This window comes from Nicotiana attenuata, unplaced genomic scaffold (genome assembly GCF_001879085.1).
Source record: "Nicotiana attenuata strain UT unplaced genomic scaffold, NIATTr2, whole genome shotgun sequence".
In the NCBI taxonomy this organism is placed as follows: Eukaryota; Viridiplantae; Streptophyta; class Magnoliopsida; order Solanales; family Solanaceae; genus Nicotiana; species Nicotiana attenuata.
In genome coordinates, this window is record NW_017670309.1 from 33,201 (window position 1) to 94,275 (window position 61,075).

At 38.6% G+C, this 61,075-nt stretch overlaps 1 protein-coding gene and 1 long non-coding RNA gene across 2 annotated transcripts; one reads left to right on the plus strand and one right to left on the minus strand.

Moving 5' to 3' along the window:
• Positions 1–43,131: 43,131 nt before the first annotated feature.
• Positions 43,132–47,826, plus strand: LOC109237596 (probable beta-D-xylosidase 7). Its single transcript, XM_019403912.1, has 6 exons — positions 43,132–43,611; positions 44,395–44,697; positions 45,182–45,351; positions 45,457–45,554; positions 46,314–47,078; positions 47,163–47,826. Exons 1-6 carry the CDS (start codon positions 43,198–43,200, stop codon positions 47,747–47,749), a joined length of 2,337 nt encoding a protein of 778 aa, XP_019259457.1. The 5' UTR covers positions 43,132–43,197; the 3' UTR covers positions 47,750–47,826.
• Positions 47,827–57,605: 9,779 nt separating this feature from the next.
• LOC109237599 lies at positions 57,606–58,483 on the minus strand. Its single transcript, XR_002069646.1, has 3 exons — positions 58,319–58,483; positions 58,091–58,205; positions 57,606–57,887 (listed from the first exon to the last, which is right to left on the minus strand). It is a non-coding gene; the product is annotated as an uncharacterized LOC109237599 (long non-coding RNA).
• Positions 58,484–61,075: the final 2,592 nt, after the last annotated feature.

The window sequence follows — 61,075 nt, forward strand, 5'->3', positions numbered from 1 at the left end:
GATATCATGCCTATAAGTATTACAGTAATCCATTTCAAAACCTGCTTTGTTTCACCATATAAATGTACTAATCAGTGCTCCGCGTATAGGCAAGCCTTTAGGGCGTTTTCCAAATTGCAACTCTGAAACTGTTTCTATTGCTTAATGTTTTTTTGATCCTAACAGGCTTTTAAAAATCAGTAGGCAACCGCTAGGGTCACTACTCCTGAATTTATAAAAAAATAAGTTGCTTGTCTTCTGCATATTCACCGAGACATCCCGCCTTAAGATATTGTCTAATAAAAGCCCTTAATTGTGCTTGAGTCGTGTTGTTTATATGCTTGTTTGAGGAGGAAATTTTGAGCCTCTAATTGCTCCCTTTTATGTTCTGAAAGTCCTAAGTGTTTTGCTTGTCGCCTTAGAATTTTCACCTTTTAAAACCTTAGGGGTCCGTCTAGAACCGCCTATAGGTAGAGGTCCTAACTCCCTCCAGGACCATTAAGAAGGGACGGGTAGCAGCACGCAATAGAGATTATTGACCAAACGCTCGCTTTGCATGACCAATAAGGGGATAGGAAGAGTAGATATGGGATATGATGACTACGCGCTAATATCACGTGTAGCCCCTCACCGAGGAGTGTTTATCGGACATTGTGTGGGGTGATCCTATAGGCTAACCAACCTAGGACCCCTCCTTCACCAAAATTCCCTTTTATTTAAACCTTTGTTTTACAACCTGTCCGAATATTTATCTTATTACTTGAGTTATCTAACATGCTTTACTTGCAACTTATTTGATCCAACTGTTTATTTGTAATGGACTAATTTGTGAATATAAGTTCGGCCGGGACCCACAGTTGTGGACCAAGAGGGGTGCCTAACACCTTCCCCTCGAGGTTACTTCGAGCCCTTACCCTAATCTGTGGTAACGCAAACCAATCCAAGAGTTAATCACTGTTGCCCCCCCCTTTTTCTCGCGAAATCGGGTTGACGGCATTTGGAGGGACAACTCATTCCTTTTGGGAACTGGGTTTGCATTTGCAGAGTCGCCACCTAATGATTGGGGTGCATTAGGACACCAAAAGAGTTCGATTTGAATAACCAGAGATAGGGTAAGGGCTTGAAATTATTCTAAGGGGAAGGTGTTAGGCACCCCTCAGAATCCACTAGTGTGGTTCCCGGCCAGACAATTATTGTGAATTGAGGTGCAATTAGCATATAGGCAGATAAGGCTCAAATAAGAGGGGATTTCAACACATAATGGTTTGAAAGTAAGCAAAGTTTGAAAGAACAATTAGAAAGGCTAATTTTAAATAAAGAGTTAAAATGCTAAAGAAAAGAAATAAAGAATAAAGGGAGGGGGTCCTAGGTTTATTAAAAATATGGATCACCCCACACAATGTCCGGTAATCACTCCTAAATGAGGGGCTACACGTGACATTATCGCGTGGTCATCATATCCATATCTACCCTTCCCACCCCGTTAAGGTATTTAAAGCGCGGATTGGTCTCGGTTACTTATTGCATGCTATTACCCGTCCCACTCCTATCAGTCCCGGAGGCCTACTAATCCTAAAAGGGAGGGATATTAGGCTTATTTAAAGTTTCAAAGGTAAAAATTCTAAGGCGACATACAAAACACATATTGCATATTTTGGGGAGAGCATATAAACAAACAAAGGCTCATATATACCTCCTTAAACAAATAAAGCATATAATTAGCATGACTTAAATATACTTTTTAGGTCTTGATTAAAAATACCAAAGACGAGGGAGTTTAAAAATATTGAGGCAGATTTGTCCATTACATAACTCAGATAAGAAGTCTGAATCAGGCCTGCCTGCTGGTTGTAATGATTAATAGAAACAGATTAAGTTCACAGTTATTACTCTAAGGCTTGCCTAAGTGTTTAGACAGAATCTTATAGGCATGATATCTATTGATTTTAGAAGGTGATGAAATAGTAAGGCTCGAAATGAATTGTTTGAAGTCCTATATGCATACTTGTTAAGCTCGTTAAGTGACAGACTTAGATTACCAAAAGAGATGCAGAATGTACAAGAATTAGAAAATTGGTTACAGGTTCTGCGGGTAATGGCATCTACTATTACTGATTTTATATCTAACATGACTGTGAATGAAAACGAATCAGAATTGCTCGAGGATCCCTATAGGCATGATTTCTATATATTACTGATTTTTAGACGTGGTATCTAATTGCAGAAACCTTATAGACATGGCATCTAAATGCAGCTTGAATTATGCAAAATATTCCTATTGGCAGGGTTTCTAAGTGAAGTTTGAATATGCAGAAGTTAAAAACACCCTATAGGCATGATTTCTAGGTGAAGTTTGAATATGCGGAAATTTAAAAAAAAAAACTATAGGCATGATTTCTACCCTTGCATGCATAGTTACCCACCCTTTTCACTAGCCAGCCCCAAATGTTTATTACAACTTATTACAAACCAGAATAATAAAATACATCAGAAAAAGCACAAAGAAAAGTACGACCAGAGGAAGCCTGATTCTTGACTTCCTCTCTGAGTTATGAGATAGACTAACTCTGAGTTATGAGATAGACCAACTCAAAGTCCATTGATCCAAAGCCTTTCTCCAATTTGAGTGTGTCAGAGTTCCCTAAGAGCCTCAATGGGACTCCGGGCAGTGCTCACACCCAAATTGTATCACCAGAATAGGGACAAGTGCAGTGTGGAAGTGCCAGCCCTCAAGTGTCCAAGTTCAGAGGGAGCTCATGGGTCCCAAGGCAAGGCTCACAAGAGGGGGGCAGTACTTAAGTCTAAGAGAGAGTGCAAGTGATGAAACAGAGCTTTAAGAACTAGGGAAGTAACGAAGAGGGAAAGAGGTGCTGGGCAACAGTTACAGAGTGAAGGATTTCACACAAAGGGGGTTCAGGGATTGGGAATTGCAAAGAGCCTATGTATTTAGGCATTAGTTAATTCTGGGCATGCACAGCAATAGGGAGTGCTGTTATGCTTACAAAATCAACCAGAATACACAACATATAATGGCAACATAGAGGTTATGATCCCAGGGGAATCAAGTTTGAGTCATAGACAGCAACAATTAATACTGTCATGCCTCAAACAAGCCATTAGTATCAAACATCTTGGGGTAGGGGTTTAGGATGCATAATTGATTCAGAACAGGCAGCAGGGAATTACAACATGCTTAGAATAAAGTACTGAACTAAGCACAAGCAGTAGGCAGACAAGAAAACAAAAGTATTAAGTAAACATATTGTTGTGATGTTGAAATCGTAATCAAGACATACCAGTTCAAAGAAGCAAAAATGCAGTAAAAGCAGGTAGCCAGACTTTGAAGACTGGCCACAGTACAAATAGAAAGAGAGAATATTTTGAGTATGAGTGTGAGTTCAGAAACTAAGCGTGCTCGTGTGTGTTTGTGTTAATGAAAGAGTAGGGTATTTATAGTTTGAAAACAGGTGGAAAATAAGGCAAGAGTCATAGTTCAGAAGCAATGATGGAACTACGTACTAATTAAAATCAAATCAGTACTAAGGACTTCCTTTAATTAAGGAGTTAAAATCAAACGGTAATGGGCAGAAAACATTTAAGGAAAGGAATCAGGTAGAGCATCATGTGCAGAATAGACAGTTAGGGGTAAGTACATAGGGGTTTAATTAAGGGAAGAATCTTTGAAATACTCGGTTAACCAAATAAGGTAAGAAACACAATAAATTTGCAGAATATGGAGACAATCAGCACACAGTAAATCAAGGAGCCAGGGATTCGAGATTACTGATTTGGGGAGAATAACATGGGTTTCCATGAATAAACAAATAAACCAAGTTAAAGACAAGAGAATCGAAAGTCTAAAGGGAAGTTTTCAAATCAATCCAAGAAACAGGGAAATCAGTAAAACAAGGAAAGAGTCAATTACACGAGTGCAATCAGAATTTCACAAGGAGGTTTGAAATCAGTCCCAAAATTGAAGGTCATCTTAGAGGGAAATTTAGCATATAAAAGAGTACATAAACATTAGGCATGCGAGGTTAAACTATGGCAAACAGAAGCAGCATGCAATAATAATTACAAAGTCCAGTAGATAGTGAAACATGGTAATCACATAGGTCAATTTAGTAATAGGAAAAAGAGGGCATCAGAAGCATGCAAAAAGGGTCAAGTAAAAAGACCTTTGTGAAAAATATAGTCTAGTTTCAGTGATTGCAGGAAACCAAATCATATAGAGAAACAGAAGTTGAAACAAAAAGGACTTTGACTCCAGTTGAGCAACTTCAAATAGATGAAGCAGCTTCAGAAGCTCGAATAGGTCCAAAGAAATTAGGGTTTTGAAACCAGTCCAATTCAGGGATGATGAATAAGCAAATCACACAGCACATAGTCTCAGAACTCGAATAAACCCAAAGTTTTAGGGTTTTCACCATCAATCGAGTCTAGAGATGAAAAACAAATAATCGGAAAAATACTAACACGAAAATACATTCAGAAACCTCAAAAGAAACTAAGACTCTTGACATGCAAACTCCAGTAAAAGAACGACATAAGGAAACACAGTAGGACATGTCAAAAATCAGAGAAAGCTTAGAAATAACTTAACAAAACCTAAATCGGAAAAGATAAAAGGGGTTTTGAAGGCAAAGTTTTGGAGGAAACCTTGAGAAAACGTTTAGAAGCTTTAGAGCAAACACAGATCTAAATGGATCTAAAAGAAATCGGAAGAACCTCAAAGGTTAGGGTTTCAGACGAAACCCAGATGGTGAGAAAGGCTTGGAAAATCATCGATCTAAGCAGGAGAAGTCAAGAATCAGGCTTGAATAGCCATGGCTGGCCGAAGCGAAGTCAAAGGTGACCGAAGACAGTCATAAAACCGAAAACAACCAAGGTCTGGACCAAACTTTCCCAGGATTCAGCCTTGAAACCGTGATAATCGGGCATATAAAAGCCAAAGGAGGTAGATACAGGCCTCCAATGGCTTTGTAAGCCATTGATTTGGGCAATTTTTGGTGGTGGTTGAGGGTGGCGTCTAGGGTTTGAGAGAGAGTTTGAGAGAGAATTCGGATTCTGAGGCGGCTGAATGAGAGAAATGATAGGGTTTAGGGGTTGTTTGGGATTAATTATGGAAAGGGGGTTTGGTGGCCGTTGATCATTTTGATCAACGGCCTGGATTGATCGGGTACGTGGAGCAGTTTGGTTTGGGTCGGTTCAGACGGGGATTGGGTTAGGATAATTGGGTTTAAAATTGGGGTTCAATTCAGGCCACAATTGAAACACAACTGGCTATATTTTAAATAGCCGCATTTCCCTTATTTATTTTATAAAAATAGTAAAGTAATTTCTGGAAATAAATTAAAGGTACTAAAATGATTAAAAATACATAATTATCAAATTAAAAATATTGGATCTAATTTTTATAGACATAAACGTAATTAAATCTAAAAGAAGCTAATATTGCAATTATATGCAATTCAGCCATAAAAATACTAAATAAATTTGTAAAATTATGCAAAAATTATCTTAGCTATATTTTAGTATATATATGAGAGTCAGATAAATGAATCACTAAAAATGATAATTTTGAGAATAATTATTGGGTTTTTCTGGATAAGATAGGGCAATAAATTGATTTAAAAATCTTTTAAAATTAAGGAAAGATAATAAAACATTTGGACATACCTATATATGCATACATATGCTATTTTGGAAGTATTTTGCGTATTAAAAATATTTAGGGAAAAATTGGGTATCAACAATCACCCTAGGTGCCCTAACGCACCATAATCCGTTAGGTGGCGACTCTTCAAATAACCAATTCCCAAAAGGAAATGAGTCATTAGACCCCGTGAATGTCAAAACTCGGACCTCTCTCCGCGAGGAGGAAAAAAAAAGGGGGCGCGACAGCATGGCAACTCTGCTGGGGATATTTTAGGCTCTTACCATAACGAACTTATCTTTCACAAAATTAGTCCAAGCATGCTTTATCCCGTACCCCTCTCCCTTTATTTGAACTTAACTTCCTATTTTAAGCATTTATTTCTCTTTTATTCATGAAACTGACTCGCCTCTTTGTTTTCTTTTCCCTGTAACTGCCTTTTCAATTATTTAAATACTGTATTTATTTTTCCTACGTGCAAATACTTGACTTACATGTTATTAATTGCTTCATAAATCATGCTCCACATCATATTCCACTCGTGCGTCTCAAATCCTATAGCAACGCTTTAATGAGTGGTTGCGCTCTTCCTATTTACTACCCTTAAATTCGGAAAGGCTTGTTTGCGGTAAAACTAGTCGATCAGCGGTGCAGTCGATGGTTCCGTGCCTTCCCCCTCGAGTTGTTCGCTTGAGGGTACCAGTCTAAAACCCTATAGTAGCCTTACTCTAGTCAAAATTGTACATGCATCATGGTCAAACCTAGTCGGATCAGTTATGTTGTCCACATAATGATCCTTTAAGATAAGCCTTATCCAAAAGTCCATAGGTTTTCCATAATCCCAACGGACACAACCATGTTCTGTGCATTAATTTGGAGAACTAAATGCTGATATGTTGATCATAAATGTATAAATAGTCGAGTCCGGTGGGGGTAAGGTCTCACCATTTTTGTTTTGCAGAAAATTAGGTGCGAGGTCCCCAGATTCGGTATGGTTAGCAACATCCCACCATTATTGTTAGACTGGTGGGAGGACCTTTCTTCAAGTGACAAGAAACATGTGAAAAAGTACTTGATAACCTGCCTTCCCTGCTAGACATTGAGCCAAACAACAAACTGATCGAGGCTGCCACCTTATTTTGGGATAGAGAGAGGTCGGTGTTTCGTTTCGGCGACGTAGAAATGACACCACTTCTGGAGAAAATTGGAGGGCTTGCGGGATTAACTTGGGAGAGTCCTGGGCTATTGGTACCAGAAAACCGTATGGGCAGGGGATTTTTGAAGATGATGGGATTGAAGAAGAATGTCGACTTAGTGTGCTTGAAGGAATCTTATATACCTTTCGAATACCTGTACGAGAGGTATGGCCATAGCAAATCTTTCCGCACCTACCATGATAAGATCTCGCTCACTTATCTGGATCATATCCACCGCAGGGTATTTGTATTCATTATGTGCTTCCTAGGCCTGATAGTTTTCCCAATGAAAAGGGGAAGAATTCACACTAGGTTGGCCATGGTCGCTAAGACTCTGATGGAGGGGATTAATGGACAGATATATACCATAGTCTCCATGATCATAGCCGACATCTACAGGGCTCTGTAGCGCTGTCAAAGATGGGTCAAGCATTTCGAAGGTTGTAATTTGCTACTGCAGTTATGGTTGTTGGAGCATTTCCAAAAGGGTCGCTATCATCAGGAATTTTCGCGAAGGGCTTGGAACGACCATATTGTCTTCCATCACCCTAAGCAGATGACTTACATTCCGGATAGATTTGCTCAGCTGGAAAGCACCAAAAAATGTGTAGGTTCTTCGACAATCTCACCGAGGATCAGGTGCAGTGGATGTTTGAATGGTTCCCCACAAATGAATTTATTATCAGATCCAGGGACGCTCCGCACTTGGTGCTGATCGGGTTGAGAGGGATATACCCATATGTCCCTATGCGAGTCATGAGTCAGGCAGGTAGAAAACAGGTTGTACCAAGGGTTGTCAAGATGAGTCAGTTTAGGGCGGACTTTCAAGACGACAATGTCCCTTACAAGTGCCAAGCTCAGCACATGTGGCACTACAAAATTTGTGGAGAAGAATACCATTGAGCAGGACAAATATCATGCAGGGTGCGAGCCTCTCTACCCGGCATGGTTGGAGGACAATCTGAAAGGAATGGTGACACCAGGGGTCGGTCGGGGAAACAGAATCATAGATGAAAAAGCTGAAGCTCAAGTCAAGTACAACAGGCTGCGCAAAAGGGTCCACGACTCTTAGAACGAACATCAGGAGATACATGAGAGGAATGTAAGATTGATCGAGGAATGGAAAGAGATGGCGGTCACTTCCAACAGAAAACTGGAATATCTGGAGCGAGGAATAGTGGAGTTGGAAGGCAAGGTCATAAAGAGAATTGAGAATTGCCAGAACGTTGAAGGAGCTGAAGGAGGACATCTGGCCAAGGCCTACTTGCTGCTAGGGCTGTGTGAACTGGGAGATCTCTATAATGGAGTCCGGAAGATCGAATCTGGGGAAGGTCCTTCTGGGACCAAATAGGCTAGATTTACTTTTGCTTTTCCTAAAAATGTAATAAGGCCAAGTGCCAGTAGTGACTTATCTTATTATTTTAGTGTCGTTTTGGGAATTTGTCTATTTTTACATTATGAAATAAAGCATTTATTGGCATTTAAAAGTTCTCCAAATCTACTCGTCGCTAGGCCTACCTCGGGCACAACGAGGCTCCCAAATTAGGACGCAAATTTATATTTCCGCAATATTTGTTTAGATACTGCAAACATTTCAGAACCCTCACTGACTTGTTACCTTTTGTTTTTGCTTATTTTATTATTATTCCCATCCCCTTAGGTTGGTTCAATCATACTGGCCTCATCAGCATATCACACCAGATCCAGAGGCCCTCCACCTCCTCCTCCTCCAAGCAACACAAAGAGCAAAAACAAAGATGGACGATTTAAGTGGAATCCGAAGGGAAAATATTGAGAACGCAGAGACTTCCGATGGTCGTAGTACTCCGGCCCCGAATGACCTAGTTTTGAGACTGGAACAAAAGATACTAGAACTGCAAGGAGAACTTGAGCAGGTCCGCAACTTGGCAAACCTGTCACTCACCCTCAATGTCCCCGATGTCCACTAACAAAACGCAAAGAACCCACCGCCTCCTCAAAATCCTACAGCATCGAATCAATACGCAACTCCACCCCAAAATATCAACCCATTGCCGATACCAACTCCACCACATCAACATCATCAACCAATTCAATACCTACCGACCACCACTTACCACACTCCCCAAAATGCACCAGCACTCATTCCCGATCCACAAAACTCCACCAATGACCACCACTATACCCAAGTTCCTGGCACCCACCAAAGCAACCCTATATATGTGGAAACTATACCCCACTCTACCCAACCAATCTCCTATGCACCGAAATCCTTCGAGAAGGACTTGCTCATTAAAAACATTGCTGAAGAACTCAAGAAGCTAACGAGCCGAGTTCAAGGTGTTGAAGGCGACAGAGGAATAGAAGTTTGAACTATGAAGATCGGTGCATACAGCCGGATGTCGAACTACCAGAGGGGTACAAACCTCCCAAGTTCGAAATGTTCGATGGTACAGGTGATCCCAGGGTTCATCTAAGGACTTATTGTGACAAACTTGTCGGGGTCGGGAAAGATGAAAAGATCCGAATGAAGCTCTTTATGAGGAGCCTTACTGGGGACGCATTGTCTTGGTATATCAGCCAAAATCCCAAGAAGTGGTCAAATGGTGTAAGTATGGTGTCGGATTTTATGGACCGGTTCAGGTTCAACACAGAGAATGCACTGGATGTCTTCTACATCCAGAATCTCAAGAAGAAACCCACTGAGACATTCCGTGAATATGCTACTCGTTGGAGGTCGGAAGCGGCCAAGGTCAGGCCATCTTTGGACGAGGAACAGATTAATAAATTCTTCGTCAGGGCATAGGACCCGCAATATTATGAGAGGCTGATGGTTATCGAAAATCACAAATTCTCTGACATCATCAAACTCGGAGAAAGGATTGAAGAAGGGATCAAGAGCAGGATGGTAACAAACTTCGAGGATTTGCAAGCCACGAATAAAGCACTACAGTCAGGTGGCATATCGAAGAAAAGAGATGTTAGGGCAGTAATGGTAGCCTAGGGCCCAAAATCTCCACTTGTCTATCAAACACCTCCACCCACATATCAAACACCTCCACCCACATACCAAGCTTCACCGCCTACATATCAACCCTCATCTCCCAGATATTCCCAACCAGCCTCTATCCATCACACCTATAACTCTCAACCATCCCACTTCCAATCACCACCAGCCCATCAAAACTATCCAAGACCACGACCAAACTTCAACCGCAAGCCACCCAGACAGTATACCGCCATTGCTGAGCCCATCGACCAATTATATGAAAGGTTGAAAGCCGCCGGTTATGTCACTCCTATTCCTGCTGTAGCATTAGAAAATCCATCCCAGTGGGTCAATCCGAACAAAACTTATGCGTACCATTCTGGTATGAAAGGGCACACCACTGCTGAGTGCCGAACATTGAAGGATAAGATCTAGACACTAATTGACAATAAGGTCATACAAGCAAAGGAAGCCGCACCTAATGTCCGCAACAATCCCCTCCCAGATCACAAAAGTGATGGTGTACATGTGATAGAGACAAATGAATAATGGGACCCTGAGGGGTCGATCGGGCTTATTCAAGAAGGCGATGACTTTTAGGTTGCAGTCACGCTTACTCTTATTGTGGTTCAGACTCAGGCACCTACTGATGTTGAGGTAACCGCATCAGTTCCATTCGAGGTAGAAGTGGCTCCGCCCGCAGTCACCTCCGCTCCATTTAAAGTAGAAGTGGTCACACCTTTTACTGTAACGGTGTCAACCACACCCTCATTCAACTCAAAGGCAATACCCTGGGATTATGTTGCCGAGGCTCGGCGAAAAGGGAAGGCCAAGGTAGAGGAATTTGACACTACAGAAGGAATGACTAGAACTGGAAGAGTCTATACATCGGAGCACCTGGGAGGTTCAAGTAGGGATGCCACTGCTAGGCCGCCTATCATTGAGAATGGGCCAGATGACCTGTGGAGGAAAGTACAGGCAAAGGAGTACTCTGTCGTTGACCATTTGAAAAAAGTCCCTGCTCAGATATCCATCATATCACTCTTGCAGAATTCAGAGGCACACAAGAACGCCTTAATGAAAGTGTTGAGCGAGTCTTACGTACCCAATAACATCACCGGCGGAGAAATGGCCAACATGGTTGGGCAAGTACTAGAAAGTCATAAGATCATCTTCCACGAAGATGAGCTACCACCTGAGGGACAGAATCACAATTGAGCATTGCATATTACGGTGCAATTTGAAGACGAGTTCATTGCCAGGGTCTTGGTTTATGGAGGTTCGAGCCTAAACATTTGTCCATTGGACACTCTGAAAAGGTTGGAAAAGGTTTCCATGAGATACGGGTAGGAAGCATGAATGTGAAGGCTTTCGATGGGTCCCAGAGGGCCACGATTGGGGAGATCAACCTTTGCTTGCAGATGGGGTCAACTTGGTTCGACATTGAATTTCAAGTGCTTGACATACCAGCCTCATATAACCTTCTGTTGGGCCGGCCATGGATCTATGCTGCTGGAGCCGTGCCTTCCACGCTACATCAAGCCGTGAAGTCTGAATGGAACCACCAAGAGGTAATCATTCATGGGGATGGAAGTAACCCCATCTACACTAGTCAGACCATCCCGGCCATTGGATATAGAAGAAGGCTAGGAGGGGAAACCTACCATCACATCGAACAGGTCAATGCTGTCGAGAAGGACAAGTGGTGGAGTATAGAAAGCATATTAGCATGGTCCGGATATGAACCCGGCAAAGGGTTGGGAAAAAACCTCTAAGGCATCACCAAAACAATACAGCTGAAGAATCATGGTACTACCTTTGGGCTCGGATACCAGTACATATGGGAAGAATATAATGATTGGTCGCCTCCATAGAGACCATATTACCCATTTGAGCAGCCAGTGCCACGTCTGGAACAAGCTTTTCACCAAGCTGACACAATATGGGGGACCGCGGAAGAAGAAGCTAGCAGGGCTGAGGAATTTGTTCTTGGAGGATGAGGACATGGATTGCAATGCCATAATTGAGGAGGAGGAGGAAGAAGGCCTCACCATTCAGACTGTGTCAAAGGGAGTTGTTCTCATAAACTGGACCGCCACACCATCCCGAGCCCGCTGAGTCCCTGGGTAGCTTGGCAGAATTTACTTTTATAGCCGTTCTATCCATTTAAGATTTCCAGTAATTTTGTTTTAAGATTTCCTTGTCTCAAAATAAATGCTCGATTCATCGAGCCAAGCTTTGTCTGAACAATTTTTCTCAGTTTTAATCAAATGCATTTGTCCTTTATCATTATTCATTACTATTTTTATACTTTTCCCTTCTACAGTGTTATTATTACTTTTCCTGATGAACCAGTGACTGTGACATGTAATGAGGCAACGCAACATGAGAATAGCGACTCAGAGGAAGAAGATGAGATACCTGAGGAAATTGTCAGGGAGGTTGAAAACTTTGAGAATAAGCCTAAGGCCAATCTGGACGAAACCGAAGCAGTAAATTTAGGAGACGCCGAGACCGTCAAGGAGACCCGCATCAGCATTCACTTGTCACCAACAGAAAAGGAAGAGTACATTCGTTTCCTAAAGGAATATGAGAACATTTTTGCCTGGTCAATGATGACATGACCGGTTTGAGCACTTCCATAGTGGCTCACAAGTTGCCTACTAATCCCATGTCTCCGCCAGTAAAACAGAAACTCAGAAAGTTCAAGCCAGACATGAGCCTGAAATTCAAGGAGGAAGTTACCAAGCATATCAAAGCTTCTCAGGGTGGTTGAGTACCCAACCTGGTTAGCTAACATTGTGCCAGTTCCGAATAAAGATGGGAAGGTCAGAGTATGTGTTGACTATCGGGATTTAAACAGAGCAAGTCCCAAGGACGACTTCCCGCTGCCAAATATACACATCCTGATCGATAACTGCCCTAAGCATGAACTCCAATCCTTTGTAGATTGCTTCGCGGGTTATCACCAGATTTGGATGGATGAAGAGGATGCAGAGAAGATAGATTTTATTACACCGCGGGGTGTATACTGTTACAAAACGATGCCATTCGGCTTGAAGAATGTAGGGGCCACCTACATGAGGGCCATGACAACCATCTTCCCTGATATAATACACAAAGAAATAGAGGTGTATGTGGACGATGTCATTATCAAATCCAAGAGGGCCGCAGATCACATAGCAGACTTGAGGAAGTTCTTTGACGGGCTAAGAAGATACTCAGGGCAGGTTACTTTTGGATGACCATGGAGACGGATTGCATTCAGTATGTTCGCAAATGCTTTCAATGTCAAGTGCATGCCGACATGATAAAAGTGCTGCCAAACGAGCTAAATGCAACAAGCTCACCTTGGCCATTCGCCGCCTGGGGAATGGATGTTATTGGTCCGATTGAGCCCACTGCTTCAAACGGGCACAGGTTTATTCTGGTAACCATTGATTACTTCACAAAATGGGTAGAAGCTGCATCTTACAAAGCTGTAACCAAGAAGGTCATCGCAGATTTTGTCAAGGATCGTATTGTCTGCCGATTCGGAGTTCCTGAGTCCATTATTACTGACAACACCGCCAATCTCAACAGTGATCTAATGAAAGCTATATGTGAATCTTTCAAAATCAAGCACAAGAATTCAACAACCTACAGACCCCAGATGAATGGAGGCATAGAAGCCGCCAACAAAAACATTAAGAAGATACTAAGGAAAATGGTAGAGAACCACAAACAATGGCATGAGAAATTACCCTTTGCTCTGTTAGGGTACCGCATCACCGTTCGCACGTCAACCGGGTCAACCCCCTACATGTTGGTTTATGGTATCGAGGCTTTCATCCCAGCCGAGATGGAGATTCCTTCTCTAAGAATTATACAAAAAGCTGAACTTAGTGATGCAGAGTGGGTAAGGAGACGCTATGAACAATTGGCCCTTATCGATGGAAAGAGGATGAACGCAGTATGTCACGGCCAACTTTATCAGAACAGAATGTCCAGAGCTTTTAACAAAAGAGTCAAACCAAGACAGTTCGCACCAAGGCAGCTGGTATTGAAGAAAATCTTCCCACATCAAGATGAGGCCAGAGGGAAATTCTCTCCCAACTGGCAAGGTCCGTACATGGTTCACAGAGTACTGACAGGAGGAGCACTCATACTTGCCGAAATGGACGGAGAAGTCTGGCCAAAACCAATCAATTCAGACGCAGTCAAGAGATACTATGCTTAGATACTCCACATTTCTTCATTTGATGTAATTGAACTATGCTTGACCTTATTCCCGTTTAAGAGGGGATACGTAGGCAGCCTTATGGGTTCGGTCATATCATAATAAAATTTTCATTTTCCTCAAGATCAGAAACTGGGGCAGAATTTTGAGGAGGACCCTCAAAATTCCGGAGCAAGTCAACAATCAGTTAGGAAACTGGGGCAGAATTTTGAGAAGGATTCTCAAAATCCTGAAGGGAGCCCAGCAAGGCCTATTGTCTGCAAACGGTCAGAGATCATCCACCAAACTGGGGCAGAATTTTGAGGAGGACCCTCAAGATTCCAATATGAGATAGCTGCAATGCCTTTGAAATATGTTACAGTCACTAGTTCATCCAAATATATCAATATATTTCTAAAATAACTCTATTTTATCAACAATTGCATGCCTTGCGAAAAACTCTATTTCCGTAGCGGTCAAGTATCACCCAGGGGGAACTCAAAGGGGCTTTCAAAATGGAGCGGAGCAAGGCCAGCGGGCGAAACACGAACCAACCTCCCCTTCACAGAACTTACGATTCTTCTTTGAATGCAGGCATGTCTGACGCAACGATAACATCCGCAGGTATATGCCCGCAGCACGATTATCAAACCATCCGACACCGAATATACATCTCCAGCTAAGACACATGCTACTTTTACTTACTACCTGCATGGGGCTAATCCCTGCCTCCCTACTTGCATGAGTCTAATCCCTGACTCCACCTTGCATGAGGCTAATCCCTGCCTCCACACTTGCATGAGTCTAATCCTTGACTCCATGAGGCTAATCCTTGCCTCCATAATTGCATGAGGATAATCCTTGCCTCCCCACTTGCATGGGACTAACCCCTGTCCCTATACTTGCATGAGTCTAATCCTTGACTCCGTGAGGATAATCCTTGCCTCCATATTTGCATGAGTCTAATCCTTGACTCCATATTTGCATGAGGCTAATCCTTGCCTCCCTATTGGTATGAGTCTAATCCCTGACTCCGCGCTTGCATGAGGCTAATCCTTGCCTCCAGCATGAGGCTAATCCCTGTCTCCATACTTTCATTAGGCTAATCCTTGCCTCCCTATTTGCATGAGTCTAATCCTTGACTCCACACATGCATGAGTCTAATCCTTGACTCCCCACCTGCACGAGGCTAATCCTTGCCTCTATACTTGCGTGAGGCTAATCCTCGCCTCCACATTTGCATGGTACTAAACATTGCCCCTTTTGCACAGATATTGCTCTATTTTACTATCTATTTGCTTTTCAATCGGGCTAAGCTCTGCCCTCCATTTCGCAAGACTAAGCCTTGTCTTGTTAACATCATATTATTACATATCATGGGCTGAAATATCGCCAGTTTGTCCAAAGGCGTCATAGTCTAAAGGCATCATCCTCATAGCCGAAAGACACCATGCCATGGCCTGAGGATCTCTCAACTTGCATATCATTATTCAAAGGCGTCATGGTTCGGAGGCACCATTGTCATGGCCCGAGAACGTCATTTCATGGCCTACGAATCCCTCATTAAACAATTCATGTCCCAGGATGTCATGGTCCAAGGACGTCATCTTTAACCGTCCGAAGACAACTTTCATGGTCCGAAGGGAATTTGCATCATGTTTAAATTTTCGCAAATACGTTGTAGCATCTTTTATCTGTAGGTAACCAGTAAGCAACCGCTATCCTAGCAGGAGCAATCTCGCTCCAGTTCCCTCAACCGTCCCGAGCTTTAACCGCTCACCTTAGCCGCTTCCGCATCGCGTGTCTGTCCTTGCAGTAATCTCATCGGCATACTCCGCGGATGAATCCAGAACTACACATGGCCTAATTCCTGTAAAACCGGGGATATGTAGGCAGCTCGGAGACCGAGTTCGACCCCTGTCTTTCGAAGCATCCCGTCCGATCAAAATTGTCCATCATTTCTTTACCCGAAAACTCTTTCATCCTTCCAGGGTAAAGAGGGGCAGCTGTTGATACCCAATTTTTCCCTATATATTTTTAATATGCATAAATACTTTCAAAATAGCATATATACGCATATATAAGCATGCACAAGGTTTTTATAATTTTTCCATATTTTTAAAGATTTTAAATTAATTTATTTCCTTCCCTTTTATTCATAAAATCCCCAATAATTATTCCCCAAGTTATTATCATGGTGATTTAGACATTTAATTCCTATACTTATGCCAAGATATGGTTAATATATTTTTTTTATGCATTTTATAATTGCATTTTGGTATTTTTTTTTTTAAGCTAAATTGCATATAATTGCAATATTAGCCCGTTTGACGTTAAATTACATTTTATATGCGTAAAATTGGTTCATATATTTTTAAAATGATAAACATATATTTTAAATCATTTTGGTACATAAATTATCTTTCAGGAATTGTTTATTATTTATTATAAATTAAATAGGGAAAATTGGCTATTTAAATTATATCCAGATTGGCATTTCAATTACAACCTAAATTGAACCCAACCCCAGCCCCAATTTCCTATTAAAATACCCGACCCAGACCCTATACACACTTACCCGAAGAATCCATTAGATCATGGCCGTTGATCTGAAAGATCGACNGCCCATATGATTCCTTTCTTTTTTAATTCAAACGATCCCTAACCCTAGCCTCATTTCCAAACCCCGCCGCCTCTGTATTCTCTCATCTCTCAACCACTCAACCTAACCCTAGCTCCTCTCACCCGCCGACCTCCTTCTCCGGTCCTCTCCGGTGACCACCCTTCAACCCCTAAGCCTCTAGTGGCTCCTCCATTGCCATGCTCATCTTCTCTGAGGCCTTCAAGGGACCTGGGCCACGCCGACTTGTATCAAGGGTTTGCTGTTTGGGTTGTTCTTGGTTACTCCGGTGTGATTTCGAGCAAGATCACAGTGTATTTGTTACGATCTTTGAGTTTCTAAACAGGTTCTTTCATCTCTACTTGGGTTTCTTCTGAAACCCTAACTTTTTGCTTACAACTCCTAGATCTGTACGATTTTTAAACGATTTGGGTCTGTTCTTTTGATGTTTTACACTGTTCTTGAATCTCTTTTACAAGAATCATCGAGTTCCAGTTGTTTTCACCTTTTTCTAAAGTTAGGGTTTTTCGGAACTTCTTCTACACTTTGTTTAAATCGATTTTTTATGTTTTAACTTCTATCCTTTGCATATCTCAAGTGATTCTATGTTTTTACTGCTTTTTTCAACTCGCCTATGTTAGAATCCCTAATATTTCTAGATTTTCCTTGTTTGGTTCTGTGTGTTAGCATGACTACTCGATTCTTGTTAAGTTTCTGTGGTTACCTTGCTTCGAATATGTTCTTACTGAGTTCTTAGCCAAACTTATACCACCTTTATGTGTTTAAGTTCATCTTGATTGCTCAAGACTTGCCTCTTTCTATCGATATTGTTGACCTTGCCTGTTTGCTACGTCTGGTTGCTCTTACTCTATTTATATGTTGAGTATTGAATCATAAGTTCCTCTTGATTGATTCTTGATTCCTTATTTTATGGTTTGATTGAAAGATCTTCTTTTTAAACCCTAAATTTCTACCTCGTCTGTTTAATTAACTGATTCTCCTACCTTATTTGTTGTGGTACTTTATTCTTACTGAACTATTTCCTTAATGGGAGTTTTCCAAACTTAGCCCTAATTGTCTACCCTATACTTACTGAATTTGAATCTTTCTTTATTAGTCGCACACTGATTTCTTTCCTCATTTATCACTTGTTCTTACCGTTTGAGTTAATTCCCTTAACTTAAGGGGAGTACTTACCTTGATTTCCAAACTGATGGATTCTGAGTTCCTTAATTACTAATGGACTTTGATTTTTACCTTATTTACTACCTGCTTTCAAACTATAAATACCCTAGTCTTTCATTAACACGACACGAACTCTTGGTTCAAAAACTATCTCTCACACCTAAAACTTTCTGCTATCTTTTGTGCTACTTGCTACTACTATAAGTTAGCCGGCTGCAAGCCAAGGCTAACCATTGTGTTCTCTTGTTCTTTCACTCTGCTTGCTGTCCTCTTTACTGGTATGGTCTAGTTTCAGCTCAAAGTTCCACAACAATATGAATCTCTTATTGTTTCAGTTCATCTTGTTTCTAGTTTGCTTCTATTTGTGGTTTTGTTGTGAAACTTGCAGTTGATGTTTACATTATTATGTACGCCCCTTCCTTAAGATCAGTATATTACCCCTCTGTTTGTTTCTGAGCATGTCTATACCAATTATCTCTTACTTGTTGTGTGCTTACCATCATATGCTCCATGAATCCCCAAATCCCTATCACCCTGTATGTGATTTTGTTCTTCATGTCTAGTTCTGTGACTATGCCTAGTCAGCTGTCTCTGAGCATGTCTATATCAATTTCTAGACCTTTGCTTGATTATGTGTTTGCAATCAAGTGTTCCATGAATCCCAAACCCCTTGACCCCTGTTTGTAACTACTGAATTTACTTTGGTTCTGTGACTACTGGCTATGTATAAACTTGTCCTAAGGTGTTGTGTTTGGACTTCTGTTCATTTCTTCAAACAGTCTCTGTTGTTTTTACTAAATTACTTTCAAACAGACTTTCTGTTTTAATACAGTTTTGCACTAAAACCTTTCAACTTGTGTCAATCACTTCCACTCTACTCCTAAGTCAATAAGTTCTGCCCCCTCCAGTTTGTGTACTGCCTTGGGATCCTCTTGAGGACCCTCTAAACTCTGGCATACTGAGGTTGGCCCTTCCACACTGCACTTGTTCAATTTTTGGTTACCAAGTCTAGGTGTAAGGACTGCCCGGGATCCTTGAGATCCTTAGGGAACTTTGATGCACCTAGACTATGTCATTGTCTATGGAATTGAGGCATTCGAGGCCACAGGAGGCTTTGGGAATCTGGGCCTAATCGAAGGCTCCCTATAGAATAGCTTCTTATTTTTCTTATTTACTTATGTAATTCATTCATTGGTCTGTAATAACTTGTAAACAAATATGGGGTATTTAGTGAAAGGGATGGGTAGATGCATGTTTGTGGGGTAATACGGGTAGAAATCATACTCATAGGACTTTATGTTTAAATCGGATAGCTTTACCAAGTAAAAATCATGCTCATAGGACTTTATGTTTAAATCTGATTGCTTTACCAAGTAGAAATCATGCTCATGGGACTTTACGTTTTAATTTGATTACCTTATCAAGTAGAAATCATGTCTATAGGGATTTATATCTTGTCATGTTTATCTCACAATGCTAGAAACCATGCCTATAGGTTTCGAATAATTCCATAATAGCAATCATATCTGCAATGTCTTAAAATCAGCTTAGCTAATAGATATCATGCCTATAGGGAATCATACTCGAAATTATGCTTGTCAACCTAAACTAGTCTAAATAAATCAATTTAATCCACGTTTAGTCATTTCTGGATTGGTTTAATTAAGTATTTCATATTTCCTGAAACAAGTTCTTTAAAACTGCCTCAATCTATCATTAGATATCATGCCTATAAGTATTACATAAATCTGTTTCAAAACCTGCTTTGTTTCACCATATAAATGTACTAATCAGTGCTCCGCGTATAGGCAAGCCATTAAGGCGTTTTCCAAATTGCAACTCTGAAACTGTTTCTATTGCTTGTTGTTTTGATCCTAACAGGCTTTTAAAAATCAGTAGGCAACTGCTAGGGTCACTACTCCTGAATTTATAAAAAAAAAAAATAAGTTGCTTGTCTTCTGCATATTCACCTAAACATCCCGCCTTAAGATACTGTCTAATAAAAGCCCTTAATTGTGCTTGAGTCGTGCTGTTTATGTGCTTGTTTGAGGAGGAAATTTTGAGCCTCTAATTCCTCCCTTTTATGTACTGAAAGTCCTAAGTGTTTTGCTTGTCGCCTTAGAATTTTCACCTTTTAAAACCTTAAGGGTCCGTCTAGAACCACCTATAGGTAGAGGTCCTAACTCCCTCCAGGACCATTAAGAAGGGACGGGTAGCAGCACGCAATAGAGATTGCTGACCAAACACTCGCTTTGCATGACCAATAAGGGGATGGGAAGGGTAGATATGGGATATGATGACTACACGCTAATGTCACGTGTAGCCCCTCATCGAGGAGTGTTTACCGGACATTGTGTGGGGTGATCCTATAGGCTAACCAACCTAGGACCCCTCCTTCACCAAAATTCCCTTTTATTTAAACCTTTGTTTTACAACCTGTCCGAATCTTTATCTTATTACTTGAGTTATCTAACATGATTTACTTGCAACTTATTTGATCCAACTATTTATTTGTAATGGACTAATTTGTGAATATAAGTTTGGTCGGAAGCCACAGTTGTGGACCAAGAGGGGTGCCTAACACCTTCCCCTCGAGGTTACTTCGAGCCCTTACCCTAATCTATGGTAACGCAAACCAATCCAGGAGTTAATCACTCTAGGTGCCCTAACGCACCATAATCCGTTAGGTGGCGACTTTTCAAATACCCAATTCCTAAAAGGAAATGATTCATTACACCCCGTGAATGTCGAAACCCGAACCTCTCTCCGCGAGGAGGAAAAAAAGGGGGCGTGACAAGGACAACTAGGCCGATAAACCGCCCGATAATAGCTAAACCGATACCAATTTGCCCGATATCTTATCAGGTGACTAGCGGATTAATATATTTAAAAAAGGATAACCGATAAGCCGAACCGTTAAGAGTAAATAACCACCCGATAAGCAGCCCTAACAGTACTAGGGGAAAGCTCGATCGAAGTGGATGAAACATCAACTACCTCCACCACTACCACGACTGGCTCATCAGACTGACTTGTGGTGGTAGACGGCTGGCCTTTTCTGCTCTGGTTGTTCGCATCCATCATAGAGTACTAAGAGAAGGGCTTCTTCGGCTTCACCTGTGTCATAATCCCTCGGCTCTACCCTTGCATCCGTGAGATATTCTGTAATAGTGTTAGGATATAGGTAAGACGAGTCATCCTGCCGAGAAATCACTGAGATATTGGTGGACATCATGTCACCCACATTGATAGGGTACCCAGCTATGATAGAAGCAACCAGAACTGCCCGAGGGATCGAAAGATAAGTCTCATTCTGACATGGGTCCAATCTGCTACAAACAAAGGTTTGCCACCCCTTTGCCTCGAAACTCAAAGTGCTCCTGTGGATAGGAACCCCAGCGTCAATCCATGGTGATGGTGGCCCAGGTGCTGCTAAAATCTCCGCTAACCAAGGTCGGGCTACATCTCCTATTTCATACTTCTCCAAATATTCCTTTGGCTCGGCATTTTTGAAACCCAAGTACGTGTTGAGTGTATATTGATCAAATCTCACTTTGAGGTTATGCACTTTGGTTACCTTCGTCCCCTTTTTGATATGCGCCACATTGGCGTAGAATTTCCGGACAAGGAACTCTTTGGCATCCATGATACTTTGGCTGAACCACTTCCACCCCTTACGTTTCTTGAACTGTCTCAACACTACCGGGTTATACTTCTACAGATCCTTCAAATAAAACTGTCGCTTAAGAGTAAGCGACGTTACTAGCCACCAAGTACGAAAGCTGGTAAAGGTGGCCAAACTGACAAAACGTTCCTCCCAGACCTCTTTCCTTTTTTATCTTTCAAGGTCAGCAGGTGTAGCATCTCCCCCTGTGCCATCATCTGGAATGTTCTATACTGATATATCTAGTGCCTCGGGGACAAGGGTAGTGGATGGCTCAGAAGCCTGACTAGCACTTTCCGAACCCTCGGAAGTGCTATGAGATGAGGATGACTCGTCCCTAAGTTGATATCTCCCTGGTGGCCGTGACTATAATGCCGGTTGTTCCTAACAGATGTTGAGTTGTCCTCTGATGCCTCCCTAGACAGGGTATAAGAGCTTGTCTCTGAGTGATCTGCACCTCTCCATATACCGGCTGTAGCTTTCTTTGTTATTGTCCTTTGTTGTCCGAGGGGTAAGGCACTCTTGTCTCGACCCCTAGAAGGTTCACCCCTCCTTTTAAAAGTGTCACCTCTGCCTCTAGATCAAACCATTATTTGTATCAAGCAGAAGTGATTGTTAGTTGTAATTCAATATTCAATCGAACAAGGAGACATGCAAGTATACACCAAGATCACAGTGCGAGTCACAGTTTAATCATGCTTGCGGGATAAGGGTCTGCGGTTCGCACAATTTTCTTGCGGCTGCAGATGAGGCCTTGCGGACCGCATAATATTTCCTTACGGCCGCAGCTCAAAAATCAACATATGCCAACTCTCTGATGATAAAGAAATGGCTGATGTGCGGCCTCAACATGTTTTCTGCGGCGCACATTCTAGTCATAATTTTGTAGACTCTCTGATGACAGTACAAGGGCTGTTCTGTGGCCAGGATGGGAATTCTGCTGTACGCATAATTTTCTTGCGACCGCATATTCCTTCCTCACTAATGTTGCCCTAGAATCAGCTTTTGCGTACTGCAGAATTTTCTTGTAGCCGCAGAAATCAAAAAGACATGAACAGTCCAGTATTCCTATCTAGGTTTTGCAATTTTTGTGCAAATTTTGACAGGGTAACAGCTTAAAGGCATTAAAATACATAGACCCAGTCGCCATAGAGCATGCACTAGTTAACCACTACAGATTTACCCCCACATGGATACACAATTGAATTCTATTGATAAATGGCCTAAAATTGACAAAATCTACAAATTAAAAGAAAAGGATTAACAAGAAATTGAAGCATATCAGATGAATGAGTGTGATGAGTGGCTGATCAAATATGTTGTATGAGTGCCCATATAGATTCACCAAGAAACTTCAAAAGATTACTGTGATTGTGCTCAGAGAGGGAAAAAACGTAACAGTAGTCCCTAGCCTTCTATTTATAGTACTTGGTTTTTCTAAGGGCAAGAGAGGCGAGTGCGGTCGCACAAATTCATGTGTGATCCGCACTCTGTTACGTGAGGCTTCAATTGTGGTTCTCCATCTGCGGTCTGCAAAACTCTACGTGTGGCCGCAGATTTTTTATTGCGGCCGCAGGTTTCTTCTTGTCGTCGCACATTGACCATTCTCTAACAGACTAACTTTAGAGAGTTTGCATTTTGAATCCTTCATTTGTGCAGTCTGCAAGGTAATTATGCAGCCGCAGTGCTCTTTTGCTATAGCACTCCAAATTGTGCGGTCCGCACAAATCAATTGCGGTTCGCACTTCTTTCAATACTTAGCCTCATTTTCGTCCATAGTTCTTATAAGTCACACTCAACCCTGCAGCACACTTCAAATCAAGTTACCGCAAAAATAACACCTAAATGCAAAAGAAAAACAAACGAAAGGAAAAGAAACATGGGTTGCCTCCCAAGAAACGCCGATTTAACATCGCGGCACGACGCAGAATACCATCAATTGAAATGAATGACCATCACGACGTGGCTATCTCCAACTTTTCCAAAATAGTGCTTCACCCGGTGACCATTGACTCAGAATACTTCATTGTTTTTGTTCTTCAAGTCCAATGCACCAAAAGGTGCCACACCGATAATTTCAAAAGAACCACTCCATTTAGACTTTAACTTCCTAGGAAATATCCTCAACCTTGAGTTAAACAACAACACAAGATTTCCTTCCTTGAACTCTTTATTCCAAATGTATTTGTCATGAAGATATTTCATCTTTTCTTTGTACAAGAACGAACTTGCATAAGCATGGTACCGGAACTCATCCAATTCATTCAAATGTGCAACCCTCAAGTTAGCGGCTATATCCCAATCAAGATTCAACTTTTTTAGAGCCCACATGGCCTTGTGCTCAAGTTCCACCAGAAGATGGCAAGCTTTTCTGAACACCAACTAGTATGGCGACATTCCGATAGGTGTATTGTAAGTCGTCTGATAAGCCCATAATGCATCTTCAAGCTTCTTGAACCAATCTGTCCGGTTAGCATTCACTGTTTTGGACAAATTTCTCTTTATCTCCCGGTTGGAGACTTCCACTTGACCGATAGCTTGTGGATGATAGGGAGTCGTAACTTTATGAGTAACACCATACTTGCTAAGTAAAGTGTGGAAAGCTTTGTTGCAAAAATGTGACCCCCATCACTTATAATAGCCCGCGGAGTACCAAACCTTGTGAAAATATTCTTCTTAGAGAATGCCACCACACGTCTCGCCTCATTGTTTGGTAGAGCAACGGCCTTAACCCATTTGGACACATAATCAACCGCGACCAAGATGTAGGTATTTCCACAAGAACTTACAAAAGGGCCCATGAAGTCAATACCCCACATATCAAAAATATGAATTTCCAATGGTAGTGAGAGGCATTTTATTTTTCTTGGAGATTCCACCGACCCTTTGACATTCATCACATCTTTTCACTAGCTCACTAGCATCCTTATAAATAGTAGGCGAATAGAAACCACAAATAAGCACTTTGGTTGCCTTTCTAGCTCCACCATGATGACCAACATATGGTGAAGAATGACAAGCCCCAAGAATTTCACCTTGCTCTTCTTCCAGTACACATCTTCTAATCACCCCATCCGTACAAATCCGGAAAAGGTATGGTTCATCCCAATAATAATCTTGACAATCCGGTTTGAGCTTCTTCCTTTAGTTTGAAGAGAACTCATCCGGGATGATACCACATACAAAATAATTTGCTAGATCCGCGAACCATGGCACCTCTTTCATTTAAATAGCCAAGGGTTGCTCATCGAGGAAGGAGTCATTGATTTCAAGGCCATCATGCGGCCTCCCCTCCTCCTCCAAACGAGACAAGTGATCCGCCACATGATTTTCACTCCCTTTTCTATATTAGATGTTAATATCGAACTCTTACAACAAAAGCACACATCTCACCAACCGAGCTTGGAAATCTTTATTGCTCATAAGATAACAAAGTGCCGCATGATCCGTGTGGACAATGACCTTTGCACCCATCAAATACGGGGGGAACTTCTCAATTGCAAACACAATGGCAAGGAGCTCTTTCTCTGTAACGGTATTGTTGACTTGGGAACTATTCATGGTCTTACTGGCATAGTATACTGGGTGAAAAATCTTGTTGATGCATTGCCCCAAAACAGCCGCTACATCATTTGCATCACATATGAGTTCAAAAGGGACACTCCAATTTGGAGCGGTGATGATGGGAGTAGTTGTCAAATTGAACTTTAACAATTCAAAATCTCTTATGCAATCATCATTGAAGTTAAACTTAGCATCTTTCTCAAGAATCTTGCACAACGGTTTCACCACCTTAGAGAAATCTTTGATGAAACACCAGTAAAACACCGCGTGGCCTAAGAAACTCCACACACCCTTCACCGAGGTTGGAGGTGGAAGTTTAGAAATCACCTCAATCTTTGCCTTGTCAACTTCAATTCCATTCTTTTAAATTTTGTGGCCAAGGACAATGCCTTCCTCTACCATGAAAAGACACTTCTTCCAATTGAGCACCAAATTTTGTTTCTTCACATCTTGCCAACACTTTATCTAAATTTGCAAGACAATCATCAAAGGAATCTCCAACCACCAAGAAGTCATCCATGAAAGCTTCAAGGTAGTCCTCCACCATGTCCGTGAAGATAGCCATCATACACCTTTGAAAAGTTGCTGGTGCATTGCACAAACCAAATGGCATCCTCTTGAAGGCGAAAGTACCATAGGGAAATGTAAAGGTTATTTTCTCTTAATCCTCCGGAGCAATAAGAATTTGGTTGTAGCCCGAATACCCGTCAAGAAAGCACGTCCGGCCAATCTATCAAGCATTTGATCTAAGAAGGGAAGTGGAAAATGATCCTTCCTTGTGACTTTGTTGAGCTTATGATAGTCCATACACACTCTCTAGTCGGTCACCGTTCTTGTAGAAATCAACTCATTCTTGTCATTGGTGACCACCGTCATGCCCCCCTTCTTCGGGACACATTGAATCGGAGAAGTCCACGAACTATCGGAGATGGGGTAGACAACCCCGACATTCAAACACTTGATAATCTCCTTTTTGACAACTTCTTGCATAGCCTCATTGAGTCTCTTTTGTTTTTCAATAGATGGTTTGGCGCCTTCCTCCAAGTTGATCTTATGCATGCAAAATGCGGGGCTTATCCTTCGAATATCCGCCAATGTCCACCCAATAGCCTTCTTCCTCTTTTGTAGCACCGCCAATGTAGAATCTACCTACACGTTAGTCAAACAAGAGGAAAGAATAACCGGTAAAGTAGAACAAGGGACAACAAATTCATACCGAAGACGTGGAGGCAATGGCTTTAACTCCAAGGTAGGAGGCTCTTCAATGGAAGGCTTTGTATGAGGAGTTGTCCTATTTTCAAGATCCAAAGATAGTTTCTGGGATGCATAATTCTACGACCCCATTCCTTGCAAAGAGTTCACACATTCCATGAAGCCATCCATTTCGTCATCATCAAAGTTGAGCAAGACGGCCTCCAACATATCACCAACATTGATTATGGCACTTGTATCATCAATAATAACATCAGTCACCAAGTCCACAAAAGAGCACACCTCGTTGACATTTGGTTGCCGCATGGACTTACACACATGGAAAACCACTTGTTCATCACCCACCCGAAAGGTGAGTTCTCCGGCTTCAACATCACAAAGAGCCTTTCCCATAGAAAGGAAAGGTCTTCCAAGAATAATCGGCACCTCATAATCAACTTGACAATCTAGAATGACGAAATCCCCCGGAAGAATGAATTTATCAACACGAACCAAGACATCCTCAATCACTCCTAAAGGTCACTTCATAGTACGATCAGCCATTTGCAATCTCATAGAGGTGGGTCTTGGTTGCCCAATCCCAAGGTCTTAAAAACCGAATAGGGAATCAAATTGATACTTTCCCCAAGATCACAAAGAGCTTTAGCAAACTCGGCACTCCCAATTGTACGAAAGCACCGGGATCCTCCAACTTTGGAGCCATTGAATGCAAAATTGCACTCACTTGATGATTGACTTTGATAGTTTCAAAATTCATTGACCGCTTCTTCATCACGAGATCCTTCATAAACTTTGCATAACTAGGCATTTGTTCCAAAGCTTCAACTAATGGCACATTGATTGAGAGACTATTCATCATTTGAATGAACTTTTTGAATTGACTCTCGCATTTTGTTTGGCAAGTCTTTGAGGGTATGATGGTAGAGGCTTAGGCAATGGTGCCTTAGCCTTTTGTACTTCTGGCTCCGGTATGTCAATAATTTGATCCCTAGACGGGTTCACCTCCTCTTGAGTATCTTCCACACTATCATCAATATCAATCCAAACTTCATCATTTCATTGCACCACATTACTCGGGACCTCTTCTTCTTGTACCACTTGCTCATCATCCACAAGTTGCTTTTGACTTGAGGTGGGTGCATTCCCACCTCTTTCACTTCTTGTAGTAACGGCCATGGCATGCCCCGTGTTATTTCCACCCTTTGGGTTTACTATCGTGTAGCTTGGTAGTACCCCTTTAGGATGAGAATTTAGAGCTTGAGAGATTTTCCCCATCTGAACTTGTAAGTTGCGGATTGATGGGTTGTGTGAGGCAAGTTGGGCATCCGAATCGGAATTCTTTTCCATAATTTGCTTGAACATGTTCTCAATGCTCCCCATCTCATTGTTTGAAGAACTTGGACCATGGGAAGGATAAGGAGGCAGTTTGCTCGATTGTTGATACATCGGAGGCCTTTGAAAACCCGACCCCCGATTGCCTTGATTATTGTTCCATCCGCCTTGATTGTACCCCCCCCCCCCCCATTTCCTTGATTATTTCCACTCCAATTTCCTTGATTGTTGTTGTTACGCCGATTCCCTTGATTGTTGCCACCACTCCAATTTCTTTGGTTGTTAGAAATCTAATTGCCTTGATTGTTTTGAGGTCGGCATTATTGTTGGTTTGGTCCTTGGAAGTTGTTTCGTTGCCCTTGAAAGTTGTTCACATATTGCACCTCCTCTTCTTGTTCATTGAAAGAATCATCTTGATCAAAACCACTTTCCCCAGGCATATAATTCTCCACTCGATGTTGCACTTGTGGACCTTTTTGTTCACCATCATGTTCACTCCCTCCATGGTATTTACTTGCTTAGGATTTTTCATTTGTTGAAGTTGAGCCTTTGCTAATTGATTTATGGTGGTAGTCAATTCGGCAATGGCTTGCCCATGGTCATGCAACTCTTTGTGAAGGTAGATCACGTCGGGATCGCCTTGTGGAACATTAGCCCGAGATTTCCACGCCGATGATGTTTCTGCCATTTCATCTAAAATGTCACACGCCACCGCATAAGGCGTAGTCATGAAATTCACACTAGCAAGTTGATTCACTACAAATTGGTTGGTTGTGTTAATCCTACGATAGAAAGTTTTTGAATCATATTCTTTGTCATATCGTTGTTGGGACATTCTTTAACCATTGTTCTATACCGTTCCCATATCTCATGTAGTGTTCATTTGGCTCTTGTTTGAATGCCAAAATTTCATCCTGTAGTGTAGCCATGTGCCCCGGGGAGAAGAACTTAGAAATAAACTTTTCCGCCAACTCATCCCAAGTGTGAATGGAATGGTTTGGAAAATGTTCCAACCAATCTAAAGCTTTCCCCCGTAGAGAGAAGGGAAAAAGCCTTAGCCTCAATGTATCCTCGGAGATAGTTTTTTGTTTGCTCCCCCAGCAAGTGTCCACAAACCCCATCAAATATTCGTATGCATTTTGACTTGGAGCACCGGTGAAGAAACCTCGTTGCTCTAGAAAAGTGAGCATCACATTGGTGATTTGAAAGTTGCCCGCCCTAATACGGGGAGGGACTATTGCATTAGCATATCCTTCATTGGGTAACACCCGGTGTGGAGCCGCTCGTGGTGGAGGTGGGGGTGGAGCAGGGACATTTTCATAAGGCACTCAGCCTCTTCTATTAGCTTGAGGTTCAAGAGGAACCTCATCAACTTGCTCATCCTCGACGTCCACATCCCCCAAAGCAATATTTCTCAGCTTATTGTTTGCCGCCATAATTGTACCTAAAATTGTTTCACATAAGTTAGTAACAACGGAATGAAAAGAAGATAGTCCAAAAACAAACCCAAATATATAGCTAACACCATTTTTAACTGTCACGACCCAAACCAATGGGCCGCGACGGGCACCCGGTGCCTTACTCAACCGAGTACCAACGTAACGTATCTTTCGTATCATATTATCATAGGTAAATGAACCAGAAAGGCTTTCATGAGACAACTAGAACAAAGCATGAGAGAATACTTGACAAAGGATGACCCAACATGATATACCGACTTATACGTATGACGTACGAGCCTATAAGGCCGAGATGATCCTTTATATACTCAAAACATAGGTTGTCAAGGCCATACAAGTATCCATATACATGACATCTATCTACAAGTCTCTAAGAGTACATAAATATCATAAAGGTCAGGACAGGTCCCCACCATACCATCAATACATGTCCAAATCATACTAACCAAATAGGAAACTCCTGAGCAAATGGAGCGCACCAACACCTTCCGCTGAGCTGATAGCTTACTTGGAGGACTCTCAACCTGTCTATCGGGACCTGCGGGCATGAAACATAGCGTCCCCAGACAAAAGGGACGTCAGTACAAATAAAGTACTGATTATGTAAGGTACGAAAGCAGTATATAATAGACATGAAGAAAACATGAAGTAAAAGACAACCTGTAAATCTGAGTAGCTCTGTGAATCATGAAACATTTATAATGTCATGCATATGTGTATAAATGTCATACCATGCGTAGGTATATGCATACATAACATCATCAAGCCTCTGAGGGCATCCCATCATATCATCTCGGCCACTGTGGGCAAAATCATCAACGTATACCAGCTGATCAGGTGGTGGTGCGTATATAACGCCATAACCTTTCCTCATACCCTATATATATATATATATATATATATATATATATATATATATATATATATATATATATATATATATTGTCATGGTCGATGTGCATGTATAACTGAATGTAATGCATAAGAAGTGAGTTAATAAGATTTCTCGATATGTCAAAAGATCAATATGCCTTCGGATAAATTTTATCAACTACGCATTTTTCTGAGACCCATGAGCAGAAGATATAATAAGAAGACACATGGGGAATCAAGAACATAGACACCCCTAGTACTTCTAAGAATAGAGTCATTTATGAAAGTTGTACATTAGCTCGTTTCGTTTGTATCATATGGATCATGCCAAAAGGAAAGAAGGGATAGCCTAAGCATACCTAAGCCGATTCTCTTAATAATCCCTCTAGCCCACGTCTTTTGCGAAAAACACGTAACGGCGGATCGAAGTAGGGAAAAATCCTTATGATATTCTTGAGAAAGATTGTACTGTGCTCTCTTAGAATTGCATCTCACACTGTTGTAGCGTTATAAGGATTTCATATGAAGTCTTGTTGAGATTTTCCATTTGTTACTAGCAAGCTTATACATCTTACTTTAATTGTCTTTATCAAATAAAGTGGGTGTGGGCCCCACTTAGGTGATTACTTTGCCCAAGAATCCCCTATCTATGACACCTAGTTACATGAACTAAGAGTCACTTATTTGGCTTGATTAATAACTCCATTTGCTGCCACGTTGGGAGGTTAATTAAACTTATCCCAAGACTTTAATTACTTAAAATATTAATCACTTTTAACACACTTTATACACCTTACTATCATGGTCATTTTGTACCTTGTATGGCACTAGTCCATAAATATGGGGTATTATAGCTTGGACCGTTCATCTCAAAATATCAAACTTCGACGAAACTCATTTTCTTCGATTCGCTTACCCTCTCACCTTCACGAATTTACTTATCACTTGTTTGAAATAGCATAATATTTATAACCTCAAAATAATCTTGTCCTTGAACTGATGTCAATTATCTTACGACAAATCCAACGTATAATACTACGGCGTGCAACATCGTCGTAATACTACAGTGTGTAACATCGACGTAATACTGCGGAGTGTAACATTAACTCCTCGGCAACGGCGCTAAAAATTGGTCACATCCAAAGCACACCTCAAAAGAGATATGAAAAGGTCGTATGCAATAATAAAAACCTAACTAAGAGTCGGGATCGAATCCATAGGGAGCTAAGATGGAAGTTAGGAGTATATATTTCAAATGAGCAATTGGAGTATCTAGATTTCACTTCCACAACAAGGATTCTTTTTCTATTTCTAATGTTACTCTAATGATTGCAAAATAAAGAACGAAGACTATAGATAATTGTTTTTAAGATTTTTCCAAATGGATAAAAAAACTAGGGTTGTGACTATGACCTAGGTATTTGCCTAATGGGATAAAGACCTTAATGCTTGTTTTGTTGATTGGGGTGTATAGTAGCTCACAACTCTATATTATCCACTCAATACCTCTCGGTCAGAAAGTGGTTTTGCCCAATTTGGCTTTCTCAAGACCAAATGGGTATCAACCAAAACAGTTGATAAGAGCTCAAGGCGGGTTACTACTATCTCTAGGTTGAACCCTTTAATTGGGATAATCAATCTCTCAATTGACCCAATTCTTTGTTAGCTAAGTTATCCTAGACTAGGTCCCTCTTTCTCAAGTAGAGACTAAGTCAAATAGGCATGAATCAATGTTTGCAATCATTAATTCTACAACTGAAGCATGAACTAAGCCAAATAATCAACACCCAATCATAAACAAATACTAAATTAATCACCCATAAGGTTTACACACTAGGGTTGGGGCACAACCTTATTAGAAGTCTAGCTACTCATAATAAAAATTTCAGAAAATAGAGAAGAAAAGCTAATTAAACTCATAATGGAAGATTAAAATAAAGAAAGCTAATGTTAAAATACCAAAATAATGTAAAACTTCCTAAAGTAGTAAAGAAAAACGGCTACAGCAACTTCAAAGGTTCAAACTTAACCTAATTTTGTGAAACTCATCTATTTATACAAAGCTAAAAATCTCGGATAAAAATGCCCCTCGAGAGGTTTTGCGGCTACACAATTCCATGTGCGGTCCGAAGATTTCTTCATCTAGCAGGAACAGGAGTTCTGCGGCCCACATTTCTGAACTGCGGCCGCGAAGCATTCTTCTGCCGCCGCACATTTCTGGATCGTGGCCGCAAGGCAACTCTTCTGCGGTCCGCATAATTAGGACTGCGGCTGCAAGGCACTCTTCTACGGCCGCACAATTCTTGTGCGGTCCGCAATTCATAGAGGCTCCTGGACTTGGTCTTTTTGCATGCTCTCTTATCTTCAACTCTTAGCCCAGCTTTGCGGCCGCACAATTCATGTTCGGTCCGCACTTTGCGCAAATGTCTGCTTAATTCTTCCTCTTGGTTTGCGATTGTAGATGGAATTCGGTCCACAATTACTTCTGCGGACCACACATTTGTGCTTCTGCGCCCTTTATTGCCTTGTGCTTCGGACTACTCTGTGTTGAGTCTGATTTCGTCTTGGGAGACCAACTTCCAGCATTCGTGCAATTTTGCACAATTTCATTAAATTCGGGAACACAATTCAATGCATTTAGATTGAAACAAAAGCTAAAAGGCGCTAATAAGCAATCAAAATCTCCACTTATCATGTCCCTCTTTGGCAATAGCTTAGGGGCTCCCGGTATCTCGTCAACTCATTCTTGATGTTCTTTCATCTGATCTCTGAGTGCTTTGTTTTCCTTCTCCATTTCTTACATCATCTTTAGGATGGCGGCGAGGTCATTATCACATGCACTGTTAGTAACATTGTGAGTTATACCTGGTGTTGGAGGGTCTGGTTGGTCGTCCTGTTCTTCTGCCCGTGGCGTTATGCAGGTTCTTGCGATCTCCGTTATAGTGCACGAGGTGGGCCTGTTAAGTACGCTTACTAGCGTGTTGGTCAGCCATGCTTCGAGGAGCTTCTTCACGGCCAGTGGTGTTCCTTCCTCTGTGGACGTGGAGGTCCCTCTTCCGTTTGGTTTTGATATGCTACAATGGGGGAGGTGACCTCTCGCGTCTGGGAGAGGCGGTAGGTGTCACGTCCTCGCCTAATGTCTCACAGCTTTCATTGATAGCGTTCATGAGGTTTCTAGGGATATCACATGTTATTCTAGTCCTCTCTCCTTGGTTACCTGCCATGTAGGTTCTTGTACGTGCAAAGAAAGAAATAGATCTTGGGGTTTGTGAGGTTGGTGGCTCACGTTAGCAGCAGATCTAAAGGAGACTAAAATTAACTAAGAAATTCCAACAGATGGCACCAAACAGTTTAAACAAAAAATATTGATTTTGGCTCAACCAATTATATTTACACAAAGGAGGGTTAATCTTAGTTAAAAATAATATTCAAAAGAAAAGATTGCCGATGCCAAGGCAAAGTAACTAGTATATTCGGTCTATATGGTAAGGAATATGAGCAATGGTAGCAGTATTCAGTGATCGAAAAAGATGAAATATGGCATTAAATAATACTAATAAATAACAATAAATGGCATTTAGGTAAATAAAATGCCTGAGTCACCCGAAAGGGGGGAGATCAGTGGTTGTTCTTTATGACAATTATGAATGATTAATAAGCCTTCGAACACTTGTATTGTTCTTGGATTCGATGGAAATGCTAGACAAGCCTTTTGGTAAAAAGTGTTAGGACCGAAAAAAGCAGGTGTCATGCAAAAACTAGCAAAGCAAATCTTGAACGACGATAAATCATATAACAAAGAGTAATATACCAAAAGAGACACAAACATATAATGTGGTTCGGTCAACTGACCTATATCCACGGCGGAGTTGAACAATCCACTATATAAAAGAGACTACAAAATATCGAGAGAACAACCTCACGAAAAGGCAAACACAAGTGACACACTAATGCTTGTCCTGTAAAGTTCTCCCCCTAAACACGACTCTCAAACCTCATATGGCTACATTGTGGATGTTACAGAATGAGAAGGAAGGATCCTCAATTTATAGAAGTCCAAACGTTTTCCTACAAGAAAAAGGACTAGCCAAATATTAGAGATTTGTAATTTTCTTCTACAAGAAGGAAAACCCAATTAAGTTAAATATGTTGCTCTTTCTTTCAACAAATAGAAAAATCAAATATGGCAAAAAAATTATAGCAAACACCTAACAAAAAGGTAGTTTTTGTAAATATGCGATAAGACCAGATTCTCTCTACAAAGTCAATGTCTTCTTTACAAAATGAATATCCTCCTCTTATCATTGAGTCTCTTTCTATATATAGGGAACATGTTCCTAGAAACCCTAATAGTACAAGTGCAGAGAATATCCACTAGAATATTCTCTTTAGTGTCCGATCTTGGAACTTTTCCGTTATAACTTTATCAAGAGTGTTCGACCTTGACCTCGATCTTTGATAACTCCTTGGCCGCTACCTTCATTATTCCTTTAACCACTTCGACACATAGTGGCGTGTGAGTGCCTCACTAATGCTATCATGACTTAAGCATTTCAGAGATGAATTTTGACTCATGCAGGCATCACGTATTTTCTATGCTAGATATGGTGTCAACTTTTTTGATAATTATAATTTAACCATTCAAACTTTCTAAAATAATTTGGAAAGCTAAAAGGGATATCATATTGGCAATTGCGAATTGTTTTCAAAAGAAAAATATGTTGTACCGCTCGCCTTTTGTTGGCCCAAGATCAGTTGAAGTTTTGAAGAATGACAAACGAACTCAGTGAAGGACCAGGTTCATCTAAGGAGACACAGTTGTTATGGCCCATACACATGAGATGCACGTGAAGAAGATAAGTCCTTGAGATCAAGCAGCAATATCTTGATGAATATCTTCTGAACTGATCGAAAAGATTGCATATAGGATAAGGAGTTGAAGTCTCCTTATGAAAAGAGAATTACATCCGGATCAAGAATATGGATTAGGAGTTAGAGTTGTTCTTGGACTCGAATTGTCAAAGGATCCACAATTCGAGTTCTTATCAAACTCTGATTACTAACTCTATAAATATAACGATTGTTCTCTTTTACAGGTGATTGCACATAAGCAGAAGTTAAGAATATTTGAGAGCAAAAAGATCAAGTCTGATTTGCAAGCAACATATGCGAGATACAAGTGTGCACGTCAGAAGCTACATGAACTAAGATAGAAGAACCAGTTTCATCATTGTGTTTATTCTAAGTCTAGTTCAATTGTAGTAGGTTTTCATATTGTACCTTTCAGCTTTCTTAGAAGCAATTGTATTAGGTACTCTGAGTATTCAAGTTAGAGTTAACTTGAAAGTGTCGCAACAGTTGAGGCTGTGTGCTACACTAGGATTAGAGTTAATCCTTAGGTTTACAAAGAGTTTTGTAAATGCAGTTTTTTGCTCAGTGATTTTAGTGGAGTTGGGAAAATCCTACTGAGTAGTAGGTCGTGGTTTTTTCACCTTTTGAGCCAAGTGTTTTCCACGTAAAAATCTCTGTGCAACTTTACTTTCAGTATTTATTATTCCGCAAACTGCTGTAGTTAGAACACTTAGAAGAACCAGGTTCTTCTAACGCGAAAATTAGGTACCACACAAATCACCCCCCCCCCCTCTTGTGTGGTATTGACGTTTATAACATCAATTGGTATCAGAGCCAGGTTATCCTTGAAGAGGTTAACACCTAAGGAAAAGATCAACATGAGTGCACCACCTGGGAACTGGGAAGGGCAATCCACTGCCAGGCCTCCTCTCTTCAATGGCCTCTACTACTCCTGGTGGAAAAACAGAATGAGGGACCATATAATGGGCGAAGACTATGAGCTTTGGGATATCATCACTGATGGTCCTTTAGCCATAACCAAGAAGAATGCTGAAGGAATGGATGTTCCAAAGACAAGAGTAGACTGTACTGCTGAAGACCTAAGGAAATGGGAGAAAAATGCAAAAGCCAAGAAATGGTTAGTGTGTGGACTTGGTCCTGATGAGTACAGCAGGACTCAAGGCTGTACTACTGCCAAGGATATTTGGGACACTTTACAAGTGGCTCATGAAGGAACACCTCAGGTGAAGAGGTCAAGAGGAACACTGCTGTATTCTCAATATGAGAATTTTACTATGAAGGATGGAGAAACTATCCAAGAAATGTATACCAGGTTCACTACACTGACAAATGAACTTGAGTCTCTTGGAAGGATTATCCTGGAAGAAGACAAGGTGGAGAAGATTCTAACTAGAGTTCTGCCAATCTCCTGGGAAAGCAAAATCACTGCCATTCAGGAATCCAAGAACATTGCTACTTTAAAGTTGGATGAACTGATTGGAAATCTCACTGCCTATGAATTGAGAAGGCAAACAATGAAGATGGATGCTCCAAAGAATGAAAGAAGTCTGGCTCTCAGAATTTCAGAAGGATCAGATCTTGAAGATGATGAAATGGCTATGATAACTAGAGATTTCAAGAAATATCTTATGAGAGAAAGGTGCTTCAAAAGGACAACATTCAGCAACCGAGTGCTCCTGAGAACAACCTAATGAGGGTGTACGAAGTGTGGAAGACTGATCAGTAAACTGCCNTTTGGGAATTTTTTCCAACTAATATTTCACTGTAGTAACTAACTATTATATACATCCATACAAAATAATAACTATGACCACTCTATGTTCTAACATGTACACTTTGGTCCTAACTAATTGGATAAACAAACTAACTAGTCCAAGTCTAATTACAAGTAACTTCCAATACTCCCCCTCAAGCGGGTGGATGAAGAATGTTCAAGACACCCAGCTTGCCTAGTAAAAAATGATGTTGCCCTGAAGGTAATCCTTTTGTGAGAAGATCAGCTTGCTGATCCTTAGATGACACATATTGAGTAGTGACCAGTCCTCTTTTGATGTGTTCTCGAATGAAATGGCAATCGATCTCAATGTGTTTAGTCCGTTCGTGGAAGATAGGATTAGCAGCTATTTGCATTGCTGCTTTGCTGTCACAAAACAGTGAGATTGATTGCACAATGGATACTCCTAATTCTGAAAACAAACCAAGCAGCCATACAACTTCAGAAACTGCTGATGCCATGCTGCGATACTCTGCCTCTGCACTGCTCCTTGACACACTGTGCTGCTTCTTTGACCTCCATGATATTAGGGAATCACCAAACTTGACTGCATAACCACTAACTGATCGTCTTGTCATTGGACAAGCTGCCCAGTCTGAGTCGCAAAAAACAGTTAAAGTATCTGCCTCCCCTCTCTTTAACAAAATACCCATGCCTGGTGTAGACTTAAGATATCTTACCACCCTAAGAGCAGCATCCATATGGGACTTCTTAGGCATTTGCATAAACTGGCTCAGACTCTGCACTGCATAGCTGATATCAGGCCTAGTGACAGTAAGATAGAGAAGTTTCCCTATCAATCTCTGATAACTTGTGGCATCTGTCAAGGGATCTGCTTCTTCAAGCCCAACAGCTTCATCATACTCGACTGTTGTGAGTTTCTGATTGATCTCAAGAGGTGTTAGCTGGCTTGGCACCACTCAATCCCAGCTCAGAAATCAGTTCCAAAGAATATTTTCTTTGGTTAAGTAAGATCCCATGTTTGGATCTCAAAACCTCAATGCCTAAAAAATATCTCAATTCACCCAAGTCTTTAAGTTTGAATTGCTGATATAGGGATGCCTTAGCTTCATCAATCAACTCTTTATTGCTCCCGGTCAATAATAGATCATCCACATAGATAAGAATGATCACAATATCTGATCCTGACTTCTTGGTGAACATAGAGTAATCAAAAGTACTCTGCACATAACCTGCACTTACCAGGGCTTCTGTGAGCTTTAGATTCCATTGTCTGGATGCTTGTTTGAGCCCATATAGAGATTTTAGAAGTCTGCATACCTTCTGCTCCCCCTGCCTTTGAAATCCCTGTGGCAAGTCCATATATACTTCTTCAAACAAGTCTCCTTGAAGAAAGGCATTAAACACATCCATCTGGTATAAGGTCCAATCTTTTGAAGCTGCCAAGGCTATCACAGACCTTACTGTCACCATTTTTGCTACTGGTGAAAAGGTCTCGTGATAGTCTAGTCCCTCCTGTTGATTGTACCCTTTAGCCACCAATCGAGCTTTGAATCTCTCTACTTCCCCATCAGCTTTGTATTTTATTTTGTAAACCCATTTAGAACCAATAGAAGTTTTTCCAGGAGGCAGGTCTACTACCTCCCATGTCTTGTTATCCTCTAGAGCTTGTACCTCCTGTTGCATAGCAGTAATCCACCTCTCATCTTGGACAGCTTCCTTGAAAGTATAAGGTTCTTTTAACACTGAGAAGACAGAGACATAGTTCTTGTACTTAGGGGACATCTTCTCATATGACAAAAAATTAGATATTGGATAATTACACTGTGAGGATTTCTGAAGTTGCACCACATAATCCTTTTGCCATATAGGAGGATGTTTTACTCTTTGAGATTGCCTTCCATGCACAGACTGTCTATCAGATATATTGGAAATTGATTCATCTCTTGGAGTGGCAATATCTGGAATAGCAATGTTCTCCAACTCAACATGATCATTGTGTGTTTCTACATCATGAATGTTCATTGCTGTTTCATCTGCATCAAATTCATCTGCTCCATCATCAGCACCATGATGATCTAGGACTGGTTCATCAGGAATAGAACTTCTTGGTTCTTCCTGTGTGACTTGATTTTCTTCTGAATGTATGACTATTGGTTCAATTGCCTCAGAGGTTAATAGATCAAGCTGCAAAAAACTGGTCTCCAGAGTGTCCTGTAGGTTAGATTGTGATTGCATTTCCCTGAATGGAAATTCAGATTCCCTGAATGATACATCCCTGCTAACAAAGAAACGTTTAGTGGTTAAATCATATAACCTATATCCCTTTTGGGTGGTGGAATATCCCATGTGTACAGCCTTTCTAGATCTAGCAGCAAACTTATCCTCTATCACCAAGTTAGTTGCATAACATAGACATCCAAAAACTCTTAGATGAACTATGGAGGGTTCTCTACCATGCAACACAGCAAAAGGGTTCTTTCCATCTAAGATCTTAGAAGGTAGTCTGTTTATGATGTACACTGCTGTTTGGACACATTCCCCCCAAAAGAGGCTTGGAACATTACTTTGAAATCTTAGAGCTCTAGCAGTGTTAAGTATGTGTCTATGTTTCCTCTCAACTACCCCATTCTGTTGAGGAGTATGGACACAACTACTTTGATGAATGATGCATTGCGATCTTAAAAGATCACTCCATGTTTATTAAAAAACTCTGTCCCATTGTCAGTTCGTAAAATTTTAACACAAGTATCAAACTGTGTTTTAACCATGCGCACAAAAACTGCTTCAGAAATATAATAGTTTCATTCTTAAACTGCATCAGAAAAATCCAAGTACCTCTTGAGAAGTCATCAACAACTGTAAGGAAATAGTGTTTCCTGTCATGAGTTGCCTTTCTATATGGTCCCCAAACATCCATGTGAACAAGTTCAAAAGGTCTACTACTCTTTTTTTCACTATCTGGGAAGCTTAACCTACACTGTTTTGCCAAGGGGCAAACAGAACATTTATTTTGTATCTCATTATCTACTTTATTCTGCAAGAAGGAAACATGCTGCATTACTGGAATACTGGCATGGCCCAGCCTCATATGCCACAAATTTCCTGTATCTTCAGCTATTGCATTCACACCAACATGAGCTGCTAGTTGTCTGATTCCTCTTCCCTTCAGCACATATAGTCCTTCATCTTCCTTACCAATCGCCTTCACCCTGCCATTGTAAAGATCCTGAAACACACATAGTTCAGGTAAAAATATGGCAGCACAACTTAGATCTCTGGTTAGTTTGGACACTGACATTAGGTTGAACTTAAAGTCAGGCACATGAAGTACATTTTCCAGCTTATCAAAGTCTGACAGAAAAGAACTTCCAATGTGTTCTATTTTTGCACAACCACCATTTGTCAGTGTAACCTTTTCCCTTCTCTTATCAGTTATTCTACTTACATCACTCATCAAGTTCAAATTAGATGATATGTGGTGTGTTGCTCCTGAGTCCACAATCCATACATCTTTCAGACCATTCAAGGCTTCTGCATTAGAAGATAGTGCAGCCCATCTATCTCTTAGTTTATTCAAAGCCTCTACATTACAGGATAATGCAATAGCCTTACCTGCATTTTTAGCCATGGTGATTTCACTTGATGAGTCTTTGTTATTGAGCAATCCTAGAATTTGTTGATATTGAGCCTCCGTAAAGAAGTAGTCTCCCTTGGACTGTGTTGCAGCTTGTGAAGGTTGAGTTGTTAACCCTTCTACATGGTTAGCTGCAGTCAGTGTTCCTCTAGGTTGAAAGTGTTTTCTTCCCTTAAAGTTTTCTGGATAGCCAATGATTTTAAAACAATTTTCTTTTGTGTGGCCTTTCATATGACAATGGTCACATTGCAGAAATTGCTTTTTTCCTCTGTATCCCTGTCCTCTACCAGCTTGCATAGCCAATGGATCTCCTTTATCAGCCATAAAAACACTTCCCATCGACTGTTGACTTTCATCTTGAATGATCAGTGCATATGCTTGATTAAGGGTTGGTTCAGTAGTTTTCATTAAAATCTGCCTACGAGCTTGCTCATAGGTATCATTTAATCCATCTAGAAATTGCATCACCCTTTGTTGATGCAGATGAACCATGTGTTCCTTAGATCTAGGACAACCACAGTCTGGGAATGGTACTAGTACATCATATTCAGCCTATAACTCCTTCAACTTAGTAAAATAAACAGACACAGAATCCGATCCCTATGATAGTCTAGAGATCGATCTATGCAATTGAAAAATGCGTACTCGATTCACCTTATCAAAGCGCTCCTTGAGATCCTCCCAGACTGCATGTGCATCCGATACATAGATGATCCCACTGAGCAGGTCCTTTGAAACAGAGTTCATTATCCAGGAATGTACTATCGCATTACAAGTCTCCCACTCCTCCAGTAGAGCATCCTTGTACATCTCCTTAGCACATTTTCCTGTCACAAACTCTAGCTTCCTTTTGGCCTTGAGAGCAAGTCGTATCGATCTACTCCACAGTCCATAGTTCTCTGAGCCTGTGAGCTGAATCGGAATTAGAATCAATCCAGGTGTATCAGAAGGTTGAAGGAAAAGAGGATGCGTATGGTCGATTTTCTCAGCCGCCATTGACGCACAAGTTTCAGATCTCGATCTTCACAATTAAACACAGAATTGTTGGAATCAGCACTGTTCAATTCAATATTGAATAAGAAATTGGTGGAGGAAAGCTTCACGAATCAGTCTCCATGGCTCTGATACCATGTCAAAAACTTAGCCATTGAAGGGAGCTTCAGCGTGAAGAAGAAGAAGACTGTTTTGGGAATTTTTTCCAACTGATATTTCACTGTAGTAACTAACTATTATATACATCCATACAAAATAATAACTATGACCACTCTATGTTCTAATATGTACACTTTGGTCCTAACTAATTGGATAAACAAACTAACTAGTTCAAGTCTAATTACAAATAACTTCCAATATTTGTATTTGATGTTTTTCCAAGAAAAGGAAACAAATATCGTTTCTTCCAAAACTAAACTCAATACTCAGAAATCTATTTTTGAATTTCATTGATTTTTATCAAATGCTCTATCACGTTTGGTTAGGCGCAAAAAAAAAAAAGTGCACACATTTGTGCTGTTGCCACCAGAAGAGCACGTCTCTAGTGATGTGACAAAAGCCGCCGTTACAATCGTCCACTCATAACATAGAAATGTAAATAATTAGAAGGCGACATAATGTTTTCAACTTTAAGCCTTTAGACCATTTATGGATTGCAGCTTTAGTTGCTGCCACTATGAACTGAGAAACTCTTTATTCGCAAAAAATAACAAGTTTCCTAAGAGGAAGAGAAGCCAAAAAGAAAGGAAGTAGGAAAAAAAAGAACAAGTAAAATGTAGGAGCGATGTACTTTCTTTCCTCCTGAAGATAAAGATTAGAGCAGTTTGTTGCATATGATGTAAAACTAGTCACAACTTTAGATAAAAGGAGCTTCCCCCGTACTAGGATTAAATTGCTTAAGAAGGGAACATTCGTCTACATTAACAAAAAAAGGAAATTCCCAACGGTGGACACTGTGATGGCCGGAAACCAAAATAGGTAGTAATACTTTTGTTTAAATACTTTTCAATTAATAGAGTGATGTTGACTAATTTTAAAAGCTAAAGTACCTAGATTAATTCATCTTTTTAAATTTAAAATCTAGATATACCAAAACTACATAGCAAGCAGTACGAGCCATAATTCTACTCATATTACATTGACGGAAAAAATATTTTGGTTATCAAATTAATTTTGTAATTATAGCTTAAATATTTTCACCCATGCCAGCCCGGCCGTGAGCGCAACGGGACGAACCTGATCTTGTGTTAGCTTTACCACTTTATTGGCAGAAAAAAGCGAATGTGGTGATGCGGATTAGAGTGCATTATAATAAGGGCCCGTTTGTTTTTTTCGAAATTATTGTTTGGTCTTAAAAATTTTAAATTTCACTTTGAAGTTGAATTTTGTAATTTTCTCAAATTTAAAAAACTCCAAAAAATTATTTTTCAAAATTTTCGCTTCAAATTACTCATAAAAATTCAAAAACTGTTCCAAATTGTATTCATGTCCAAACACAACTCTAATTGAAATATACTATTTTCACTTTAAAAAAAATTATTTTTTTTCTGAAATTTCGCCATTCTTATGTCCAAACGTCCACTTAGAAAATCATTCCATATATGACAGACAAAATGAGCGGGGTGAAGGCGAGCCGATGGGTGAGAAGATGGCAAAATTCAACTCAATCATACATCTTATTAAAGTTCCAAACCAGTTATATGATTTTTAGTAATTTCTGACCTATGGTAACTCTTTTTGTTTATACAAGCTTGAAGTCGGTTACAGTCGTGAAGTCTCTTGGTCCCGCACCCACTACTATATCCAGATAATGCAAACATACATGTGCCTACCAAATCTTGTATATTCTAATTATAGAACAGCATTAAAGTCTGTTGTTAACTAGGAGTAGAATAAAAGCATCACGGATCAAATTCATCATTGGCTAAATTAAGTAAAGTGGTGTCTTTATTTATTTTTAATTTTATCCACAAATATATACTTTTCCATTATATAAGCGAGTGCTCTACGGAAGAAACACCATTAAATTAAACCTCCAACTTTTACATACAAAATGAAAATGGGACATCCAATAACTGATCAAGTTGTCACCTTTATCTTCTTCTTCAGTTGTATTCTCTTTATCAGCACTGAGTCAACTCAGCCTCCATTTTCATGTGACTCTTTAAACCCAGTTACCAGTTCATTTCCCTTCTGTAACAACTCCTTACCCATCTGCCAAAGGGTAAATGACCTCGTGTCACGCCTTACGTTGGACGAGAAAATACTACAGCTGGTTAATGCGGCACCGGAGATACCTCGACTCGGTATCTCCGCCTATGAATGGTGGTCGGAGGGTTTACACGGCGTTTCTAGGCATGGAAAAGGCACGCTTTTCAATGGCACTATTAAAGCTGCCACCATGTTTCCTCAGATCATTTTAACGGCTTCTACCTTTGATGAAAATCTCTGGTATCGTATTGCTCAGGTACTTTATTATATGTTCTTAATTTGTGGGCTGTCACCATATATATATATTTGTTAAAAGCTCCAAGAAAGATTTCTTCAATTTGTTAGAGAATTCAGGTTCTTGCATGACAGTGTACAGGCCTGCAAGGCTACAACAAAAAGTAACCATTATATTAATTGCCTGATATGGTAATCTAGAAAATAGAGTAACAATTTGTAAAAACCGATTAAATTGCACTGCTAGTAACAAAATACTTTACACTTTCTGTGTATATAATTTGAACTCTTTAAATTTGATACTGCTAGTGCTTTTAACCGGTTATAACATGTTAGTTACCATCTTTTCTACTCTTTTGGCACGAGGGATAAGGGATAGTTAATCGCGGGATTAAATTTGAGATGAGTTTATTCATGTTTGGTTAGGTAAAATCACGGTATAACTTATCCCGGAATTAGCTATCCTGCGATTGTAGTATTATTTTTATCCCTATGAGAAGGTGGGATGGGATAACAATCCTAGGATAATTGATCCTGGAATAACTTGTTTCCCAATCTAACGATCCCTAAGGAGTTTAACACTCTGAGTTTGTAAAATATTTTTACACTATAATTAACGTCACTTAAAGATTAGTTACAGGTGACTTAATGATCTTACAATTGTATGACATACATTAAAATTATATTTACTTGAAAGTATTGGTTTTAAAAAGCTGGACAAATTAAAAATTATGGGACAGAAGTAGTATATTTTGCTTGATAAAAGAGGGAAACATTAGTTTGTTGAGCTTGTTGCTTTGTGTAGGCAATTGGAAAAGAGGCAAGAGCAGTGTACAATGCAGGTCAGCTAAAAGGGATGACATTATGGGCACCAAATATAAACATATTTAGGGACCCAAGGTGGGGAAGAGGGCAAGAAACACCAGGGGAAGATCCCATGATGGTGGGAAAATATGGAGTTGCTTATGTAAGAGGACTTCAAGGGGATAGTTTTGATGGTGGGAAGCTTCAGGATGGGCATCTTCAAGTCTCAGCTTGTTGTAAGCACTTCATTGCTCAGGATTTGGATAATTGGTATAACTTCAGTCGTTACACCTTCGATGCTCACGTAAGTCTTAACTAACTCTGTTGCTGCAGTCTATTGATTTGTTACGATTACATTGTTGATAGCTTTCAAATTAAATGTTCAAGTTTGTATATGGAGGAAATTTCCATTTTTGGCATGGTTTGACATATTGACCTTGAATATGTCACACGGCTTGCATATGAGAGGACGTGTTGCAGAGATAAAATAACTAGAATTAGCTTTAGATGAGACAATTCACGCAATCCGATTAAGTTTTTAGATGGGGTGGTGTTCGCAAACTAATTCAACGAGAATGTTTACAAGAATAGTGTCAGCTAATAAGAGCTCTTCCTTTTATTTTACCTTCAAATTTCTTGTAAAAATTGATGCACGGGGAATTGGTTAATGACATTCTCTTATGGATGTTAATACTACACAATTAATAAGCACATGCATCTGCAGGTTGTGTTTTCCATTTTCTCCCCTTAAATCTTTTATTTCTATGCTAATACATGGAGCTATTCAGGTCATGAAGCAGGATTTGGCAGATTCATATGAACCACCCTTCAAGAGTTGCGTCGAGCAAGGGAAAGCAAGCAGTCTAATGTGTGCTTACAATCTTGTTAATGGGATCCCAAATTGTGCCAACTTTGATCTTCTGACCAAGATTGCCCGTGAACAATGGGGTTTCCAAGGGTAATTTACCAAAAAGAGAAAAAAGTCTTGAATTATGTGTTATTTTATACCTAATTGCAATCTAACTGCATATCTATAAATTCTAACTGGTTTTGTTCTTTGAAGGTACATCGTATCAGATTGTGATGCAGTTGCTATTATGTATACTCACCAAGGTTATGCTAAAGAACCAGAAGATGCGGTGGCTGCAACCCTCAGAGCTGGTAACTGATCTGTTGTCTGCTTCTATTACTTGCTGTTTAAACAACAATTTATTTTTAAAAAATTAAAATACAAAAAGTTTATTTTGCTTGTTTGAGAAATCGAAGATTGAAGCCTCACATCAATTATGTCTTTGCATGCATTGTCCCCTAGTGTTAAGTGTGACACACTATGCATACCGTGAGAGAAAGTTTATTACTATAAAAAAACATTCTCCACTGCGCATGTTTTGAAAAACACAGGACCATTGGCATGCCCATAACTTGGTCCATTCTGTCCTGAAACAGAATAATCTTTTTGCTGATGATCTGTGCATTACTATAATTGGCTAGCTTTCTGGCCCCTATGCATAAATTAGGTGTATATCTGCTAGTCCTTTATTCCAAAAATCTTCTCTCTTTAAGCTTTTTTGTACTATTAGTCGACTTTGAGATTGTTCTGGCATAGCATTTACATGCTAAAGCATCTATGATTGTGATTTACGAGTTTAATACAATACCTTCTGTTGTCTAATCTGAATGTAGCAAAGATGAAAACTAACATGCATGGCTCTTCTTGTTAGTGATGAAATTTGTTCTAGTGGACGTAGTCAAATTGTACTTGTACGACAAAATAATAATAAAAGAGAATGAAGATATTATGGTGCATAATGCGACAATATGAAAAAAAAAAGGGGCATGAAAACAAGAAATTTCTTTCAAATTTATCCAAACTTCATTGATGGAAACTAATCGACTTTGTTCTTGTCAATGAAATTTCAGGCATGGATGTGAATTGTGGTTCCTACTTGAAGTCATACACAAAATCAGCTATAGAAAAGCAGAAAGTAAAAGAATCTGACATAGACAGAGCTCTTCATAATCTCTTCTCCATCAGAATGAGGCTAGGACTGTTCAATGGTGACCCAAGAAAACTGGAATATGGAGACATTTATTCAGCAGAGGTTTGTAGTCAACAGCACCGGGCACTAGCCCTCGAAGCAGCAAGAAATGGCATTGTCCTTCTAAAGAATTCTGCCAAACTCCTTCCACTTTCAAAGATCAAAACAACATCCCTTGCTGTAATAGGTCCCAAAGCAAATGATTCTGAAGTACTTCTAGGTAACTACGAAGGCTATCCTTGCAAGAATGTTACGTTACTCCAAGGACTTCAGGAGTATGTTAAAAACACAATGTACCATCCGGGCTGCAATTTCGTCAACTGTACTTCTGCTGCAATAGATGAAGCGGTTGATATAGCGAAAAAAGCAGACTGTGTTGTACTAATAATGGGATTGGACCAGACTCTTGAAAGAGAGAAGCTTGATCGCACAGAATTGGGGCTACCAGGTATGCAAGAGAGTCTCATTACAGAAATCGCGCAAGCTGCCTCAAAACCTGTTATACTGGTTTTGATGTGTGGAGGTCCAGTGGATGTGTCCTTTGCAAAAGACAACCAAAATATAGGAGCCATTTTGTGGGTTGGTTACCCTGGTGAGGGTGGAGCTACTGCATTGGCCGAGATACTTTTTGGCGAACACAATCCAGGTGAAGTTCAACTTCAATACTCCTCTTTATTGTTATATATTGCTGGAATACTTGCTAAACATGCAAGATTAAATTACATTTCAGGGGGTAGATTACCAGTCACTTGGTACCCTAAGGAATTCAACAAAATATCAATGACAGATATGAGAATGCGGCCTCTATCATCCACTGGATATCCAGGGCGCACTTACAGATTCTACAATGGGCCAAAAGTTTTCGAATTCGGCTATGGTCTCAGCTACACTGCTTATTCTTACGCGTTCGCCTCTGTCAACCAGGACAAGCTGCATTTCAAGAACCCGAAGGTCAATAAGGCAACTGAAAATGGTTCTGTTCTGAACATTGCTGTTTCAGAAGTTGCATCAGAAGTATGCAACAACGCGATGATCGAAGTTAAAGTTGCGGTGAAAAACCAGGGAGAAAGGGCTGGTATGCACCCTGTATTGTTGTTTCTGAGGCACTCCAGCTCAATGGATGAGGTTCCAAGAAAGACTTTGATAGGATTCAAGAGTTTGAATTTGGAAGCAAGGGAAAGTACTCATATTGCATTTGATGTAAAACCTTGTGAGCACTTTACTAGGGCTAATAGATATGGTTCATTAGTTATTGATGAAGGGAAATATTTCCTTCTTGTGGGAGATAAGGAATATCCTGTTACTGTGTTTGTATGATCTCCCAGATCTAAATTGTTAGTTAGAATTAAGTTAACTTATCAAGTGAAATTCAAATATCATGGCAGCGTTATTTACCTCTTCTCTCTTTCATTTTTTTCCTGTTCAGAATTTGTTATTTGAGGTTCCAAGTTTCCCAAACAAATCTCCATAATACCGAGAACCATCTTAGGGAAAAGATGATATTAAGGATGATGCTTGAAAGTTGATCTTCCCAGCTAATATACTAAATATGTCAATATGTACAAAAAAAAAAAACTAATTCTAATTTATTATCCAGTTCAAGATTTTGTTTAGTAGTTGTTCGTTAAATATCACACCCCTTGGGTGCAGCTGTTTACATCACACCTCTTAGGGTGCGACCCTTCTCCGGATCCTACTAAAACACGAAATGTCTTGTGCACCAAGCTTCCTTAAATATCTTTAAGGTTTATATTACATTTGGTTGGAGCAAAGGTTCGAGCAGAGGCGGACGACACCGCTTGGCCGGAAATTTTTACTGAATATATGTATATCAAACTGAACTGCAAAGATAAGCAAATAAATAAACTGGCTCTACCTCACAAAAAAAACTTCTAGCTCACCTGGTTGGACGTTGCATTTTTGTTAAAGAGATCAGGAGTTCGAATCCCTGGTAGTTGCGCATATCTTATTAGTTTTAGGAAAAAAAATTCCCCTTTTGTTGTATGCTAAAAAGATAAAATTCGAGACTTGAACCCTTCACCAATAGTTAAGGGCAAAACTAGGAAAAAAAATTCCCCTTTTGTTGTATGCTAAAAAGATAAAATTCGAGACTTGAACCCTTCACCAATAGTTAAGGGCAAAACTACCGGTAGATCAAGAATTGGCTGTAGCATTAGACCCACATTAAATAAATTTATAATGATTATAAAACAAATTAGTATAAATTCCAACGAGACTATTGTAATACATTTAAAAAAAAACGAAATTTGTGTAGTAGAATTGTGATAATGTACTTAATTGTGCTTTATTCATGTATTATAGATTGTGTTTTTAATTTTTTATATGATGTCATTACAACAATTGGTTTATTTGATCATATTTTTAGATGTTGACACCGCTTATAAAAAATTCTGCATACGCCCCTAGGTTCGAGGGGTAGAGGTATCACTTTCACTTACCTTCCAATCATGTAACAAATAAATAAACCTACCTACCGTATTTCCTCTCCTATACCCTCTCACTTCCTTTCTCAAAACAGACATAATATTAATCAGTTCTACTTTATGTTAATAATACCTCTATTTGTTCTTATTTAAATCACTTGTTCTCTTTAGTATGTCTGGATCAATTAATGCATAATCCTTTTAATGCTATCAATAAACATCCGGTTTAAAGTTTTCATCCTTATTTTAAACTAGTCACTCTGCACGTGTTGCACGTGTATACTAAATTATATAGTCATGATTTTATAAAATAATATTAATGTTACTAAATAAATATTTGATTAAATAATTATACATAAAAGAAAGTACAATAAAGAGAAGGAGCTCTAAAATTAGGGGAAAGAAAATAAAGAAAGAGGAATAACAATACTTCTTCAACGTCGAAGTATTGGCAGAATGATTTGTTGTTAAGAATGTTGGAGAATTCCCTTTATTTAAAATGTGACTTTTGATTTAAAGCCACCAATGGTTAAAGCATAATACGAACAGGGGTAGATCTAGGTAGTAAAGAGTGGATTCACGTGAATTCATGTCTCCTCCTTTTACTATGTATTGCACTAGTATTCTTCGAAGCAAGTATATAAATAAATATGTGTGAACCCATGCTCAAGTGAGCATTTTGGTTTAATGGTAGCAGAGTGCCCCTTTGCCTTCAAGGCCAAGGGTTTGATTCCTGCTTGCAACTCTTTGATATTTTAAATTTAAAGATGCTTACATTTGTTTATTTTTACTTTTTCTTTCTTTGGTTAAACTACTTTGGCCATTCCTTAAAGGGAAAGCTTTCAATAAAATGTTTCTTTTTAAAATGACTTTCAGCTAGATATATAAATATAAGGTAGTTAAAATTATAACCAATTATGCAATTATTGATCGCTTTAGAGTATGCAAAGTTGTAAAATCATCTAGGACATAAATAATACTAATAATTATTAAATATTGTTTGCTCATCAACTTGTCGTTACTGTTAAAAAATTATATAATCAAACCCAAAATCTATATTAAAAGTAGTAGTGCACCCATACTCTTAAAATTGTGAATACGCTTATACAAAAGATTAGTTAGTAAAGCATAAAATACTATATTCACTTTATAATGATAATAAACATCAAGATATTTGTTTCAGTGTTTGTCCAAATAAGTCATAAAAAGTTCAACCGCATGGCTTACTAACAAATTCCTATCAAGAAGGGATATACAATTATCCTAAATTCTCTCTATGAGTCAAGCTGAGTACCAAATACCTCGATTTTCATATCCCTGGAAGCCTTAAGCCATCGAACCAAAATGTGTTATATAGTAGAATCTCTCAAATATTTCGATCACCTTGCCCTATGTGGGAAAGAATGAATACAACCTTCATATTTCACTTCTCAAATGCCTCCTCATCTACAGATTTGCCATTTGCCACAGCCTTGTGATGGTAAAGAGGAACGTCATAAATCCTCTATTAGGAAGTAACACATAATCAATTCCATCTTTACTCTCTACAAATCACCTGAGACAAATGAATAGTCTTGTTTGCCATGTACTCTTTGATGTCAAGATTATATTTTAAATTGCAAGAAATTTTTCTGGAATATGTTTCTCAATTCTCTGAGGGAACGGAAGTAGATTGGTTGAAGCTTCTTGGTGAACTATTTGCAATACAAAATTTATTCCGACTCTTCACATTGCAATTAATTCAATTAACGAAATAACCGTTGATGGCTCAGTATACCAACATAAATGATGGAATTGAACAATAGGTTCTATATTTACATTAAAATTCATATTTTTAGCAATATTATCATGATTACTCTAAGTTTAGATACATTATTTTGGGAAAACCAAAAACCTTGGTAAACCTGGCCATTTTAATGTCCCACATTAATTTGTTTTTAATTTGACTTTTTATTTTTTGTTGTTTTTATTAGAATGTATTTTTACATCTCTGTACAAATAAGTTACTTGAATAATGGTTGATTGAAGGGTAAAATTGTCACTCAATTTTTATGGATAAATTTGTAAATTAACTTCACCTAAAAGTCTTCACACTTATAATATAGTATGATGATGATAATAATAATGATATGATGATGATTCTATTCTACTTTGATCCCACCTAATGTATTAACGTTGCATCTTCATATCATTTTCTTTACCCTCTCCTCTCCTTATAATTTCTCAGAATGAATATAGTGTAAGTTACACTTCAATTTTCGTCCTAGAATAATCAGGTTAAAGCATCGTCAGTCCCTATCTTTTCAATTCTAACATCAAATCATTTATTTAATTTTAAGCTAAAAAGATGATGGACCAAAATTAATTGGTAGGGTGCCTATGGATTGTCATTATCTTACTTACTCGTGTAGCTTCCTCCGCCAACTACATGAAAATAGTCTTTGAACTTACTCTTAAATATTCTTTTCAAGTTTTAGGTTTCTGACTATTGGATCTCTCTACGTGGGGTAAATGATAATAGTACTTCCTAATGTAAAATATAGTTTGGGATTTTTGTATAATTCTACTGGACATTTTAAGATGTGTCCCAAATGCAAAATCTTTCAGTTATTTATGAAAATCGCATGACAGTTTTAAGGGTGAGATAAAAGGAAAAATATCGAAAACATAGAAATTAAAGATGTAAAATGTGAAACTTTGTTTACATTGTTTAGGTGCGATGTTCAAATCATATTTACAGCATAAAGTTAGATAAGTACTCCTACAACTTTCAGTGAAAGAAAAAGAAATCGTCCTGTGTAACCTTTCTAAAGTAGTAGTACTTTCTTTGTGCAGATATTATCTTTTTGCTATTAGTGATCTGTTTTAGAAAGAATAACATATTATTTTATTAAAAAATAATTAAACTTTAATTTTCTGTAAATTTTATGTAGTCGCACAAATACAAATATTATAACATATTTAAGATAATAAATCTATTTTTTTTAAAACTACGTTCAAAGTTGAATACCGCACTAAAGTGTAAAATGGAGTGCTTTAGGAGAAGCTTCTTCGTGCTCAATTTTTAGAGAAGCATTCACGACCAAAACATCAATGATGATATTGAGACTATGTATTTATTTTTGTATCTTTGAGTTGTATCTCTGAGTAGTATAGTTGGTACAGCTGTACACATACATGTATACAGTATAAATAGGGGTTAGATATTTTTTTGTACAGATACAATTTACACTTTACACTTTTCACCATCAGTGTATTCTTTTATCTTAGCTCACTCTCGAAATGAAAGAGAAGCTTCCAGAAGAACCCTAGTTTCCTCTGACCTCTATTAAAGCTCAATCAAGGTGAGGTCTCTCTCTTGCTTCCTCTGTAATTTCGACATGGTATCAGAGCTAGGATCTCAATCCTAAACTCAATTCGTTGATTCTTCACTCATTTACATCCCTACGACAATTTTCTGTGCAAAATTTCAATTTCCCCAATTTCATCTCGATCCCTCAGAAAAGTTTCAAACGAGGTTAATTTCTCTTCAAAAACTAATCGATAAGTATGGCTGTCAACGAGAACACAACGGATTCTACAAATCCACTTCTCGATTCAACAAATCCTCTCTACATGCATCCTTCTAAAAATGCGGGATCTACGCTTGTACCTGTACCTTTCGATGGATCGGGATAAAGATCATGGAGAAGAGGAGTTCTCAGAGCTCTTTCGGTGAAAAATAAAATGGGTTACATAAACGGGAAATGCTCAAAGCCAGATTCCAAGGATCCTAACTTTGATCAATGGGAATGCTGTGATGACATGGTCACATCATGGATTCTGAATTCTATATCGAAGGATTTAGCGGATAGTTTGCAATACGTTCACGATGCACAAGAGCTTTGGCAGGAATTGGAGGATAGATATGACCAAACAAATAGAGAAAAGTTGTATCAGTTACAGAAAGAGATAAATGACTTGAGTCAAGGAACCCTAGACATCAAGATACTACACTAAGATGAAGAAGCTCTGGGAAGAGCTGAACACATTGAATGCACATGCTCAGTGCAAATGAAACTGCACATATGGTGCTAAAGCAAGTGCAGAAGGCTGAGTAAGACAGAAGGTTAATCCAGTTCTTAATGGGACTAAACGAAGTCTATACTGTGGTAAGGGAAGTATCCTAATGATGAACCCGTTGCCCTCACTCGCACGAGCTTTTTCAATTCTTATCCAAGAAGAAAAAGAAAGAGAAGTCAAACCAAATAGTCAGTTTATAATTGAGTCTATTGCCCTGAGTGCTGATAGATCAGGGGGAAATGCTTTCAGAACAAACTATAATCAACAACCAAATTTTGCGGACAATGCTGGGTATACAAGCTATAATCAACAAGGAAACAGGATTGGGAACAGTAACTATAGGGGAGGTTATTCTGAAAGCAGACCTCGACCCTTCTGTGACTATTGTAAGAAACCAGGTCACACTAAGGAAAGATGTTACAAATTGCATGGTTATCCACAAGGCTCAAGGTTCAACAAGGGAAAAAGGATTGTTGCTAATGTACATGGAGGATAGTGTGAGAATAGCATGGAAGGTCAAGATGGAGACAGTGGTCAAGTACAAGAACATGATCGAACCATGCAGAACCTTACAAAGGAACAATATAATCAGCTGCTGAGCATCTTGGAGAACTTTCATGCTGGAAATGGAGAAAATAAAATGAAGGAAGGGGCTGTGAACTTTGCAGATATTTCAGCTTGCTCAACTTCTTTTGATTCTGGTGCTAAGTCAAATGAGTGTTTTAGATCAATTGACGACTCTTGGATACTTGATTCTAGGGTATCAAACCATATGACCTATAATAAATCCATGTTAACCAATATAAAAACTTTAGTTATCCTTTCCTAGTTACATTACCCATTGGCTATAAGATGAAGGTGACATTAATGGGAGATGTAGTCATGAGTCCTAAATTCACCCTGAAAAAGGTCTTGTTTGTACCTAGTTTCAAGATCAACCTAATCTCGGTTTATTTTTTAACAGTTTAACTTGATTGCTATGTCATATTCACCAAATTTGCTTGTATCCTTCTGCAGGCCCCTTCACTGAAGAGGCCTCTGGAAATTGGTAAAAGCAAAGATGGTTTGTACCTTTATACCTCAGATTCCTGCAAGTCTAATGCCATGTTTCATGCCAGTTCATCTAGTTCATCTAATAAAGGTGACTTAGTCACTCAGTCTGTTTCACACACTCCATCTAGTCTGTCTAGTATTAATGATGTTGTATCACACTCTGTTTCACATGTTATACCTAGTCCACACTTTTCTTCTCATGAATGTAATAAAATTGTCATAGAATCTCATATGCAATGTAAAGGAAATGTTACTTCTACTTGCAATACATCTATGTATGATAAAGATATGATTGATCTCTTGTGGCACAATAGATTGGGACATGTCCCCTTTTCCAAAATGAAAGGAATTAAATCCATACCTGTTCATTTTTTACCCAAACAACCTTTCATTTGTCCTATATGTCCAATGGCTAGACAGAATAGGTTGCCCTTTCCAAAAAGAACTACAGCCACAACGAAAATATTTGAAATCCTACATGTTGATCTATGGGGGCCTTACCATGTGAAAACACATGATAGGCATAAGTATTTTATCATCCTAGTAGATGACTACAATAGGTGCACTTGGACAGACCTACTTAGCTGCACAAGTAATGCTTTGCAGGTAGTCAGAGCTTTTACTGCCATGGTAAAGAACCAATTCAATTGTTCCATCAAGACCATAAGAACCGACAATGGTCTTGAGTTCATAAATTCTGAAACTACATCTTTCTTGCAGTCTGAAGGCATTATACACCAGAAACCTGTCCCTATACTCCCCAACAGAATGGGATAGTAGAAAGGAAACACAAGTACCTGCTAGAAACAGCTAGGGCACTATTATACCAATCTAAACTTCCCTTGTAATACTGGGGAGAATGCATCCTTACATCAACCTATTTTATCAATAGACTCCCTTCTACTACATTTAAAAACAGATGCCCATTGCAGTTCTGTACAACAGGAAACCAAATTACTCTCACCTTAAAAGTTTTGGATGTCTTTGCTTTCCTACAACCCTTAAAACTCACAAAGACAAATATGAAACAAGATCTCCACCTCATGTTTTTATGGGATACATCTTTGGAACAAAAGGTTATAAGGTCCTTAATCTAGTCACAAAGAGAATCCATGTATCAAGAGATGTTGTATTCCATGAGGGTGTATTTCCATTTGCTTTGCATTCTGATTCTAATAGAGTCTTTCCTTCATTCCCACAAGTAAATTCAGATTTAGCACAAGATTTATTTCCCTCTCATGAGTCAACATCTGCTCCTAGTTCACCAGGTCTACATCTTCCAGCTATGTCACCTGATCCTCCATCACCAGGGTTGAATGAACCTAATTCTCATACAACTTTAAATTTTGACCAATATTCTCCTTCTTTGGTTAATAACAATCAGAATGAGATCACTACAAACAGTACTCCTAATTCTGCAATCCAACAGGATAATGAAACTTCTGGGAGACCCTCCAGAACACTTAAAATTCTTACTTATTTGAAAGATTACAATTATTCACTCCCCAAGCTACAGACAAGTCACATTAACTCCCTTTCTAGCAGCAACCAAAGCTCCACCTCCCTTTCTTTTAATGCATCTATACCTAATGCACAATATGTTTCCTTCAATGCTTTGAGTTTTGATAGTCAACAATTGATCAAAAACATTTCTCATGAGTCTGAGCCCAGCTCATATGAAGAGGCAGCTGCTAATCCTGCATGGCAGAAAGCTATGAACTAGGAATTTCAAGCACTCTACGCCAACCACACTTGGAGCTTAGTGCCACTTCCAGTTGGTAAAAGAACAATAGGACGTAAGTGGGTGTATAAGGTGAAATACAAGGCAGATAGGAGCATAGAAAGATTTGAGGCAAGATTAGTGGTAAAAGGATACACTCAGTAGGCAGGGGTAGATTATACGTAAACTTTTTCACCTGTAGTGAAGATGACAACTGTTAGAGCCCTAATTGGTACAGCAGTGAAGAAAGGTTGGGAGATTTTTCAACTAGATGTCAACAATGCATTCCTCCATGGAGACCTCCATGAGGAAGTGTATATAGAGGTACCTCCAGGTCTTGTTATGGACAGACCAGATTTGGTGTGCAAATTGAACAAGTCCTTGTATGGACTGAAGCAAGCAAGCAGGCAATGGTATGAGAAGTTGACTGAAGCACTTTGTTCAAGAGGATACACCCATTCTCTACTGGATTACTCACTTTTCTATAAGACGCATGAGACTTCAGTGGTGTTTGTGGTTGTTTATGTAGATGATGCCCTACTAACAGGGACTGATTTACAAGAAATAGAAGGACTGAAGGCTTTTTTGCATGAGACTTTCAAAATAAAGGACCTGGGAAGGCTACATCATTTCCTGGGATTGGAGATTTTGTACAAAGATGATGGGGGTACTGATATCCCAAAGGAAGTTCACAATGGATTTACTAACAGAGTTTGATTGCACTAAGTATTCTGCTGTGGTCTCTCCATTTGATCCTGCTACCAAGTTGAGTGTAGATGAGGGGTGCTTATTACCAAATCCATCTCACTATAGGCGACTAGTAGGAAAGTTGAATTTCCTAACCAACACAAGGCTTGACATATCCTACAGTGTACAGCACTTGAGCCAATACATGTAAAGTCCAAGAGAGCCACACCTAAAAGCTGCATAACATGTCCTAAGGTATCTCAAAGGTGATCCAAGCTTAGGGATTTTTTTTTCCAATAGCAGAGACTACAGGGTTCGAGCCTTTTGTGATTCAGACTGGGCTGCCTGCCCTGAATCAAGGAAGTGAGTCAGTGGATATATTGTGTTGATAGGAGATAGTCCTATTAGCTGGAAGTCTAAGAAGCAGCACACTATTTCATTGTCCTCGGCAGAAGCAGAATACAGATCAGCTAGACAGGTTGTGGGAGAATTAGTATAGTTACTTAGGCTGCTTGAAGAGCTAACAGTTCCCTTAACCTTACCTGTCCTTGTTTTTTGTGATAGCCAAGCATCCCTCCACATAGCCAAGAATCCTGTATTCACTACAACATTATGCATATACAGCTACGAAACATGTCGTAGCTAAATATGAAAATTTTCGTGGCTAAACACTTTAGCCACAATAATTTTTTCCGTAGCATCCGTAGCTAGAAGTAGCGTAACTAAAAGTTAGCTACAAACTTTAACATTTCGTGGCTAAGGATTAGTATTTATTGCTACAAGAAATTTTTGATGTGGCTATATTAAAAAATATTTTGCTACAAAAAATATATATCATCTATAGCTAATAATTTTATCATTTGCCACGATAAATTATTTTTGTAGCTATCTTCTATACTTTAACCACAAAATTCAAATATGTAGCTATGCTCACATATTAGATTTATATTATAGTATTTATATTTAGCTACCAACCCATAATTTCATAGCTATAAATTGTCAAAATATCCATGATTAGATTTTTTTATTATGTTTTATTTGGTGACTAGATTTTTATTGCATTTTATTTTTATTTATGAAAAATTAATTTATTCGAGATAATTAATTTTTCTGTACTGTACATTGCCATTTTCCTTTTTTATCTCACTAAATATTTTTAAAAGTTTCAAATATTCAATATCCATACATGTTTGATCAAATCATAATAAACTTTGAATATCACTTTATTATACAAATTGGCATCTAAATAGTTTCAAAAAAAAATTCTAAAAATACAATTGTCTATCTAAAGTAGACTCGGTTATTTAACTATAATCTATAAAATTCGGAAGGGTTCCACATCAAAACAAAACCAAGTTCTAAGTCATTGATTTGAGGATTGAACATGTTGCCACCAGATGATTTTCTGCAGTCAAGGATGAAGTTATTTCACTCTTTGCATCAAGGCTAAATCCTTGATCTTCTTGCATTCAATAGATTAAATTGTACCCTGTAAATTCAAAAGAAGTAATAATAACTACAAAAGAATGAGCGAACCAAAAGAAACATTAACACAAAGATGCAAGTTTGATTTGTAAAAATGCTAGTAGAACGTTCAAAGAAAAAAAAAATTATCTGTAGTAATTCTTTTACAAGAATTTTTAGCATATACTAAGAGGGAAAAATTCAAAGCAACAAGATAAGAAAACAAACCTATATACTTTTCTATAAACTTTTGAGAATTTTCATCTCATTTTGGTAATGTTTTTTCGACGAACTGTGGCTCCTCCCAACATTACATCATAATCTTCAAGATTCCACTCAATACCTATCAGAATAGGACACAATACCTATCAAATTGTTAGAATATATATCCAAAAATTCAAATCAAATAGGTGTATGGGGATTTAGAAATCTTAAGATATAGATATATAAACATACTTGGAACGAGAGAAGGTGCCGGGCTATCTAGCCAATAATTCCTTTGGTTGCTCTGTTCCTGGGAAAAGAGAAGCGTTGTTGAAGAAAGAACGGGAAAATGGGGAAGGGGGATGGCGGCAGGGAAGGGGAAACGGGAGAATGTTTTTATTAGGTTTAGGAAATGTTGATTTGGGCCAATTGGCCTTTACTTTTCTTTTCTTTTTGTTAATATATATTTGCTTCCTTTTTTTCCTTACTTAACATAAGTAACATAAATGCAAGAAATGTAAGTACTAACAAATACAAGTAAGTAAATAATATTATCTATGAAAAATGCAAGAGATAAAATACATAATTTGCACTAAATAAAATAGAAAAATCATCTTAGATGAAATAAAGATATTCTATAATATATTATATTCTTTACAACTTTTTTCGTCCTATACAATGTTGTTAGTTTTGTTATGTACTTCTATTTAATTATATTAACTTATTAGTTTTAGTGTTTAATTAGATTATAACTGTTATTAAGTTATTAAAATAGCATTAAACCATTAAATAAATAACCTTTATATTTATCTAAATTAAGTGTGATTAGTGATCACTTATCAATGCTCATAGATACAAATGTATTGTTTAAATTTGATATTGTTTGATATCCAAATCTAATGATCATTAATTACGTAATTATTTAAATTGTTGAAACTTACAAATATATTTTGTTTACTAGTTAGTTTTATTATACACTCATATATCAGCCTTAATAATTTTAAATTATGTAAATATTATAAAATATCAAATAATAGACATAAGAGAAACATGATCCTCTTCATGTATCATTATCATATTTAATTCTCAATTCTTAGATCAATGTATAATTTAATTTATGACAATTAGAAGCTTATTAAGATAGTAAATCATTATAACATATTTTTAACTTATTTGTACAGGATTATAATGTTTAAATTCTATATAATTAGTCATTCACGCATTAATTCCATATATTTAATAAGAATTATAATATAATTAATTTTCCTATGGACTTGAGTATCAATTAATTTCTTAATTCTTCGTGTAAATAGCTATAGTAGAATTATAAAAAAACTAATATGAATTATAATGTTGTAATTTTTTTTTTTTGGTGTTAAATATGTTCATTATATTTATTTGGAGCCTTTTGTCATTCATCAAACTAAATATACCAAAACTATCACAAAGTTCTTCAATATATATATGAGCACTGATTTAAAAAGAAATCATTAGATATATGAAATTACTTTAGTACTTAATATATACATATACGTATATCAAACAAATCTTCGATATATGAAGACTTATTTAAAAATAAATACTTAATTATAAGAAAGTACTCTAATTACTTATTTAAAAAATAGTAAGTACTCGACATACATAAATTCTCTATAAATATCAATATATTTTGAATTTTACATCAAATGTATATAATTAACGTCCAAAAATAAGAAGTTGCATTAAAATAAATTTGAGTTTGATAAATCTAAAAAGTAACTTGATAAGTTTTGAGGCTACAAGTAAGCATATAAATGATATATTATTGAAGATTAACTTTTGCATTTTAGTTTTTGTTATTTAAAATTTAATTAATTTATATATACATTTACTATATTTTCTATATTTTGAAAAAATCTAACTTTTGCAGTTAAAATTGATTTTTCACAACTTATTATCGTTTGACCAATTGTTTCAAATATATAAGGTGGCTAGAAGATTGCTATAGTTACGGCAAATGTACATTGTGGCAAAAACTAATGCTTAGTTATAAAATTCTACCATAACAATAAATCTGTGGTTATATTGTTTATCGTAAAAAATAATTGTAGTTATTAAGCCAACTATTACCATGATTGTTAGAACTTGAAGCAAAATTATTTATTTAGTAATATTTTGAAATAAATAAATTATTGTGACTAAAAGGTTTGTATTGCTATATTAAGTTTCAATCATGACAAAAATTAATAATTAGTTGCGAAATTCTATTATAGCAAGAAATCCATGGCTAATTTAACCTATCTTGCCACAAACTTTTATAACTTAAAGCAAAATATTTAATTTAGCTACACTATTTTGTTTCAAATATTTTATTGTGGCTAAAAGAATATTACAGGTATAGTAAATTTCAACTCATGGCAAAAAAAATTAATGATTAGCTACGAAATTCAATAGCAATAAATCCGTAGCTATATCATTTAACTACTGCCACAACTTTTTAGAACTTGAAGCAGAATTATTCATTTAGCTACAATATTTTATTTCAAATAATTTATTGTGGCTAAAATGTTACTATTGCTACGGTAACTATTGATGCGTGGCAAAAACTTATGAATAGCTACAAAATTTTATTTGTAGCAATAAAGTTGTAGCTATTTAGGTAGCTATTGCCATGATTGTTAGCAACTATAGCTAATATGAGGAATTAGCTTTATCAACACAATTTTCGTAGCTAAGAAATTTTATTATTTTGTAAATAGCCATAGAATTCTAAATTTTGTGGGTATTGTTAGGTACTAGCTACAATTTTTAAATTTGTAGCTAAAATTTCGTAGCTATAGATGTATAATGTTGTAGTAATTCCATGAACGCACGAAACACATAAAAGTGGATTGCCACTTTTAAGGAATCAGCTACATGAGAGCCTCATCTCACTGCATCATATTTTCACACATGAGCAGACAGGAATCAAACATTGCAATCTACTTAGCAAGTTGGCTGTGAGTTCCTCCCTTCCAACTGGGGGGGGGG

Bases quoted from the DNA above. Each gene is read 5' to 3' on its own strand.
- LOC109237596 (XM_019403912.1), top strand. From the start codon at position 43,198: ATGAAAATGGGACATCCAATAACTGATCAAGTTGTCACCTTTATCTTC. The intron at 44,698-45,181 runs GTAAGTCTTAAC...GGAGCTATTCAG, and splicing joins GTTACACCTTCGATGCTCAC to GTCATGAAGCAGGATTTGGC. The intron at 47,079-47,162 runs GTGAAGTTCAAC...ATTACATTTCAG, and splicing joins TTTTGGCGAACACAATCCAG to GGGGTAGATTACCAGTCACT.